The sequence below is a fragment of the Chelonia mydas genome, chromosome 8, assembly GCF_015237465.2.
Source record: "Chelonia mydas isolate rCheMyd1 chromosome 8, rCheMyd1.pri.v2, whole genome shotgun sequence".
NCBI lineage: Eukaryota > Metazoa > Chordata > Testudines > Cheloniidae > Chelonia > Chelonia mydas.
The window spans coordinates 6,541,506-6,598,560 of record NC_057854.1 but is presented as its reverse complement, the minus strand read 5'-3'; the positions used below and the strand labels follow the sequence as shown (position 1 = coordinate 6,598,560).

Here is a 57,055-nt window from a genome sequence, read left to right as displayed (position 1 = left end):
CGAGTGCCTGCATTAGTTTGTATCCCCTGCTAGGGCACTTAGCACTTCCCTGGCACGGTCTGTCTTTGAAGTGCTGCACAATAGCTAACCCCCCGGCCCCCGTGTACCTCTGCCCCCCAACGTGCAGGTACAAATGCCTGCATATATAAGGGCATGTTTATGCAATTGTGTATAAACGCCCTACCTGGGTGCACACATACGGCTTTGTATGCATGAGCATGAGAGAGAGAGAGAGAGAGTGTGTGTGTGTGTGTGTGTGCGTGTGCGTGTACGTACACGTACACACACACCCCTCTGTGTTTGTGTGTGCTCTTAGCGGTCAAGAGCTTGGCTCACCAGGGGTCTGCACTGCCTCCGCCCCCCCCTTTTCTCAGCCAGAAATAAATGTCTGATGTAACATGGATTAGGACGGAGGAATCTCAGCGATGGTCCAGGCTGAGTGCGAGCAGGGCACAGAGGGGGTAAGACAGACACAGGGGCTACTGGCAAACACTGGGCCCCGGGGTAGGTTTGAGAAAGCTGTTAAGGAATCCTAAGCCCAGGCCTAATCCCTGGGTGGAGCGGGCACAGCAGGAAAGCTCCTTTCATCTGACAGCAGTGCAGCAGGACAGAGTCCAAGGAGTCACACAGTCAGGTACGAAGAGCTTGGCTCTGAACTTGGGGGGGGGGGGGGGGGCCTGGGGGGAATAGCACGGGAGGGGGAGAATTGCTGCATCCAAAAGCAGCAGGAGGGAACGCAGCAGCAGGCTGGAGTTTGACCCCCCACTGAGAAGTAGGCTGTCTCCCCGCCCCCCACCCCGGCTGCTTGTTATTTAGGGTTCGTCTCCATGTGGCTGGCTCAGCTCAGGCTCACTGAGAGCTGGAACCTAGAGAGTTAATAGCTAGGGCCCTACCAAAGTCACCCTCCATTTTGGTCAATTTCACTGTGGTAGGATTTTAAAAATCGTACATTTCATGATTTCAGCTATTTAAATCTGAAATTTCACAGGGTAATTCTAGGGATCCTGACCCAAAAAGGAGTTGTGTGTGTGTGTGCGGGGGGGGTCACAAGGTTATTGTAGGGGGGTTGTGATACTGCTACCCTTGCTGCTGCTGCTGCTGGTGGCAGCCCTGCCCTCAGAGATGGGTGGCCAGAGGGTGGCAGGGTATCTGGTGCTGGTGAGGAGAATCTTGACAGCTGGGCAGGAGAGGGCTTTGCCCTGCATTCGTGTGTTCAGGTGTTGAGGAAATACCACCACCCCAGCAGGCTAGGATGGGGGTGTTATTGCCCATGTCTATTTCAGGAGGGGCTGGGCCCTGGCCCCGTTGTGCTTGGCACCGTACAAACCCGGACCCAGAGTTAGCCCCTCCGGCCCTGGGAGGTTTACAATCGAAAAGACACAAGTGCAGGTGACATGAGCAAATGGACTTGGAGAGGAGCCATAGCGAGAAGCCGCCACGCCAGCGGCTGGCTCCCTGGGTGCCACTCAGCAGATCTGGGCATGGGTGCTCTCCATCCCTGCACCCCAGGAAGAGGGGAGGGTTGGGGAGGTGGTTGGGTGCAGTCAGCTTGGCTCTGAGGAACCCCCGTATGGGGGCTAGCAAAGCAGGCATTGCAGCTGTCAGGTAGCCGCTGCTGTGGGCAAGATGGGCAGCAGCTCAGGACATGGGAGCTGGGGGGCGGGGCAGCGCTGTGGAGTTGTTGGCTACATTACAGAGAAATGGCTACTCACATGGGACTCCCCATGCATGGAGAGGCCAATGGGTCATATCACCCCCTACCCTGCCTCCCACAGTGGCTCATACTGGATGCTGCAGAGAGTAACACCCCCAAAATGGCCCCAGTTGCAATGGAGGGGAAGTTTGTTCCTGTACCCAGCTGGTGATCAGCTTATATCCTGGAGCATGAGGTGTCTTGTAATGTTTCCTTACTAGTACTGCTGCAGAGGCTAATCTTATCCATGGCTGTACGTTACACCTGTTGGAAATGGAATATTTGCCTCCTTAAGACCCTGCAGCAGTGAGTTCCACAGGTTGTAGCGAGTGAAGCATTTCCTTTCAGTTGTTTGACTTTTGCTACCTTTTAATTCCATGGAGTGACTCTAGTTCTTGGATTCTGGGGCGGGGTGAATAGGAGCTCTCTCAGGCCCCCTCCAGTGAGCCCGCTGGCTGGGCTCTGGAGGGGCAATGGCAAACCCATATGCCAGTGCCTGGCTACACTAGAAATGGGGAGTGGAACACGAACCCACTCTGAGTCCAGAGATCTTTGCCAGGCGAGGACCCTGCATGACTGCGGGTGTGGAGGCCAGTTCACCCTTCCAAGCTGTGCTAGGAGTGGGTTCTTCCTTCAGGAAGCTGTGTGTCCTCTGATCGCTTTGGGGTGGGGATCCAGGCTGTATTGAAAGCAAGGACAAAACTCCCATTGACTTCAATGGGGTGAGGATTCCCCCCTGGGTCACCGAGTCCTAGAGGAGTTGCCATATATCGGGAGGATCAATTCCCCCCTTCCCTGTACAAGCAGCCCCTGTGGTTCTATGTTATGGCTGTAGCAGAGTCACTTGCTAGGAATGCTGCTGCACCTGCAGGGCCTTAAACTCCCAGCAAACCCTCCTAAGCAAACTCCCCACCCAGCATCTCCAGACCTAGCCCCCCAGCTTGCTGAGACCATCCTCCCAAGAACCTCCAGATGCCGTCCTCTCTGCCCAAAGGATCCGGGTTACAACTCCCCACTCTACTGAGGTCAGGAGCTCAAAATAGACCATGGCTAAATGGGAGCTCAGGGAGCAGCGAGCAGCAGACATGGTCTCCATAGAGAAACCCACAAAGCAGAGCAAGGTGTTGCTAACTTGGCCTGCTGCCCCGTTCAGGCAGGGGGACCCCATCCGTCCGTGCACCACATGGGGAGAGACGTATACTTAATCCTGCCTCAGTGCAGCAGGATGGACTAGAGAACCTCTTGGGGTCCCTTCTAGCCCGACACTTCGATGAGTCTGTGATTCTACGGGGGTGGGGTGGGGGGAGGAACGAGATGGGGACTATTTTTTCCTCTTTAACGAAGCGCCCAGTGAGGGCCTTCCTGCGGGGTGACTTGTAAACAGAACAAAAGTGACTGATTCGAGCCGCTTCTTGGCTTCAGGAGGGTACAAGTTAAAAGACTTAGATGGCACAGGCAACCTTAGAAATACGATTGATCGATCAAAGGACAGATCCCTATTCTGCCCATGTTCCAAGCATTGGTTTTGTACCATGACTTAGGGTAGAATACAGCCCCAAAATACATATAAGGAAACATGCAACATTTTCATTAGCTTGTGAAACTCACCCCTGCAAGGGATTAAGTCAGGCACCAGCAACGTTACACATAAAGGAGCAGACGTTTATGAATAAACGTGGCTCCAGCCAGCTAATCTAACAGTCCCAAGGGCTCTGGCTTCAGGGCCGAAGCAGAGGGGTAGCTGAGCTCAGAAAGCTCAGTATACAACGCAATGCACCTTTAATCTGTATATTTTGAATAGCATCTTCGGACAAGACAGCGCCCCACAATGCTTGGCAGAGTTTAATGCAGGACGGGGCATTGTATCAGGGACAGAGAGCCTTGGGGCAAAAACTTGGCCTAGGGAATACATTAAGTGGCTCAATCATAAAGCCAGCAACGGAGGGCAGAATTAAGAGGCATGAACAGGGAGCACAGAGATTTCAGATGGCAAGTTGCTGCAGGAGACGGCACCAGATGGCAGGAGCTGCGGAGGAGGAGGCTCTCGCACCAGCAATGGCGAAGCGTGTGAAGGGTTGGAGAGAAGCTAGTCCAAGAATAGTGGGGAGAACGGGGAGGAGAGCACAGAGGACCAGGATGTGGTCACTTAGAACAGTTCTATAGTGTTAGAGACATGGAGGGTTGGTCCTGAAATGAATGGGAGAGGTCTGTGGTGAAGTTGGGGTGACGTGGTGGCATGATACAGTTCCTAGGACCATAAAGCGGAAGAGAAACCCCCTTTTTCCAGCTATATTCTCTCTGGTTTTGTGCATATTTTCCAAATGGGAGCAGAGCTGGGCCCCAGGGTAACCGTTTGCAAAAAGCCATCACACAAATCTCAGAACTCCACTGGGATCAGTTCTTCCCAGGGACTGGGCAATTGGCACCCTGGGGGTAATGTGTGAGTAGCAGCCAGGGTCTGCCCTGACGTGTGAGCCCTGCTGCGTGTCTGCTTCTTTTCCAGGTGGGAAGATGTTCCCAATCATGCATTCGGACCACACCCCAGAGAGAAAAAGGCAGGCGATTGCCATCGTGAGGGAGATGGCGGAAGATGGTAAGAGATGCCTTGTGCTAACCTGACTTACAGAGTAGCCCCAGGTTGCCGCATGCAATCCACAGGGGATGATCCAGTACCCATTGAAGACACTGGCAAAACTCCCCTGGACTTCAGGGGTATTAATGTTACTGGTCTCCTCCTTGGACTTTCCAAACGAATGAACACTACATTGTCAATTAACACTAATGGGACCCATACACCAGATCGCTAGAGGTTATTCGGAGCCCTTCCCAGCATCAGGATCCCCTTACTGTCCTCCCTTTTCATCCCCCCCCCCCCCCCCCCCACAAGGCCCCCTGGTCCCTACCTCTCTTGCTGGATGTGGCTCCCATCAGTGCAGTTTCTGAACGAGCCTGATGGGCACTGCAGAGCTATGCAAGATGTTTGTCACTCCTAGGGGCTGACCCTCTCCCCATAGCGAGGTTCTGCTGGCAGCCCCATACACAGCCACTGGCCCCTTGCTCAGAGACCCTAACCCCCTATTGTAACACCTGTGCTTTCACTGCCCTGCTCTGTGTGTGTCCTCAGTCCCCCAGCTGGACCTGGGGAAGAAGGTCAGCATCCCCCAGGATCTGATGGTGGAAGAGCTGTCTTTGCAGACAAACAGGGGGTCCCAGCTGTTCCAACAGAGGCAGAAGCGGGTGCAGAAGTTCATCTTGGAGCATCCTACTGGCTACAGAGCCGTGAGTCGCCTCATCATGATGGGAACCCAAATCTGAGCTGACCCTGTTGGGTCAGCATGAGGGTTGCGCTCTTGGCTGACAGTCCGGGGACTGAACCAGGACCTCCAGGGCTAACGGCAGGAGCTGCTGCAGCTTGAGCTGAAGCTCCAGAAATGGGCGAAGGGGCTGTAATAAAGCCGGTCCTCTAGATTGGCACAGAGCAGGAGCTGTAACACTCACGCGCACCAGGCATTACGCCAGCACCCCGGCCTACCTCCCTCGCCCTTTGCCGGGGTACATGTAGAACATAACTTGAGCAGGTCCCCTGAAAAGCAGGGCACTTCTTAGCCCAGGATATGGGGATCCCTATGTTAACAGGAAGCCCTGCACAGTTATTGTAACGGCATGTTTTAACGGGAAGGAGTGTGAGGGGAAGGCATGCGCCATGAGCTGTGAGGAGAGCTGGGCTGTCACCACTGGGCACTGCCAGCTGCCGTGGCCAGTGTCTGTAGAAACGATCCCTGTGTCAGAGCCAGGAAACCGGGCTCTGAAACCACATGCGCCGCCGGCCCTTAAGCTGACTGCACGCTCCCAGCACTGGGGCTGTGTGTGGGGCGTGCTCCCCTGAGTGACGTCGCTCCCCCTGCCCTCCGCAGAGCTCGAGCAAGATGGCAGCAGGTGGCTCACACGGCGTGGCTGAGGGGGACCTGGCAGGAAGACCCGACGCATGGCTGGTGAGTGTCCCTGAGGCACCATTATTGAAAGAGAAGCAGTGGATGGCGCTAGCCAGTTGGGCTGGAGCTAAGTTACTGAAGTAACCTCACTGGCAGCTCTAGATCAGTGCTTTGCCAGGTGTCCTGTCACTTTCCCTGCATTCATTGAGCAAGGACATGCTGGAAAGGGCCATGAGCAGGCTAGCATGCTCTTTGCATCAAGGCACTTCGGACAGTGGCCCTCTGGGCCTCGCTGTGCATGCTGGCCTATTCAGTTGGGATGAAGGTAAGCGTATTCCACACTGATTTCATTTTCTCGTTCTTTCTGAGCGAGGCAGGAGCCCTGCGGGTCCAACCTCCATAAGTATCCTTCCATGGCTGGGGACCTAGGTTGACAATCTCCCACTGGGGTAGGCAAAAGTGAAGCAAGGTGGTAGTTTTCCTCCAAGATGCTAGCAGTTCATCACAAATTCACCATGCAAGTGTCTTGGAAAGGACCAAAGATTAGAAAACAGGGGGCCAGTAGGTCCTCACAGAGGCCCACGGGTGGAATTGTGTGAGGTTCTGGGGCTAGCAGGACAGGGGATGCTGCAGCAATGCATTACAGCATGCTAGCAGAAGTGCATGGGGGGAGTTCCTGCCCAGGACCTGGCCCTGCCATGCCTGGCTCTAGCTAGGGCAATATGCTCTTCTCATCCCTGAGCAAAAAAGTTATCACCCTTCAGGAGACGCGACTAAGTCGTCTCCTCTTCTACCCTTTGCTACTCCATCTTCTCCACAAGGCCTTACCTCGGTTGTCAGGGGCGAAGCCAAGCCTCTCCTTGTGCCCGTCCATAGCCTTCTCCTATCGCTCTTTCTTCTCTAGTCTGCCGAGGGCCAGGAGAACTATCGCACTGAGCTTCACGTGGCAGCAGCAGGCCAGGGGACCCCTCCCAAAGTGCCCAAGAAGACAAACAAAGTCATACAAATGAGTAAAGCCCTCAATCCCGAGGCCCTGGCCCCAGGTAAGGAGTTGCCAACAGAAAAAGACCACCACAACGGAGCTACGTCAATGAAGTGATGAGGAGCCAGACCTGCAAAACTTGTTATCAATAGAAGGCGTGTGGCCCCCATGATTCCCAGTGGCAGAACATGAGGAGCCCTCCCTGGTGTGAATGCAGGGGTAGCATGGGGCCACCCTTAGAATTCACTACCCCAGCCACAGACAATCAGGGAACAGCTATGCCATGGGACAAGGAAAGCTCCTCCCGCGATGTCACTTGTAGAGATGTAGCCTAGTCAGTATAGCTGGCTGGGCATGGTCTGCCAAAGCGTTTTTTCAGTGGAAAAAGAGTTGGGTTTTTGGATAAAAAATAGAATGTTTTTGTGGAAACAAATACATTTTTGCAGGTATTTGTCAAACCCCTCCCCCGCCCGACAATCTGAAATGTCCGTGAGTGGACAAAAGAAACATTTGGATAAAAAGAAAAAAAATTGTTTTTCTCTACATTTTTCATGGGAAAAACCATGTCCTGGCCAGCTCCACTGCTCTCCCAGCCCTTCCCATGGGAGGGGAGAGTTCCTGTCCACATGAGGACAGTCCCGGGCAGGCCTGGATCCAGTGAAGCTGGCTGGCTGGCTGCTGCCTTGCAGGCCTGCTGTAGTAACAAAAGCCTTGTCTCCCAAATGCAGGCTACTCTGGACCGCTGAAAGAAGTCCCACCAGAGAAGTTCAACTTCACTGCCATCCCCAAGAGCTACTGTTCCCCTTGGCAGGAATTCCTCTTCAGTGAGGACTATCGGGTGGAGAGCAAGAGCCAGCTGCCTGAACTGCCCAGGAAACCCAGCCACTTGGAGTTGAGGAGCTTCAACAGGTAACGGTCATTAGACACATCCACCATGTTTGCTGGGATATGATGGCGATTCTGAGCTGATGGAGGACTCAGCCTGGGGCACGGGTCAGGCTTGAAGATGAAAAGGTGGCTGGAGACCTTGCTAAGAGCTTCTATTTGCAATTTTTCTTGCAACCCCATTTTAGCTGCTGGTTATAGCAACCACCGCTGGGAAAGGCTGGGCAGGACAGGGGTCTTTGTGCAGCACAAAAACAAGATGGAGCACCCTTGACATCTCTGCAACGGGAAACACAGGAAACCTGGATCTCTTGAAATTACAGCTGCTACAACCTGTCCCCTGGCTATCCCATTGCATTCCTGCGTGGGTGCTCCTCAGAGGAAGCAGACACCAGTGAGGCTACAAGAGGGAATACAATACTTAGGACATGGATAGCATCTCTTAAAGGTGACCTGCAAAGGGAAACTAAATACAGGCTTGTGCCTTCTTTATACACCATAGAGAATCAACATAAATAAATGGGCCCAGGCCTAATTCTTTTCCGTCAAGGGCAGCTTCAACAGAACAAGGGAAGCTTCCCAAACGCCTTGCAAAGCCCCTCTCCCAAAGAACCCCTGAGCCCTAAGCCCAGCCCTACCACTGACTTGTCAGGTGACCTCAGGCAAGTCACTTGACTTCACCGTGCCTTATTTCCCCACCTGTTACATAGGGTTGAGAACATAGCGCCAGTGTTTGTTACACGGGCGTTGGGAGGACCCACTGCTGGTTGCACAGTGCTCAGGAGATACAAAGCACTGTAGAAGTGCACAGTCCTTCCTCCCAGAGCCACAGGCGCTGACTTATTTTTCCCAGTGGCTGCTCCCCACCCACTTTGCCCCAAGGCCCTGTCCCCATTCCACCCCCTCCCCCTAAGGCCCCACCCTCGCTTTGCCTCTTCCCACCCCCTCCCCTGAGCACCTCCCACACACCAAACAGCTGATCAGCGGTGAGCCCCGACTGGAACCAGCGAGGCTGGTGGGTGCTTGAGCCATGGAGCAACCACAGAGCTGGCGCCTGTGCTCGGAGCAGGCTACGTTCCACCCGTTTGGCCGTGGCCACGCTAAGTGACAGCTCGTGGGCTAGTCTCGTTTTCACAAGGTGACAGATAGCTGCAGAAGCAGCTAGGACACTAGGTTAATCCTTACGCAAGGTGCTAAAAAGTCACCTAATTCCTTCCAGCCACACACTGGAGACTGAACTGTCACAATTCTTCGACCAGTGGCGCCAGCAAAGGGTGCAGCCCCAGGCACTCTGTGCAAGGGTTAACCTTACTCTTTGTTATGCCTCCTCAGATCCTAGAAGTTACAGTAGGGTTGGGTTTGTAAAGTACGCGGATGGGATATGGCTAAGGGAGTCCCGTGTTCTGCAGACAGCAGGAGTGGGGGTTCTAGCAGAGGAAAACTCACTTCTCAGTCCGTAGAGAACAAGTAACCTAGCGTGGAGTTGGGGGCACTGAACTTACATAGCAACATCTTTTAGCTGAAACATAACACCGAGGCCCTGACCTCTTCTGGTCATTGAGGATCCCAAAATCCCTTTTCATGAGTGTAGGTCTGGGGTTCACCCTGGTCCCCCAGCCAAACTGCTGTTTGGATAATTACATCCTGCCTAGCTGAATTCTTGCTACGGTTTCAGATGGATGCGGCGTTCCTCCTCACTTCTTGCCCAAGCTGCTGCATAATGTCAGTGGGCCCCGTTAACCAGCTGCCTTATTCGAAACCTAAGGTGGCTGTATTAGAGTTATGCAGGAAGTAGCTGCCCCGCGTTGTTATGGAGATGAAAGGTGTTGTATAAATGTAAGATATTAGCGAGGAACTCGCCAACCCCTTCCCGCACCAGACCCAGGGTAACTAGCAGGGAGCACATGAGCCAGCTAGCAGAAAGCAGGGCCCTGGTGGAAGTGATGCTGCCAGCTGGAAGCAAAAGGTGGAAAAGCCAAGGGGTTGCTATTGTGATTTCCTTACCCTTCAATGTATTCAAATATTTAGAATTTTCCCCGTCCCCAGCTCCATCAGGCATACGCTGTAGAGGAACGGGGAAGGTGCTGCAGTCACTTGCTCTTTAGTTTCTCAGACTGGTCATGTTTCTCTGCCCTTGGCTCAGTATTTATTTCTGGACAGAAACTCAAACAGGGGCATGTTTCTATATGACGTTTAAGGCTGCCTAGCTTCACCCTGTGTTATTTCCCCCTCTGAACTGCTGCTCTTCTATTTAAAGCCCCAAACTGATATTTAATACAGCTAGATGCTAGCCAAGTCTCTCACCTCCATTTTAACTCTTCAGTGAGGCACAAAGTGCCAGGAAACTGAATTTACAGCCGTCAGATTTAAACAGAGTTAAAAAAACCCATAATCCTTGTGGATCTATGGTCCTGATTTTGAAAATCACCTCTTTTGATTTGATCTTATCCTCCCCACCCCAAACAAATCCAACCCAAAGCTCTTAGGAAAATGGATGCTGCCTTTTGTATTAAGCGAGAAGCCAGAAATCCTGCCTGTGAAGCAAGATGAACCCTGGAGTATTTCACATTTGTAAGAGACCAGAGGAAAGCTCACAACCTCTCCAATGACTGAATTTAAGCAGGCTGGTTTATTTACAAAAGGCAGAGGGGTGATGAAAGACCTTGAAGAGGCTCACGGAGATGGTACCTGCCCTACATGAGCTGTAACACAAGGCTTTGAGAACTACCTTGCCACATACTCCTTGGGGGAACCGAGCATTTCTGGAACAACCCTTCATCATCCACACTTCCCCCAGAAGTGGGGCTCACAACTGCAATCAGCACCTGTTCCTTCCTGGGACGCTGCTGTGAGAAAACGATGCCACGTTACTCGCGTAACAGGTTAGACAATGTAACAGAGCACGTTTTCCAAAGCAGACATTTGCAGATATGCCCCCCAGTCAGCCTTTACTGCTGCCCCCAACACAGTGCTCTGCCTTAAATGAAGGCCTAACATTCAGCCCAACCCTAACTGCTCCACAGGAATACACCTCTGGCCTTATATTGTTTCTCCAGGAACAAAGGACAGCTCAGGCCCCTGCACGAATGCTCTCTTTTGTCACATTCCAGGAGAAGCAGGCTGTTTGTTATGTACAACAGCACTGATCATGAGGTGGTGTTAACACAGCTGCAGTCCCTTCCAGAAGGCTTTGGCTGCACATAAGAGGCTTCACTCTGCTTTGCAAGGGGGAGCAGAGGGTAGGACTTGCTGCCCTAAGACCTTTCATGTGTGGGGTCTCTCTCGTGCCTCTTCTTGTTCAACACACACATGGATGCTGGCAGGGTTGCTAAGGGAAAGTGGGGTGTAGTAGCTGTGGGGGCTGACACCCAGCTCTACCTTTCCATCTCAACCAAGGCTGCTGAGGTAGTGAGACAAGTGACCCTGTCTCTCTGCAGGAGTTTGGATGAGGGCCAGCTGATTGAGGCTCAGTCTATAGGAGATGAATGTTGTGAGGACCTGAGGGAAACAGAGTAAGTGGGAATTACGGTGGCTGGAAGGAGTACAGCTGCCATTCATGACAAAGGTTGGCAACTGATGGCTTTTGCTAGATGACCAGGCTGCTACTGGATGCTCAAGGAGCAACTAGTCCCGAGTGTTTTTACCATCCAGGGCTACCAGGAGAAGTACGCCCCCTCCCCATGAAAATGCTAAATCTTCTTCCTTTGTGCATGCAGGACTCCTACCCCATTTGGTGGAGTGCTACTCAATGACATGTTCACTGTGCCTGGGTTGGAGATGACGGCTCAGACAGACACCCCGAACAGCTTGGAGCTCGTCTGGAATAGACCCAGCTTTAACAGAGCACCCCAGGGCTGGGTACGGATTTTACCAGAGACAGAAGAGCTGTAATATAACCTTACTCTCTTCTCCTACCCACAAATGCTTTATCTGCTAGGCTCAAACATGCTTTGTTTTAAAGCGCTGGTAGAGGTACTCCTTAGCACAGCAGAAAAGGGGAGTAGATATTCTTACCCATGCACCCTGTGAAGGCCCAGCGGCCGCAGCACATCATCCACTTCCACACACAGCCCCCAGCAAGCTCACAGCTAGAGCCATTCCTGGACTACCCCGTTACAAGGTTTTCCTAGGTGTCCATTATTGTGGTAGTGTGACAAATTGACCAGCCAAGTTCTCATTGACAAAACTGTAGAATTCCAGTAAACTTCCACATCCATGATTATACTATGGAACAATGCGGTTGGAGCAGACACATTGCCTCGCTCTGGTGGTGTGGCAAATGGCATAAGAGCCAGTTGTCATCACATCAAGTCGCCTTGCAACTGTTCTGCGACACCAGCATTGACAGGCGCTGGCTGCTCAGAGAAATACTAGCTTAAGGGCAGTGCTGTAGAAATGTAATTTTGGTTCAGATGGGGAAGGGGAGTGATAAGGCAGTGTGGTAATTGGGGAAGTGGGTGAAATAAGTTACTAATGGCTTTCTGACACATAAGGAGATAGATGTAATTTCCTTTAACATGCTAACTCCGTTAAGAAACAACCACTGGGCTGGGTGTGCGGGGCTGGCTGTCAGACAGAAACATGTACTGCATATAAGTGAGGGGAGTGCTTGAGATCACCACTACCCGAACTGGGAGAATCAGGAACCTATGCCATTTTCCCTGCTAGCTACTGGTTGGTGTGTTACACTTCCTTTCCTACCCCTAACAGCTTGCTGTATGAGTTTACACATCACCGTTTTAATATTTACACCACTTGATTACAATTATATATGGAGGGCCTGATCCTGCTCAGATTTTCTTTTTTACTTCAATAATAGTCAGGATCAGACCCTGCCGATTTAAGATACAGTACACAATTGGCAGAGCCCCAAAAAACAGAGTCTATATTTAAGTAATTGCCAATTTGATCATACAAATCAATGCTTGATAAAAACATTAATGTGGTACCACTAGGGGAGAGGACATCCAACGTAATAAACACTTCTATGGCAAGCAAGACCTTCATGCAACACATGCAGAAAGTAGTCAACAAGGGTGCTTTGACCACAGCCTTTCGGATGCACACAAGCACAGTATATAGAACAGAGCTATCCATCAAAGGAAGAATGCTACCAAAAAAAGGGCAGATCGGAACCCACGTATGTTCCAAACAGTCCCACTCACCCTGGCGCATAGAAAAGCTCCAGCTCAACTTTGCATTTTCTACATTTGTTTAGTTGTTTTTGTCAAATTCGTACGATAACCCTACTGTAACCTTGCAAAACTGGTCTTGTTTTCTTTTTTTTAAATGGGTGAGCAATAATATATATTTTTTGGATCTTTGTGGTTAGGCTAGGCAAGTCATTTTATATCCAGGCTGGTAAATGTGCAATTTTAAAAGGCTGCCTTATTTGTAAATAACCTAACATACAACCACTGTGTTTCTAATGCCAACGAGACCATACAGAGGAAAAGCATGCACCACAGTTAATTACGATCTGGGGAAACTCACCACTGCAATGCAACACTCAAGTGGGGAATGTTCATTCCTCCGCCCGCCCCCAGAAGCGCACCTGGGCAAACTGAACAAGTGTTTAAAGGTTTGTGCCAATGAACTACTGTCCAGCTCTGAGCCCATCTCCCTCCCCTTTGCCTGTGAGCTGGAGGCCATGTTTACATTCAGAAATCTGGTTGGAGAAAATAAAGCAGCTATATTGTAAAACCTCTGTGAGTTCAATACTTGTCAAATTAGTGCTTGCAGAATAAGGCACTGACTGGCTCGAGTCAAGCCCAGTACAAGCAGGTGCTGTGCCAGCTTCCCCCACACAGATCTGTCAATGGATCATCAAAAGCCTGTCCTGTAACACGCTATTCTGGGAGCTCCTGAACAGTACCAAGTTGTGCTGTATTTTGATATTGTGGATGATTACTGATTGAGACCAGCAACACTCATTTGCCTGTAACCTATGCCAAGTTTAAACCCAAGTCTCCAGAGATGAAAGGCCAGTGCACTAACCAAGTGCACCCCCTAGAGTACTGTATTCTCCTATGCAAGATCCTACATGGTGCCCACAACGTCAGAACGTCACATTCCACTTAAGCGGGGGCCTAGCCCTACATTCCAAAGAGCCGCACGGTGAGGCAGAACTGGGGCTGTACGCTAGCTATCTCACGCCACTCTTCATCTTTACGAGGACAGAGGGCTCAGCCAAACAAGGTCAGACAATACTCAGACAAATTCTGCCTCTGGAAGCAGGGTCCAAATATTTGGAAAATCTGCTCATTTTAATTTAAAAAAACAAAAACAAGTAAATAAGGCTTTATCTCATCACATGTTTCTCTTTACCAAAACATATCTACAGATCAGTTACATCAAAGCAACAGACTTTTGTACTTTAAAATCCCCCACCCGGACTCCTAAGCACTGTATTAAATTACAGAGTTTATGCAGAGAACAGATGCTCCAGGGTGAATGCTGAACTCAGAGCTCTTAAAAAAAAAAACCAGAAAATGGTTTGGTCCATTTCACAGCTTGACAGCCATTTTACACGAAGGCCACAAAAGCCATAGTTCAGACTGGATGAGCTTGCAGTATTACTGCTGTCTCATTCCTGGCAGTTTCAGTAACAATGTTCATTCTCCAAGGAGAGGGGCGGGAAGGTCCCAGCTGGCCTATCTGAAATAGATGGCTGCTTGAGCGCCTGTTTGGGTCATGCTGGAATTGACAGTAGGGGAATTGTTTGCATTACCTAGCACTTAACTGACTAACTACAGGGGCTTAGGATTCTCCACGTTTTCCTCACGATCAGAAGAAAAGCAACCCAAAAAAGGAGAAAAAAAGGTCACAGTAAGTAGAAGGAGAAATCCCTGGAAGTTGTGCGCCTGATGCTAGTTTCCTTTCCCCTCAGTGTTATCTTGGAGAGTTCTGGCTTAGTGCTAGACGACCTGGTATCTTTTTTCAATGATGAATCACTAGTTATTTGACTCCGGAATGAATATTACTAGCAAAATTTCCAGTTAAGTCTGTACAAGAGACCCCAATCCATTCCAGGGTGTAAATTGCTGAGGCTATCAAACTGGCTAAAGGTGTGTTTTTTTTCCCCAGGAGAAAAATTTATTTCAAAATGTGCAAAATTGAACACACTGATGGGATTGTAATTCTCGTACAATTCATTCATGGACCCTCTAGATCACGTCTCTCCACATTCCTCCCTCCCACATCCCCCACCCATGATAGTAAGTGAATGATTCAGGTTATATGAATGACCAGATTCGCTAGGGGCAACACAACAGAGCTCAGCTTGCCCTGTGCGTGCAAGCAGGAAGCAAGGCTTAGTCTCCAGCTCGCCCACAGCTGAACATATTATGCTACCATGGTAACCAAAAAAAATGACATCTACTCAAACGGTGAACAGGTCAATGGGGTGCTAGGGAGTGTTGTGCTTCCCAGCGTGGGCACCCATCCTCTGTGGATCTTGAGAAGGGTAGTGGATGGGGCCTGGGGCTCTCATGAAGGGAGGTGGAGGCCCCATGGTGTGGAACATGTGCGGTCCAAAACCTGCAGACACAGAACACAAGTGTCAGATTACCAGGCGTCCTGATGAAGTATTTTATTGTTGCCTGTGTGTCATTCAAGACAGATAAGCAAAACATAACTGAGCCCACGGAAAGGGTGCCCCCTCTCCTCCTTCCCCAGTTTCTGAGGAATCCCAATTTACACCCTTTTAACCTTTCTGCCAGCATAATGAACAGCTGAGGGCATGTTGCTATTCAATGACAGACTGTAGATTCCAATTCTGCGAGTGCCTGTTCCCCTGCTCCCTATTATATTACGAACTGCCAAATGTTTTGTTTTCACTACTGAACATACCAGAAGTATTTGGGTAATGAGACCATCCAGCGCAGTTGGACAAACCCAGCACTTCCTGAAGTTCCACCGGGATAAGGCTTCACGTTTTGAATATAACAAACAGTCAAATATTGACACTAACGTTCTCTCTGTTTAGAGTCACTCCTAGAAGTTGGGGACAACATGGGGTTTACTCAGCTATCAGCTAAGCAGGGTGGGCCTCAGCACAGGTTATGAGATTCTCCTGGGTACTGCAGAATTTTGCAGAGAACATATTACATCACAGGCAGTTCAGTCTAACGAAGAGCCAGTTCTACAGTACAAGCTGGTTCATAAACCCAGATCACACTTAGTAGGTACCACACAAAACTACAATAGAGAGCATCTGCTACTAGGTACTCTGGCAAGTAAGACCTGATTCCAGCCCTCTTTGGTAAAGGACATAGTTCTAACTCTCCCCACCGAGTGGGGAAGGGGGAGGGAATTACCTGGAGGTGGGGGCGGAGCAATGCCAGGGGGTGGTGGCAGGGCAATGTTAACCACGGCTGGAGGGCCACTGGGAGGTAGGTTGAAGTAATTTGCAGATGCTTCTTCTTCTGCAGCTGGAGGAGGGGGAAGAGCTTCAAGACACAAACATCCCTTGGTTACTGGTGAAAGCTAGCAGGCAAAATATAAGCAAGTATCCACCCCATCCCTAAGGGGAGTGCTTCAATCAGCTCTCCCGACAGGAACTTTGTTAGTAATGTGTATCTAACAGACGCAGGATGCCAGTGAACCTCTAGAACAGCTGTGACCCCTTCCACAGGCTCTGACCCTTCCACAACGAAAAGCCACCTGAATCCAACCCTAAACAACTGGGATTGCCTGCCCCAACAGATGACACTGAATGGATCAAGAACACACAACCAGATCTTATGCCACAGAAGGTTTCAATGATTTAAGTGCCTTTATTCTAACCATTGTAACTTTTCAATCACCCTGTAAAAAAGGCCTTGAGTCACCTTGAATTTCCTTCTAGCCAAAGATCCCTTCATTGCCCATAAATACAAGACTCACCAGCCAGCTCTTATTCGAACACAGGTTCATTAACTGCTCTGAGAGTGAGATGTGCTGCTGCCCTACTGGCCCCAGGTCCCAATGGTATAGAGAGCAAACCAAGAAGTGTAACTCTGTTCTGCCTCATGGTAGCAAGTGACCTGCTGTTCTGTGTTTGAGAGGGCAATCACTGGTATGGAACCATTTCCCTTACCTCCAGGTAGTCCTGGGACTGGCTCCAGCTTTATACCAGATTCTGTAGTACCTTCTTTCTCCTTCTCTTTCCCTCTTGCTGCTTGGGACCTGAAATCAAAGCCAAAAGCATTAGAACTAAAGAAGGAGGTGGCAGAGTGGGTAGACCCTCACAAGAGACAGTTTTACGTCACCAATCCCAGACCCACTGCTTCAGGCCAAGGATCACGAATTTACAGAATGCTAGCAGCAGGGACTTGGTGAGTTGGCGCAAAAGGAGTTAGTGTTGTTTTTTCAGACAGCAGTGTACCCACCCCAAAATAGAATTTCTCAAAGAGACCCAATGCCAATTACCCTCCAACACCACATTCCCCACCAAAAGACAGGCAACCCACTAAATATTTGGGTCTTTTACACACTTGGCTTCCGTTCTAAGTCACCAAGACTTTTGAGTTGAATAAGGAACATGATTCTGAAGTGCGCAGTTAAGAGCGGATTCTCCAAAAAACAATATCCTGAGTAAAACCTCCAAAAAGGAAATAAATGCTTCCCCTCTTCCTCTCCCACTTGCTCACCTCCCCCACTTGACGTTGAGTCTGCGTCCATTGACAATAAGCTTGTTAAAGGATTTCTCAGCAGCCACTTCTGCAGCTTGCCGTGTCGCGAACTGGATGAATGCACACTGCTGCCTCTGTACCACGGTTATCGTCCGGATCTCTCCAAACTGGTAGAAGTGATTTCTGCAAGGAAAGGACAGCAAAATTGCATTCTGCTCCTCTTCTCCATAAAACACACAATACATTAAAGGTCTCACATGCTCACACCCTTGGGAGACAAGCACCCTTTCCCCTCTATATCATGGATTCAAATCCAGTGTTAGAAAAGAGGGGAAATGCCTGTCACAGAACTTTAATCCCTACATACAATTATGCAGCAACAGTGCCAGGGGTTTCTTCAGAATTCAGGAATTAGGAAGATGGAGGTTACATGAGGGGATTTCAACTGTACAAGTGTAAAATGGGATCCTCAGGGCACCAGTAGCAAGATGCATTTTGGGGGGGATTTTTGGTGGAGGTGGGAGGGGAAGAGAAGAATTTAAACACAGCACAGATGATGTTACTTAGATTTAACTGTATTCCCACCTCCAGAAATTCTGCGCTCCTCTAAATAGACCTATTCGCCAGCTTCTGGTTAGGGTAAAGTGAAGAGAGTGGTCACTCACTTCTGACTGGTATGGACAAATGAAGGGGCTGCATAACCAAGGGATGAACAGCCCCCTTCACTCTCATTCAGGCATAGCAATCTCAACAAAATGCTTGCTAAAGATGAACACTGTGACAAGCATCTTAGGAAAATGTTAGCAAGCTAATTCTCCGTTATCAAGGCATCAAGCTGAAAAGCAAATGCAAACTCAGATGTACCAACGTACCTCAGATCAGTCTCGGTGATGGTGTCTCCCAGGCCTCCTACATATAGTGTGGTAATGGTCTTGTCATCAGGTGGGTCCAGACGAGGCATGGTTGAAGCCCGTTTCAGAAGCTTATCAGCTACAGGATCATTAATACCATAATAACGATCTTTGATGTTCTGATCGGCCAGAGGATCATCTGGGTCTGTAGGTTTCTCGTGTCTAAAGTAGAGTAAACAAAGCATTTCATAACATTGCACTGTTACAACTGCACCAGAATAACATGACTGCAACAGCCACCTTTCTCCTTAAAAGGCTATCTGAGGACTAACAGCTAACAGTATTCAAATAACCACACCAAAATGACACACAATTAAAGAGCTCTAAGAACTCAAATTATTTATTAATTTATTATAACATTCGCCACCTAGAGTTTTAACAAATAGCAGTTCAGACAGTTCAACCAAGGTTCCATGAAATTGCATGAGCTGGGTTTCAAACAAAGTTACTTGCTGAGATATGTTCAGATCACTGACTGTGGGACAGTATTTTCTGCTGCAAGAACTGATGTTGCAAAAAGAGGCAATGAACAATGTAAGAGAAAAGCTGCACTTGTTCTGGGGATTGATGTTTCAGCTCACTGCTGAATATACACAGTATGATCAAGAAAGAACTTGCTGGAAAGGGATTCATTCACTGGTAATATATGTCAAGTTAACATTCAGTTTCAGAAAGCCTTTGACAAGGTCCCTTATCAAAGGCTCTTAAACAAAGTAAGCAGTCATGAGATAAGAGGGAAGGTCCTCTCCTGGATGAAAAGACAGGAAACAAAGGGTAGGAATAAATGGTCAGAGAGGTAAATAGTGGTGTCCCGCAGGGATCTGTACTGGGACCAGTGCTGTTCGACATATTCATAAATGATCTGGAAAAAGAGGTAAACAGTGAGGTGGCAAAATTTGAAGAGGATACAAAATTACTCAAGAGAGTTAAATCCAAAGCAGACTATGAAGAGTTACAAAGGGATCTCGCAAAACTGGGCAACTGGGCAACAAAACAGCAGATGAAATTCAGTGTTGATAAATGCAAAGTAATGCACCATGGAAAACATAATCCCAACTACCTGTACAAAATGATGGGGTCTATATTAGCTGTTACTACTCAAGAAAGATCTTGGAGTCGTGGATAGTTCTCTGAAAACATCTACTCAATGTCCAGCAGCAGTCAAAAAAGCTAACAGAATGTTGGGAATCATTAGGAAAGGGACAGATATTAAGACAGAAGATATCATAATGCTACTATATAAATCACTGGTTTGCCCACACCTTGAATACTGTGTGTTGTTTTGGTTGCCCCATCTCAAAAAACATACATTAGACTTCGAAAAGGTCCAGAGAAGGGCAACAAAAATTATTAAGGGTATGGGACAGCTTCCATACAAGGAGCAATTAGAAAGAGTGGGGACTTTTCAGCTTGGAAAAGAGATGACTAAAGGGGGTATGACAGAGGTCTACAAAATCATAAATGGTTTGGAGAAAGTGAATAAGGAAGTGTTATATACCCCTTCACATAACACTAGAACCAGGGGTCACTCAATGACATTAATAGGCATCAGGTTGAAAACAAACAAAAGGAAGTACTACTTCACCCCACAGAGTCAGCCTGTGGAACTCATTCCCAGGGGATGTTGTGAAGGCAAAAATATAACTGCGTTCAAAAAAAGAATTAGATAAGTTCATGGAGGATAGGCCCAACAATGGGTATTAGTCAAGATGGTTAGGGATACAACCCCATGTTCTGGGTGTCCAAAGACTAAATGCCAGAAGCTGGGAGTGGACGACAAGGGATAGATCACTCAATGTTTGCTCTGTTCTGTTCATTCTCTGTGAAGCATCTGCCATTGGCCACTATCGGAAGACAGACTACTGGGCAACATGGACCATTGGTCTGACCCAGTGTGGCTGTTCTTATGTAATTTTTCCTGCAACATCTGCAAAAATGCTTATGAAGACACTGCATTACTTCCATTTTACTCAGAATTCCCTATATTGCAAGCCATTGTTAACATGTTAGCTTTTCAAACAAAACTGTACCTGTAGGGACACTCTTCCCCTCTCTTGCATTCTCCTTTCACCCAAAAAGAACAGATGTGGGGTCGGTTGCGTTTATAGTAAGGGGTGGTCCGAGCCAGTTTAAGCAACATGTCACTGGTAGAAGTAGCTTTTCCTAGAGCACCAACTGGTCTTGTGCCATCAGAGTTTGAAATCTAAGCAGTAGGTAAAGAATGCATATTTCATTACTTGGGACAGTAAACTGATGCACATAATTAGAGAAACCAGGAAGTTTTCAAGATTATCTAATTCATTTAATCTACAGCACAAGTGAGATAAGCCACCAATAGATTCTGTTAAAAATGCATTCCTTACTTCTCTCTCCATGTTCTGGGTGTAATACTCTTTATTGACATCAGATTTAGGCATGTCATCCTTAAAAGAGAGTCCTGCATCTCGAACCTGAATAGGTAGACCTAAAATTAAACGGAAGAACAAAATTAATATTAACCAAAAGCAGAAAGCCCAAAAGCGGTTATTATAACATATTAACGTAGCTGTATTCAAAGATAGGGGTCCTGAAGAACAGTCAAATCTGTACTGATTCGTTGTTTTACACTGCATTAATTAATATCCTATGGATAGTATTACTTCACCTGCTGTGAAAGGTGAACTGAATGAGACTGAAAGTTTGTCTAGTTTCATGGTAGTTTTTTAAAAGCCTCATATTCCACTGAAACATATGTGAATAGCGGGAATTCAGTTAATCAAATATAATTCATCCTACATCTAGCATCCCCAATGGAACAATTTTTACTCTTGCCAGCAACAAAGGCATTCTAATCCTCTCTACAGTTAGAGTAAGATCCATTGGGTATCAAAGTCCAAACACACTTGGAAATTCATAGCAACTCAGTCGTATGAACACAGTCAATCACATCACAGCACTCGTGTGTATGGGAAGATCTTATTTTAGAATGGATTCAATTATTAGACATGATTTAGTCTTTAATGAGCTGGAAAGTTTATGCACAGACAGGAGCACCATTTGGCATATAGATGTGCCTTCTGGTATAGCCTAGAAGAGATCGCAGTCAGATTTGTTGAACTTCTCTCTCATACAAACATCTCTAAATAAATATGCATCTCCATGCTCTAGGCACATTTATTTAGAGATGTATTAAAACTATGCGGAGACAGGAGACAAGCTACACACCATATTCCAGGTCAAGCAGGCAGGTCTGACACACATTCTTCAGCTTGCTACATGTTTGGCACACTTCTGTCTTCTTAAAGCGCATTCGAACACCTGGGCACCAGCGAAACACTGTGAAGGGCCTGGCACAAATCTGAGACAAAGAGAGCGACAAAGAGAGCAGTGACTTGTACCGCTCTAACTGCGGCCAGCAATGACACTAGCATTCAGATTCTTATGGAAACTAAACTACTACTAGAGGCTTCCTCCCTTTTAATCACCTGCCTAATGTTACACCTTAATAAGTAAAAATTCAAGCAAACAACTCAAAAAACCCAATCTTTTCTTGAAAAAAGAAAAGGAGTACTTGTGGCACCTTAGAGACTAACAAATTTATTTGAGCATAAGCTTTCGTGAGTTACAGATCACTTCATCAGTTGCAAATTAGCTGTAATGATCCTATATACTAAAGGATCATTACAGCTAATTTGTAGGATATGTCTGCAAATTATATACTTGCTGGGATAGCAAGAGACCCAGTCCATCTGGCCACAGGCATTTAGGCCCAGAAAAGGGTGGCCTTACTCTGAAGTAATGCATACAGTCTCTGTGGGGAGGATGTTTCTACTTCCATTGTACACTGGACTCGGGGAAGGGGAGCTGGCTCTCAATACATTACTCTTGTTTCCTAACAAAAAGGAGATGATGGTAGGAAGGAGGAAAAGAGGGAAACAATACATTTTAACTCCTCCACTGGAGTCAATACTAGGCATTCTGCTTTATATTTCCAAGGGATATCACTAAAGATTCCTGCTTTCTCCTTTTGGAAACACAAAGGCTGGCTTGTCTCAGAGATACCCAGCATGAACCACTTGCTGGCAGGGGAGTTACTGAGATCCAGAGGGAAGTCAAGTTCCATCTACCACCCATTTGCCAAGGCAAAAGTGAAGAGGAAATGAATTTTTAACAGGAAAATGCTAGATTGATTAAATAAATTCAATAGTAATCCAGTCCAGCATTAACCACCACTATGTTATGAGATTTTTTTTGGGGGGGGTGGGGTGGGGGGGAAGGAACAGCAACCGATAAATCCAAACTAAGAAGAGAATCAGATTTAAGTTCAAATCTCTTTGAGATTACTCCCCCCCCACCCCACCCCAATCTACTCTTTCTGAAAAAGTAATGTCAGTAACCTTCCCACCAGGAGTGCTGAACACTGCATCTTTTGGTGCCAACCTCTGGATTCAGTGAATCCACTAGGAGGGTGGGGTTAAAGAGCAACACCTGGGGCGAGAGGGAAGGAATTTGTATAACTAGGTGATTAGGTTATTTTTGTTCAGGTGTAACTATTCTCTTACAGGGTTTGAAACCTAAACCCTAGAACACTGTGCTCTTGCAAGAGACTGAGTGAAAATGACTAGAAGCAGAAGTGAATCTGAACAATTCCAAACTTTTTTTTTTTAAGTGAATAACCAGACTAAATAGTGAAATAAAGGAAATAAACCTAAACATTTTTCAGATTTAATAATTAAGGGTCCAATCCTGAAAAAAATGTACAATCATCTGTAACTTCACTCACATGAGAAGCCCCACTGACTTTCACGGATAAACCACATGACTAAAGTTATTAATTATTTATATTACTATAGCACCTATGAGCCCTAGTCACAGACCAGGACCCGATTCTGCTAGGTGCTGCAGAGAAACAGAAAAAAAATAAGATGGCCCCTTCCCCCAAAGAGCTTGCAATCTAAGTGTAAGACAAGAGACTACAGATGGATACAGAGAGATGGGGGAGTATACAAGGAAACAATGTGACAACATTGGTCAGCATGATAAGCAGTGAGCACACCAGTAGCTAACTGTTGTCAAGTATTTGTAGGCAACAGGGCATTCACATGCTCAAGAGTTTGCAAAATCCACCCCTTAAAGTGTTAACAAAAATAAGCAACTGTTTGAAGCTAATATTTTCAGCATTATATCTTAATTCTAAATGGAAACTAATGAGCTAGTCCAGAAGTCAACTCTTACAATGAAGACAAACATACCTTGCATTCTTTTCCATATTTCTCTTTGGTCTGGAATAAAATCAAATGAAAGTTACTAAAAAAGCCCACAAGCTACTAGTCAATGCTATGATCATACATTACATGACTTAGAAAATACTCCCCTGCTTTCATCTCTTCCACCCAACCATCCACATGTGGTACCACCATAGCATCTGCATATTTTCTCTCTGTGACGGTTGCATTTGGAGATGTCTGATCCTATGGCTTTCACTTAATCTGGACAACCTTTGAAAGGTAAGTGGGTGGAAATCACTTCCAAACCCTTCCACTTTTTCTGATGGCAGAATATTCAATAGAATATTTTTAAATCTTTCAAGAAACCCCTCAGCTTCGGCTTTTTAATATCTGTTTTCTAAACAATGACAAAACATCCAGAGATCCGTAACACACAAAAATAAATCCTCTATCAATCTTTGAAACACAGACGATATTTGCATAAAAAATTATAGCTCATTAGAATTGCATAGACTAAAATGTGCTTAGGGAGAGAAGAGTGGAGAAAGGTGGATGTTTAAAATGAGAATACACTACATGATTGTACTTGGTGTTGGGAAAGGTAAAACAAAATGGAATGGTGACACGTACACAGCCTTCCACTGAAGAAGTCAATGCACTGGGTAAAACAACAAGGATTTAAAGGACATTCAAGCAATCTTCATCAAATGATATCAAAGCACTTTTCAAAGCACATTTTAAAGATTGGGCAAGTCATTTAGCCTTTCAGTACATCACATTTCTCTAAGTCAAGAAGAGAGTCATCATCAAAAGTTGTGATAGAATCCATGTTTACCCCATCTCTTATGATTTAACCATGAGACAAGCGGTCTTGATTTCAGCTCAAGTTTTTGATTGTTTGATTTGTTTTATTGTGTTCCCCATGCCTTTGGCCAATACCGAAATCTAGCCCTCTTCCCCTATGCACGCATGTTCTGCTGCCAAGAAGCAGCACACAGAAGCCTGTATGTATGCATTTTGGCATCTCCTACTTGTCCCATTTGTCTGAGCTCATTTTTAGTCCCCTAAACCAGCAGTTCAATAGCTAGTCTCACCATACACCTTAAAGGACAATGACTCGAAGCAGTCACATACCATTCTGATATAGGGGTTTTCTCCAAGGCATGTCTGACACAGAATGGGGAAGTCCTGCATCAAGGAAGGGGGAAAAAAACAGTCAGGACTAAATCTCAGAACTCACTTCAGATTAGGCCTCTATTCAGCAGCAACATTTCCGCAGTCTGCGTCTCTCAGATCAGAGATGCTGGACTGGATGCTGGACTAATTTAAAGCTCTGACTACCCAAAGTGTGGGGGGGGGGGGGAGAGGGGGACACGACCAAGGCCCCCAACACGTCCCAACCAGCTCCTAGCTGAAGCCTTGTGAAGAGCCACACACCCGCTGCCCGTTATTTGTATTTAAAAAGCAGAACACTCCCAAATACGTGGTGAGATCCCACCTGGTCAGGAGCCCAGATTAGCCACCAGCAACCCCGGGGCAGGCCGTGGACTGTGCCCGCGCCCGTCATTTACACGGGGTCAGCGCCCAGCGGCCCCAGACAGGGAGCAAGGCCCGGCACCCGCCTCGGGAGAGAGCCCCTGGCCGAGAGCCTCCCAACGCACAGCCCCCGCCTCAGCCGCCCACACGCCCTTCAACCCCGGCCCCGGGCGGACCCCCGCCGCCGCCAGGCTCCCTGGGCCCGGCCGGGCCGCCGAGGGAGGCTAAACCCACAGCGGGAGGGTGGCGGCCCCTCACCCCCACCGGGGAGCCTCGCCCCGCAGGCCCCGGTCGGGCCTTACCGCGTCCTCCCAGTTCTGCCGGTTGTAGGTGTTGGAGCCCAGGGACGTCGCCATCTTGGAACCAGCCCCGGTGGCCGCAGCCGCAAGGCCCGGACGGAAGCGCGCGCGCGCGCCGCTCCGCCAGCGGCCCGGCATGCACCGCGAAAGGAAGAAGGGCCGTGACCCCGGCATGACCCTCGGGAGCTGGCGCCCTGCCGCCTGCCAGCGTCCCCTCTAGCCACCGCTGAACCATAGAGAGCGGGAGGGTGGGGGCGTCTGGCCCTTTAATTCACCTCGGGGGAGGGGACCAGAGCTGCCAGTGGCGCCCCTGTCCGGGGGAGGGGGGTGAGAATCTCGACCTGGGGGTGGGTGGGGGAAATGGCCCCCCCCGAGGAGGGGGTGAGACAATCCCGCACTGGGGTGAGTGGGGGAAACGGCCCCCCCGGGGGGGGGGTGAGAATCTCGACCTGGGGGTGGGTGGGGGAAACGCCCCCCCCCCGGGGAGGGGGTGAGACAATCCTGCACTGGGGGAAACGGCCCCCCCGGGGAGGGAAGTGAGAATCTCGACCTGGGGGTGGGTGGGGGAAACGCCTCCCCCCAGGGAGGGGGTGAGAGAATCCCGCCCTGGGGCTGGGTGTGGGAAACGTCCCCCCCCCCCCCCCCGCGGAGGGGGTGAGAGAATCTCGCCCTGGGGCTGGGTGTGGGAAACGCCCCCCCTGCCCCGGGGAGGGGGTGAGAGAATTCCGCCCTGGGGCTGGGTGTGGGAAACGCTCCCCCCCGGGAGGGGGTGAGACAATCCTGCCCTGGGGCTGGGTGTGGGAAACGCCCCCCCCCCGGGGAGGGGGTGAGAGAATCCCGCCCTGGGGCTGGGTGTGGGAAACGCCCCCCCCCCCCCGGGAGGGGGTGAGAGAATCCCACCCTGGGGCTGGGTGGGGGAAACGCCCCCTGGGGGGGGAGGGAGGGGGGAGACTTCCTACTTTATTATGGAAAAAGACTCCTGGCGAAGTCTAGCATGAGGAGGACACTGCCACACGCCCTGGAGCACAGCATGAGCTCTGCCCTTCTCTGCTCTGAGACCTGTGGTGTCCACGAAAGGACCTGGTCTGTTAGCAGAGCCATTAGCACCAGCCCTTCCTGGGATGCAGTGTGGTTTGTACATGTAAGTTTGAATAAAGTTTATCAGAGATGTACTGCTATCCATTAAGGTGTAATATACATTTATAAGGGAACCCAAGAAAAGCCTTTGACAAGGTACCTCATCAAAGGGTCTTAAGCATAGTAAGCAGTCATAGGATAAGAGGGAAGATCCTCTCATAGATCTGTAACTGGTTAAAAGACAGGAAATAAAGGGTAGGAATAAATGGTCAGTTTTCAGAATGGAGAGAGGTAAATAGCAGAGCCCCTCCCACCCCCACTCAGGGAGTTGTACGGGGACCAGTGCTGTTCAACACATTAATAAATAATCTGGAAAAGGGGGTAAACAGTGATGTGACAAAGGTTGCAGAAGATACAAAATTACTCAAGAGTTAAGCGCAAAGCAGACTGCAAACCATTACAAAGGGATCTCTCAAAACTGAGCAACTGTACAACAAAATGGCAGATGACATTCAGTGTTGATAAATGCAAAATAATGCACATTGGAAAACAATGCCAGCTACACATACAAAATAATGGGGTCTAAATTCACTGTTATCACTCAAGAAAGATCTTGGAGTCACTGTAGTTCTTTGAAACCCCCCACTGGGACTATTCAGCTTGGAAAAGAGAGGAGTGTGTGTGTAGGGGGGAATATGATACAGGTCTACAAAACCATGAATGATGTGGAGAAAGAGAATAAGGAAGTGTTATTTATCCCTTCACATAGCACAAGAACCAGGGGCAATCCAATGAAATTAATAGGCAGCAGGTTTAAAACAAACATAAGTACTTATTCAAACAGCATACAATCAATCTGTGGAACTCATTGCCAGGGGATGTTGTAAATGCCAAAAGTATAACTGAGTTCAAAAAAGAATTAGAGAAATTCATGGAAGATAGCTAACAGCCACTGATTGACTTAAAATGGTCAAGGATGCAACCATATGCTCTGATGTCCCTAAGCTTTGGACTGCAAGATACTGGGACTGGACAACACGGGATGGATCACTTGATAATTGCCCTGTCCTGTTAATTCCTTCTGAAGTATCTGTCACCAGCCTCTGTCAGAAGACAGACTAGTGGGCTAGGTGAACCAGTGGCCTGACGCAGTATGGACATTCTTACGTTGTTATGTTCAAGAATGAAGTGGGATAACCTCAATTTTCCCCTCATAATTACAACCAAAATCAAAAAGTATTTCCAGCCAAAATCTTCAGTAAACTGGAGCTAAAGTAGAAGCTGCGTATCAGTTTAAAGAACATACCTTGGTATTGTTAGTTTTAATAAAATTTTATTGAGAGCTTGGAAATTTTAAATAAAGGCAAAACTTTGAAAGATTCAAACTGTTGAAATTATGGAAATGGAGACTTAAGGGACCCTAAACCATCTTAAGTCTGTGCTCCTGTCCATCACAAACTTGTTTCTAAATGATCTTTTATATTCTTGTTTTGATAGAATGAAAGAACTAGAGGTGCCTTGTACTGGTATCCTCCTGCAGTCCGTTATACAGAGTGTACATGGCCAGCTCTCTCTTAAAGCTGAGAACATTTTAAACCCAATACAGCTGGTCATCTGTAAAGCCCTATTTTGAGTCCATAGCTAAACTTAAGGGCTAAATTGCTAAAATACAGGATTTCAGATATTACCACCTGTGTGAGAGATTTATACTTCTTGGATAGTGTAGAGATGAAGACAGAGAGTGGCAGAAGTGCAATTACATGTTTACAATGTCACTATTTTAAACTAGTTTGGGAATAGTTCATGTGAAAAAATACTGAAGTCCATTACAAACAGCTGAGTGACAGCATAATCCGGTAGCAAGGATGGGATTTCCAATCAGGAGCTCTTGATTCCAGCTCTTCCAGTGACACTTTTACAGTCTTAGAGAAGTCACTCAACTCTGGCTGAAGTTTAGCCCTCATGTAACTGATGAATGGAATGATCCCTACCTCATATGCACATTGAGCATTAATATTTTACTGCACTTTAAGTACTATTATTGCACAAGATAAAAAAAGCCAGCTTTGTCTGCTTTATTTATTTTAAGTTCACCACATAAATTAAGCTATAAAGCAACAATAATCTGTCATTAATGGAGTTAACATTGGTAAAGGCAGAGTGCTGCCATTGTTCTCGACTGGAACAAGTGAGATGTTTTGCACAAATATGCACAGAAAACAGCTAAAGTTACTCCTATCTCCTATAAGCTTTGAAGGGAAAAGAAATTCACTGGACTAGTTAAGCCATTCAAAGCCAATGTGCCATTTACTTTTCAAGGTAGCAATTCAGAGCACCAGAGTACATCTGATTTTTGTAAAACAATAACTAGGTGCTAAAGAACCTTTCTTGTGTAGTTCAACAGAGCGACAGACCAGCTCTAAACTCAGCTACAAGTGGTGAATTAACCAGTTTGAAAATAGCCAGCCAGGCAGCCAGCCAAAAGCTAGTTTGGAAAAGATGGTTTTTGATAGATAGTGTTGATAGTTTGCCAGTTACTTTGGCTACTGAAGAAAACTCAAAGCTTAAGTGTTATTTGGTTACATAAGACAGTAGCAGACACTTATTAACACTATACATTTATGAATAAATACTGGCTACACTTAAACTCATGCTGTACATCTGTGTATCATCTACGCAAATTTGTAAACATTAAGCCCCTCTCTGCTGTGATATCCATTGCACAAACGAGCAGATAAGGTGCAGCTCCTTCTCAAAGGCTGTCAAACAGGATACAGATCAATTTGACTCCCTCTGGACATAAAAAGGGTAGAACTTCCTGTATGCCATGATAACCCAATCCATTCATTATATTAATATTTGACTAAGATAAAACTATGCATTTTTCTCCTTTCCCAGATGCCACACATCTTACATTACAGAACAGCAGAGTCATATACAGTACACAAGTTCCTTATTTAACTAAACAGAGCATATCTGGAAGGGCTTGAAGGCCACTTGGTTATCTTCAGGTTGCATGTCAAAGCCCCAAGATAAAGATTTTTGTAGTCTGCATTTACTGCTCATTCAGGGAGATGTTTCACAAAAGTCACCGCTTTTAACTAAGAGCAACTGAAAAAAATCTTTGTAGGAAGAGAAATCCTGCACTGGTTGCACTATAATACTGTAGTTAGTGGTAGTGGTGGCATGTTACAATCAGAGTCATGGACATGCTGTTTGTAACTGGTTTTAGATCTGACTTGTGGCCAAAATAAGCCTTATGGTAGCACGTAAGTTATGCTTATGTTATGGCATGGTATATACTCCTGAAGTGCGGAGGGTTAGGATAAGCCTTTAAGTTTTTTCTGCTCAAGGAGCCCACAACTTCCCCCCCGCAAGTCACTAGTAAACATACTGAGCACACTCCTGAACCCTTAAAGGCTGTGTGTGTATTGAAATAATCTGAGCTGTCATATTCTTTGGTTGATTTCACCATTCATTAAAAATAATTTATTGAATGCAAAAATTGCACTCAGTAGTGTCCTAGCCTCAATAAAAACTGAAGCAGCAGCATGTTCACTTCAGTGACCTATTACTGGTCCTCCCAAGTCCTAGAGTACCATGCATAATAACCTACACTTTCCCACAAAAAAGGCTTAAAATGATATAAATTATAAGCCAAGCCCACAAGAGCTACAGTACACCATATTTCAACACTAGAAGCAAATAAATTCTTAAGATCCATTGCCTCCCAAACAAGCTGTACAGAGAAAGCAATCTTTTTCATAAAGGGAGAGTAAAAACCAGTTACACCTTTGAGTACATAGGCTAAAGAAAATTTTAAACTAATGAGATTCTAATAGGGGATGGAAAGCAAGTAAGAGTGTATCATGCTGCTGCAACAGATGGTTATTGTAACTGAAGAGACAGGGCCACAGCCCTGGCATGTTTGCTCATGAACAGCAGGCTCTACCAGAGAAAGGATTTGTTTTGTTGAGTATTTAAATATTGGCTTCATGGGACTGATGTGTAGAGAAGAGGAAAGCCAGTGTAAGGGTTTGGGGTTTTTTGTTGGTAATGCTAATGTGACTTCAGCAAGGGATAAGGTCTAGAGAGGGCCTTCTTTGTGCTGTAAGTTAAACAAGCATGTGGTGTTGTGAGAAAGCCACAGATTCACATAGTGGGCATTACAGAACAAATCATCCAACAACAGAGTTACCTTCCCCTCCACCTCCCCCGACTCGTGCAACCTCCTCCTCATTTCTTGGCTGGAATTTGTGGTGTGTGTACACATCACAAAGGAGGTTTCACAAACGATTTCAACAGGATGCATTCTGTCATGGCAAAAGAGTCTATCCCGTGGCCACCTTTATGGATCCAGCTGTTGGAAGCCATTATGGAAGCAGTGGGCCAAGGCTGAGCTCCACATGATGGGTGAGCCAGATGACCTCAGAACTCTGATCGCCTTCCTCACTGGGGCGGATTGGAGCGGCCAGATTTTTAAACTCATGCTTCATCTTAAAGCTCACGGTCACTTCACCCTCTTCTTTCTGTGGAGTGACCTTGATGAAAACTCCCACCTTGTTGGCCTTTCTGAAGGCTACAATGCTGCAAAATAAGAAGCAGAGTATTAGATCAGCCAAGTCTCAAGCAGCTTCTCTCTTTATGGGACTGATGCAACATCTCTGGACAGATCTTTGAGTTATTCTAATGCCAACTAGTAACTATACAATTTTTCAAGTATTACTAGTGGTTGTAAACTCTGCTTGAAAAGCTAGCATGATTCTCCAGAGAACAGACAGCTGGAACAGCTGCTTTCAATCTGCCATGTCAGCTTGCAATGCACAACCTATATAGAAGTGAATGTTTTCTGAACAATCCGTACAGTTACTGAAAAAAAACAAACTTCTACATTGCTCAAGCTTGACAAAAGCCTATGTGCTGAGGAAGAGTAACAGAAGAGGAAGTTGCTGAATATAACCAAGTACCACATGCCAAGTTATCCCCCACACACGAAAGATGGAAAACTCACTCAGGGTCATCTTGAAAATCCTGAGGTTCTGCCAACTCATCATATTCTGCTGCAGCATCTTTGCCAGCTAGGATGAGCTCCTTGGGAGGAACAACCACCTGCAAAACAATATGGAGAAGGGCAGTGCTGAAACACATCCCAACATCTGCATATCTAGCATCAGAGTAGGTACTCCCTGCTGACGGCTAGTCAAGCCAGGGGGCACCATAGAGGGAGAAGGAGAGAGTCTTCTGGTTTTCCTCCACCATTTCTGTTTCCTCCTTATCAAATGGTCTCTATCACACTTTTCCCTTAGATTAGAAAGTTACATGTTCTGAGTTATGGATGCTGATAATAAACCTGTTGAAGGTGATTTACAATTGTTTTCAAATTGTACAAGGGTGATATTAATGCACCAGGTTTAAGGTTTAAACCTCCCACATAAGGAGCGTGACACATGGCTGAGACTGATGTACATGAATCCTCCTGTAGCTTATAAGAAGTTGGGTGCTGCTCAGCCCAGCCCACATGAAAGCACAGTGCACTGGAATAGGTCTCTGCATTTGGAGATTGTATAGCAAGAAGGTGCAATACCTTAGCAGTACTGTTGATGTCATCAGGGTCTCTCTCCTCACACTCAATCAGTGTGACATGGGTGAGGTTTTCCACTGGATTGGTCAGAGTCAGAAGAACTTGGCTCTCCTGGTGAGATACATAGGCAGGGTGCACAGTTTAGGAACCAATTACACCGAAAAAGCAGCTTTCACCCTTAGAGTTGACCTCAGGATGGCTATTGTTGCCTTCAAAACGATGTCACATTAACTCCCTGAAGATCTACAGAATACTCTGCTGATGTATACCATCCATCCACCTCATGGGATGTAGGTATTCAGAAAAAGGATGCTATGCCATGTTACACTTATGAAGGGCACTTCCATCTCACGATTATACTTTTATAGAGTGAAAAAGTATGCTAGGAATTTACTCTGCCTCCCAACTCAATTAGCTCTCATTCCCGACATACTGGTACATCTGAGACATTCACCAGTATCATACTATACTTAAGTCCACTCATTCAAAGTGAAAATATTTCTTACCCACCTCATCCCAGACCAAGATAAGGCACACCACTGGTAGATCTTGCCATCCCTTAGTTATGATACCTTCTCTGAACTGCAGTAGTTGCTGTTTTACTCCATTCCATTTAGATATATGTTACATGAAGCTAATGCCATCACAAACCTAGTCCCTCATCATGCCAGAGTACCTTTTTAAAATATTGTGGATCCACCATTCACACTCTACTTTCCACCCTAAGAGGACAAGAAAAGAGAAGCACTGACCTTCATGTAGCGCAGGTTGGGAATGGACATGATCCTCACCTCTGGGATGTAGTTGCTACAAATGAAAGATATAACATGAGTCTGCTTTTGCCAGTACTCTGCCTGTCAAGAGTCCACCAACACAGTCAAAGATACACATCTGACTCGTTTAGAGTGTATGCTTTAGTTTGTTTAAAAAGATACATTTCAATCAAAAGGATTATACAGAACAGACAAATCCAGTGCTCTGTAAATAACTCTTATCAACTACAACCTTATTTTTTTAAACGAGATAGTGCCTTTTTCAGATTGTTCAAACTTAGTAAAAAGAAAAGGAGGACTTGTGGCACCTTAGAGACTAACCAATTTATTTGAGCATAAGCTTTCGTGAGCTACAGCTCAATGCATCCGATGAAGTGAGCTGTAGCTCACGAAAGCTTATGCTCAAATAAATTGGTTAGTCTCTAAGGTGCCACAAGTACTCCTTTTCTTTTTGCGAATACAGATTAACACAGCTATTACTCTGAAACCCTCAAACTTAGTGAATTTCATTTTACTTTTTGGCTAAAGTGGGAAAGTGGAATTTCAAAGAACTAATGTAACGTTGTTCTACAAAGTTTTAAAGGGAATTATTAACAGACACTAAAATCACCTGTTTTAAAGAGATACTGTACAGCAGAGTGCCAAGGGAGCTCCTAGTAATACTGCATTGAGAATAACCTCATAATATGTATCCTCTGGGTAATTTTAAAAAACACAAGTATGCTGTAATTGTCCCTGAAAGCAATGGATTCTACTTGAAACCTGTTTATGCTAGGATAACTTTTGTGCTCATTTGCATGATGCCACCTAGAACGACATCTCAATGCTGAAGGATCAAAGATCATAATTTTTGCTTAATTTTTAAATGAAAAACCTACAATTTTTCATAGCTGGTGCTTGTAGATCTACTTAATCCTTGGCAACACTCTCTCCACTACTGCATACCACATTCTGCTAGATATATTAAAAACAATTTCTTGGGTTACTTAAGGAAACATTGCATGAGCTCCTATGTGTCCGCAACTAGTTTCTGCTACCATGTTATTTTTTACACCCCCGTTATTCCTGAATTTTTGACATCAAGACCACTGCTAGGAGGAAAAAAAATAAATAAATAAAGTAGGGTTTTAACTAGATATTAATACACAGCAAGATACTGCTCCCCCCTCCATTCCCAGCATACTCACACAGCAACCAGTTGGATTTTGAATTTAATGGATGTTGGATTGAATTCTGGTTTACTCAGATTATGTTCACATTTCTAAAAGAGATGAAAAAATATTTTAAACATCACCAAAGCACACATTGTGTACAGCCACACAATAAACAATAGGAACTGCAAGTATCATAGTTTGGATGTTCTATTTACTAATTCTGTCAGCCTAGTACACACAAATCATCCTGAATTTGGTCTAGGCATTTGGTTGAAATTCTGATAAACTGAAAATTTCCAGTTCCAGTACTATCTTGAAAACTTAAGAATTTTGAGTCTCTCCCCATTTTCAAAAAACAAATGGACAAGCAACTACATAATGCAAGATTACAATCATCACAAATCTGCACTAAACCGGAGTTACTACAACCCTTTCCTTCAGATGAAATTAAATTGTATTCTTGTTTGTTGCTAATAATATGTAGCACTTAAATCTCATTTTACATCTTCAAAATACTTTAAAATATTAACTAATTAATCCTCAGCTCTTCTGGAAGTTAGATAAAGATTATCCCCGTTTGCTAGATGGAAAACAGATGTGTTGCCCGATAGCTCAGTGGTTTGAGCTTTGGCCTGCTAAACCCAGGGTTGTGAGTTCAATCCTTGAGGGGGCCAGTTAGGGATATGGGGCAAAAATTGGGGATTGGTCCTGCTTTGAGCAGGGGGTTGGACTAGATGACCTCCTGAGGTCCCTTCCAACCCCGAGATTCTATGATCATACAGTGAATCATCAGAACCAGGATATGAATTCAAGACTTCCTGGCTTCTATGCCTGTGTTCAGTTCTCTGATTTTCTGTTGGGACACTGAAATGTCAAAGGGAATCCGTATTCTGCATTGGGTCATATCACTGGTAACCGACTTTCCATGTTTACTGACTAGGTTTCGTTTCTGTTTTTTTAAACAAAAGGCCATTTTATAATACCAACTATATAAGGTACTCCCATCTCACAGCTAGTTAAGGCATTTAAGTCCAGATTTTCAAAGGTATTTAAGTCCATAAAGATGCAAACAGGTGCCTAGTAGGATTTTCAGACATGCCTAAGCAAGTCGTCACTGGGAGTTAGGTGCCTATCTGCTTCTTTAGGCACCTAAACACTTTCAAAATCTGGCCCTTAGTCTCCAGCCATGGGCCTCACCCTGCCCTACAGGTTTAGTGGGCTTATTATGCTTCACCAGGCCCATATCGAGCTGGTTGTTAGAAGTTTACTTATTTCATGACCCTGTAGCATTACTGTAGGCTGGAACTTTCAGAGACAAAATGCAGTTGCAAGTTAGTTTTCTAGGTGGGTCCCCACAGTTTAGGATTCCAAAGCCGAGGGAAAAGCTACTCTATGTATCCGGTTACCTACCCGACAGCGCAGTGAGCGTTTGATCAGAAGGTGCTTATGGCGCGGGTAGAGCTGGGAAGCACAGATTGGCTGGAAGTCAGGCTGCAGGAGACGTTGGTGCAGGGTAGTCACTGGGCACATATTTGAAAACAAAAACCCAAATTTAATTCTCAACTAGAGTCGCATAAAATCATGCGGTGTGTTTGAGATTACGGTGTATTCTTGCTACATTTAAGGAACTATATACATCACTGCTCCAGTAATTCAGTAATTGCCCTGATCAAAAAAATTAAGATTTCTAGTAGCGCATGGACACAAAGACAAGCCAGCTATACAAAGAAGGAGCAAGGCCCAGGCACTGTAGACATAGGTATGGTAACAATGACAGCCAGCCATAAAACTGGGGACCAGACTTTTAAAGAGACTTCATGACCATTCAAAATTTATTAGGCATGAATAGGAAATAGCACTTGATCGCAGCCTTGAAAAATTTTACTCCACCATGGAAAAATACAATTTTCTTTGCTGTTTTCATTGTCAAATCAGTTGAGCAGTGCACTGTACAAGACAGAAATAGTCTCTGATCCAGGGAGTTTGCCCAGTTCAGACTCATGCACCAGATTACCCAAAAGGTGTATTCCTAAAGCAGTGCAGATTTCTTACACATTTGCTTTTGTGGATTTGAAAGGAGAGGATGGACATTTGGCACAGAGCGTAAGTAGCACAATGGCGTACTGAAAATAGAAAATCTAGATGATTGTTTGAACTTCATATTTTATACTATTCGCTCCCACAGTTCCTCAGCCAATTTACAAAGACTTGCCAATGGAGGAAAAATCCAGCTAAATAATCAAAGAGAGTGTAAAACTATTTTAAACTTATGCCAAACTAATGCACAATTGTTATTATAAAGCTTAGCGTACAAGTCCACTCCCTATCAGCACAGCTATTTCCCTCATTTCCTGTCATTACTAACAAGGACGGCTGCTCTTTTCCTCCTCCAAATGCTGCCAGTTTTCCAAAGCAAATAAAGTCATTAACAAAATGCAATCCCAAGAATGCAACAGGACAGTCCAGACTTTTCAGACTCTCACTTCAACTTTTCTTATTAGACAATGAAGTCTGACCTCAAGCAATTAATGCTGTAATTTAAAAAGCCAAAGATTTCATAATTCTTTACTAAGTTGCATCACTGCACCATCTCAAGCAATACAATGAATAAAATCATGCAAACATTAAAATCCCAGGAGGATAATTTAATGTGGACAAAGAGTAGGCTCTTCTCGATGGTTAGCTGGTAAGCAGTAGCACAAGAAACAAAATGGAATGTTAAGCCATTACCCTCTGTAAGATTTATTGGTCTTGTGTAATAATCCTCAGGCAGAGGTTCCACTTCTTCTACAGCATCAGCGGGCTCAATCTTTATCTCCCTCAGGTCCTCTCCTTCTTTTAGGCTGAAGAAAAAAAAGTAAAGACAAATTAGGGAGCCATTAAACACGGTACACCTTTAATGAATGAAAATGTGATACCATAATAAAATGTCAGATTACACTCAAAACAAAAAAAAACAGCGTTAAGGCTGAGATTCCCTCTTAACTCATACCACTGTATGAAGTAACTGACTTTCATTAACTTCTATTAAGAGATCTCTGCAATATCTAGGAACAGCAGGGTAAATTACAGGATGAGTGACAGCATGGAGATTGAGTAGTGAACTCACTCCCTCTGCCCTGGCATTTTACATAATCCCATCTCTCCACCTACTCTAGAGATGATGCCCTTTTCCAATAATATCAAATAACTTACCCATCTCTCTCAATTTAGATCTTTATTTTCCTGCTTATCCCTTTCATCCCTCCCGACAATGTACCAAACCCTGAAAACTCACGAGAGTCCGGAAAGAGCACTGATGGACACCCCAGGCCTCTGACGCTGGAGTCTGGTTCCAAGGCCGTATTTGTCCTACAAGGAAGAAAACAGTACCACCAAATCCAGATCTGCCGTCTGTCAGGACACAGGCCTACAGCAAACTTGAGCCTGCGACAGCATGACAAGCATAGGGTGCCAAGCAAATGAAAGCAAACTGGAAGAGTTTCTTCTCTGCTCAATAATTTGCAACTTTTCTTTGCAAATCTTGTTGGTAAAAATATATAAAACCTTGCGGGCTGGGAGGGGCAGAAGTCTACTGTCAAAGATTTGTCCAGCTTTAATTCTTTACTTTAACCACCAGGCTGAACAACAACAATGTGCTGAACTCAGTTGTACTCTTGAAGGCAACTCAGTTATAGTTAGCGCAGAATGCAGTAGCTCACCTGCCCTAAAGAAGTGGGTACGTGTGAGCATATTACAGACTGAACCACTTTGCACTGCCATCAGAAGTGGATGGAGAAAGTGGAATACAGATTAAAGTTCTAGATGGCATGGGACCGGGCTACCTAAGTCTACCCACCTCTAGGCATGACCATAATGGGCAAGGACAGCTGACGTACTCACTGACTTACTAGATCTCAGCTGGAGATAGGATACTAAAGGTAGAGGACCTGCTGCTCTGAGACCTAAAGAACCTGACTTCTCAGACCTTCAAGGGACTGCTGCAAGGCTCATCCTATTAGGCAAAAATTTGCTTCACCTGGAGCTAAATGAGAGGTTTTCATCTGATGGGTTGGGCTGATTGGTAGGAAGATTATTATTGACACCCATACTGGGCATCCATGTTAGTCTATGCAGGGACCGTGTCTTAGTCAATGCGTCGGAAAGTGCTCTTTTTCAAACATGTTATGTGTCTGAGGGCCAAAAAAAAGAAACCCTATGTTATTAAGTTACAAGATTTATAATGAAGCTCAGAACGATGTTAAAAATCAAACTGGGCTGGACTTCAGACGCACTATTGGTACGTGAGTGGTTTCAAGTTGCACTACAAGAGCTTTAACACTAGCAGAAACTGAAGAGACTTACCACTACGTGTATTGTGTGTTGCTGTGAAGAGCCCCCAAAAAAGCAGCAGGTAGCAACGGAGACAAAATTGCAGCCATAAGACAAGAGCAAATGCACAGAGCAGGCTGGTTATACAGTTAACCAAAAGGTTGCAAGCATACAGAGACTTATTCTGCTAAATGAAGTAAGCTTCTCTCTAGTAGTTACAATAAATGTACTATTCGGATCTGATAAATTGTTAAACCCAACTTCAGTAAAGACTTTTAGCAGATAACCAGTATGTGTCAATCCTGCATTAGGTGGACAGTTGGCAAGTATCTGATGAACGTCTGACCAGCTGTACAGAATCGTAGAGAGAAGTATTAACTCTGGTATCCTGGCTAAATTCCAACCCTGGCACTTGTGATCTGTCTAACCTCCCCCTATATAGTTTCAATATATAAAGATTCTTCCTATCCTTTAAAAAACAGTGGTGTGTTACACAGGGGCAGAACTGCTGCAATGTCCTCACACAAGAAGCGGCTGCATTTCAGTGCTAGCTGAGCTGATCCCTTCACACACCGTCTGTGCCGCAGATTTTGAGATCCTTCAGGGATTATTAGCTGCAGGGGGCTGGGAATTAGTGAAATTCTTGGAGGGAAGATTATTGATCCTACCACCTCCCCGAATAGGCCTGAATGACTAAGTATAAGTTCTTTACTTCAAATACTTCTTGAGAGATCTCCTTCCTTTTTTCTGGCAGGCACTATTATCCATCTAATCTTCAAAACTGAGGCAGTAAAGAAGCCCTGCTCCTGTGCTCCACTCTTTCTACTCTAGGAGCATCACTGTCCCAGCTCACCGAAAAGGCCAGTGGCATGTAGTTTCGGCGTCGCACCAACTTCTTACGGTCCCGCTCAATCTTCTCTTTCTGAGCCAGCTGCTGGTAATACTCAACCAGTTTGTTAATCTGAAGGTAAAAAAAGGATCAATTATATACCGCGTGAAACACTATGCCAGACAGGCCAATGGCATTCATCCATCTGTCGAGTTTCCCTTCCCATAAAGTATTTCCTACCATTGCCAATACTGGTTTTATTCTGAAGGAAATACATTGAGGAAGCGTAGATGTCTCTCAGTCTTACCGTACAATGGGCAACAGGAGCAGAGGTTTCATTGCTCCTCAACACCCTCTACCATGGCTCATCTCAAGACCAATTCTATCATAAAAATAACACGTTACCCAACTTTCACTTCCCAGCTACCACAGTAATTGAGATGTTTTTCAGGCTATTGGGTGGAACACATGACACTCTCCAAAGTCATGGGGAATACTGCATGGCCAGTTGAGAACAATTTGGTGTTGAAGTACAATTGGCAATCTCCTTGTCAGAGACCAACTGTGTTTAATAGAGGATGAGGACAGTAAGATATATTATGTTGGGGACCAGGAGAGCTCCAGGCCTAGAAGAGGGGATGACCAGGAAACAACTTCTGTTCACATAGACAAGAAGTGGTGTTTTGTTTTGTTTTGTTTTTTTAACAGTTTGCATGCTAATTAAAATAAAAGTGTTCCTGCCAAGGTAGAGCCATCCTTCCAATGTAGTTTCAATTCTTTGGAACTTAGTTTCTATGTGTGGAACTTTCAGATGAAGTCCAAGAAAGCAAAGTCATGTCTGATCTATGCCATTAAATATTCATGTTTGCAGTGTCGTTGTAGCTGTTGGTCCCAGAACATTAGAGAAATAAGGTGGGTGAGGTAAAGTCTTTTATTGGGCCAACTTCTCTTGGTAAAAGACAAGCGTTTGAGCTTACGCAGAGCACTTCTTCAGGTCTGGGAAAGGTACAGCTAAATAAAAGGTGGAACAGAGGGTTACTATTAGTTAATACACATTGTAAGAGACCATTCAAGGTGAAGTGGCCCGTTAACATCTCTGCAGTTGTAGGACTGAAAAGGGGAGTTAGAGGGTTACAGATTGTTGTAATAAGCCAAACATCCAGTGTCTTTATTAAGATCAGGATATTTAGTGTCTAGCAACGTTGTGAATTTAAGCTCCCAGGCTCATCTTCTGAAACCTGGTGTGCAGGTTTCCTTTGAAGATGAGGACTAAGAAGTCAGCTATGGATCACTTTGTGAAAAGTGTTCACCCACAGGTGATATGGTGTTTTGTCTTATTTTTCTGAGAGAGTTCATTCAAGAGCATAGTGATTGTCTCATTTCACCCACATAGTTGTTGCTGGGGCATTTAGTGCGTTAGAGGAGGTACACCATGTGTTGTGATAGGCACGCTTAGGACCCCCTGCATCTTGAAAGGTGTGTTGTGGGGAGGTATTGATCATCATAGCAGTGGAGATATGTCTACAGGTTTTGCATCTATGTTATGTTAAATATTCATGGCACTTTTCATAAGGGTATTGGTTTGGCCCTACCATTTCCCTCACCACACATGCTTTGTGCCAGTTGGTGGCATTTCAACAACGTTTGTATGATGTAGTTTGTCCTGAAAGATCCCAAAGTTCTGTGCAAGAGGCACTATATAAAATATTACACCTGTGGTAGGATCTGGCATTCTCCCAGGGGCTTTCCTTCTGCTGAATTCAGCCAAGACGCTGACCTCATGACTACAGGTAACCACAGTTTCTTTCTCAAGAATAACTGAGATGCAAAAATTCACTGATCCAAAAGTAAGATCAGAGCCTTTCTGTCCTAGGCCACCCTCCTAAGGTTTAAGCTTTACCTCTCCCCTTCACTTACCCTCTGTGTATGTGGATTCTCCGGCTCCTGCCAACCACCACTGGCTGAAACAAAATAAAAAACCAACAGTCCTCAGAAAGAGAAGATTCTCATGCTCAATACTCTGGGCAGCTACAACAACTGTTCTTAAGACTCAACAGTAGTGTTTTCCGTGACAAGGATGTAGATGAGAAGTTGTAGGCAAAGTTTCCAATTTTTTCATGATAAATCTTGCCTGTTTGTTGTAATAAGATGCTTGTTTAACACTAAAACCACACACTAGGGGCTGCCACCAACAGTAGCCCAGATCATGTGAAACGCCACGCTGAAGTCTTGGAAAGATCCATGAGGTTCCTCTATTTGGAAGGCTATTCACATGAAGCTTCATGGAGAAGTAGCTTACTTGATCAGTTTTTATACAGCATTTTAAACCAATAATATGCTTGTAAAGAATCACATTATCTACAGCAAAGGGCCCAACTAGTGCTACTTATGTAGTTGACAGGAGATGCAATCATTTCAAAAGTCAAATTCTTTGGGAATCACAATGTCCTTCCAGATGAATTAATGTAAACTAGTTTCCACCTCTACTCAAAGTATCCCCGAAGATGTCTCAGTGTGAACAAGAACTGTTGATTAAGTTTTTAAAACCATTCCATAAATGAGTCCCAGGTTTGGATGCCACCTGCCAGTTTACATAAAGTCACTGAAGAATATAAGCTGATCTTACTCCCTTCACAGCATAATTAAAACTGCTATTAATCTAATCACACAGTATTAAAACAATTATTTACAGTATGTTAATCATGAAGTGAAACACAAGGAAATTAAATGATACAAAGTAAGTAAAACCCATGCACTAGGAAGAGTGTGGTAATGATTTAGTTACATGACAGCCAAACCCTACAGAATATAATATAAAATAGAGAGCTTAAATTCTTATTAGATGGCAAGACTATGAGATACCAAAAAAAAAAAAAAAAAAAAAGCAAGCTTCCATTGCAGGACAAACTCAACATAGCCTATCCATCACTTTGGTATCCAATATTTTTAAATGCAACACTCAAGTGTATAGGCAATTAACAAATAAAACAGTGTCCCTGTCCTTCAGAGTTTGCAATGGAAGGTCCCAATCCTGCACTCATTCTGAACTATAGTCACGGGGCTCTGGGCAGCCACAGAGATCTGCTTGTGTCAAGTCAGCTCCAGGATTGTGGCTTAACAGTCTAATCTAACCAGTAAGACTGTGCAGCTTCTATAATTACTATATTCCCTGCTAGGCAAAGGATTTAATATATAAAATTGAAAAATGCCTTGAAGGGAAAACCTAAATTCAAATACTGAACCTAAAAAGGCTTGAAAATACTCATATTTTGTCATCTTAATAGAAGTGCCAATTTACAGAAGTGATGGAGTTATCATAAAGTACATCATGCATCTGTGTTATCACACTGATCTACTTAAGAATCTGAAATAATGGTAGTTTGTTATATAGAGAACTGTTCTGATTAAGGAGGGAAAAAAAGAGTTCCTAATTCAGTTGGATCTTTTACTGGGCAAGAGGCACTATTGTAGAACAGGTTGAGAAGTACAACTAACTAACGAATCTTAATACTTCTCAATTCAGAGACTCCCTAAGTGGCAAGATCACTTTTTACCAAGAGGATGGAGTATCCAGCTCAGACTCTGTGGTTAAGTTTTACTGGGGTTACATACACAACAGACCTGGGAGCGATTTTTGTTATTTAATATCTCTGAACAAATGTTCTCTTCCAACATTAGTCACTGTCCTGTCTTTAATACTGAGTTACTTACCAACAGACTTATCTGCCATGCCCACATCTCTGGAAGTCCAGCGGCAAAATCCACAGGCCAGGTAATATGCTTTCTTCATTGTAGTCTTGGCTGGATCATCAGGAAGTGGAGCAGGAATGCTTGTCGCCCTGGTGGAAAGTGTGTGCATGCAGCATGGGCAGTCAAAACAGTTAGCACACCTGTCAAAGACAAGGGAAAGTCACGAGCTTGAAGCATCCTTGGCAGAACCTTAGTTTTACATAAGGGTCTTAAAGAACAGAAACTCAGAACTAAAATGTGCATTTTTGGTCTCACACAACAGCTTTAGAAAACACTGTGCTCATATAGATTCAATAGGGGAAGGAACAGGATTTCATAAAGTCAGCCAAAGGGTGGACAGAATGAGCTGGTAACACTGAAAAACAGTACTAGGGATTTAACGTCATTTCAAAGCTTATCTACAACATATAAACGTGACGGCAGGTGACCATTTATTATAGTGCCAAAAATTATACATAGCACTTCACAGTGAGACACATTCCCTGTCCACAAGGGATCACAATGTAAGTGTGACAAAACTTAGGATAACAGTTCAGGAGAGGGAGACTGAGAAACTCAGACATTATGGTGATTGAGCCAAACAGTACATAAATGGGCCAGGGGATTATTAATGCTGGAGAAAAGATTGCTCAAAGTAAGGAGCTTTAAAAAGCAGAGATTTAAAGGAGGAGACATTGCAGTACAGAAGCAGCCAATCTTACCTATTCTTCTTCAGCTTAGCTTCAGCTGATGGCATATTTTCCAGGCAACTGGGACAATAGTGAGAGTCCACCTAGCGAACAACAGACAAAGAAGTCACTTCATCCCTCTTGATGCGTGTATTTCCAGACAGGATAGCAGCAGCAGCTGAAACACCTTGCTGCATGATTTCAAAATGTTTTATGGAACGTAACAGCAACGTGAAGTCACTGAAGATATAAGATAGATGTCTGATGTTTGAAATTTTTCAGTCTGGCTTGGCAAGGAGTTTCTCTTTAGTATCTTACCACAGAAGAGGATCTTGTCGAGAAGGATTAAATGCTACTACCTAGGAAACAGGCCAAGTTTAACTGGGTCCTAATATGTTAAAGATTACGAGAGCCTCAAGATAACAGCCATCGGTTTCTGAACTTGAATAATTAAGTCGATAGAGTACTCTGGTCTTTCATCATTTTCCAACTATATGATCACTCTATTTCCATATATGCTCACCATGTGTCTAACTTTATTTTGGCATTATAACTGCATTGGTCAGCAATTAATAGTCTGGAAAGTGTTTTATAGTTATCTTGTATCTTAAAGAACAAATCAATGGGAATATTATGTCTCCTTATACAGCCTTTTATTGACAGAGCTGAAATTAACAACTGATAACTGATCTGTGAAACTGCTTCAGGTTTTGGGGCTGCAGATACAGATTTTTCCTGTCTTAATATGTGATGACTAGCTCAGTCACTGCAGATAAACAGTATGAGAGATGCAGCCAGCTTACTAACCCTTTTACATTGTTAACAAATGCTGAAACATTTGAACAAACAAATGTTTTATTTACATTAGATTATTTCATCTCCACTTTGAGTGCTTTACAAGTCTTTACATACTTCAGAAGGCAACCAAACCAGTAGCCTGACTCCAGGAATTTTGGCAGAATATCATTTTAAGATTATTTTTCCAACTTTTGGTTAGGATATGTCAAAATAACAGTTTTTTCAAAAAAGTTGTAATTTGCACATAGAAAACAACATTTCCCTCACTTCTTAAGCCGTTTGTGTTTTAGGTTTCATAAAACACAATCAGAGCAGTTTTCTTATGACCTTGTTACTAAATCCACCTCTGAATATAATTGTCAAGAAGTTGCAGTGCTCAAATTAGCAACCTTGGGATTGATACCTCACTAATTAAAATAACTTGTGCAAGCTTTTAAACACCTCTCTTGTGTTTTGTTTGATATAAACATGGTGATCAAGATAGACTTTCAAGTGTCAGCAGTCTCTGGACAGAGGGTAACCTATTTATCCATAATCTCAGTTGATCCTTATCTAGATTGTAAGTGTGAAAAGGCCTTGATCTTGAATGAACCCTTTCATTGCTGAAAAACAAATTCCTGCCTGCAAAAATCTACTTTGATTTAAAATACAAGGGAAAATGGCTAGTCTAGATGAAAACAATTTTTTTTTTTTAAATCCACAAAACACTACCTCTGAACCCTGAATCTGGACTCAGACCAAGTCCCAGCAGCCATGCAAGCTTATTTGTGACAGACAATACACGCCATTGTCTCCCAAGAAAGGACACTACTCTATCGCGCTTTGCATTCAGTGCTTTGTCTGGGGAGAGTTTTATACCTGCCAACCACCCGCCACCCCTCTGAGATCTTGGGGAATATCACACCTCCTCGCAGCTCTACAGGGAGGGAAAGCAGCCAAGCGCAGGCCTCGCCCGTGGCCATGCAGTGAGTCAGTGGCAGTCAGGACTCCCAGGCCAGCGCTCCCCCGGCTACACGGCTACACCGCAGTGGGTCCCTGTGCTGTGCCAACCTGCCAGCCGCCACCCTGGGGTTATCCCTGGGCTGCAGGGGCAATATCAGGCAACCAAGGGGAAGGCCAGACCCTGCTACGGGAGGGGAGCAGGAGAACTTCTGGACAGCTCAGGCCATAGGGTGGGGGTGGGCACCCTGGCTAATAATGGGAGGTGGGGGAGACTCTGCCCAGGCCACTGGAGGGAGGGGGCTTGTTTGGGGCTGATCCCCTCAAAGATAGAGACGGTGGGGGGAGGGGAGCCAACCCACACGAGGCCAGGTGGGCTTCTCCCCTCCCCCAGTGTAGCAGCTGCCTCGGACATGGGGGAGACCCTGCCAAGCGGGGCCACCTCCCTATACTCCAGACAGGCCTGAGTAGCTGCCACCCCCCCACCCGTGCATGCACTAACCAATCAGAAAACGAAGCTAGCCGACAGACAGCGATAAAAACCAATCAAGAAGCCAGCCTGGTGGGAACCAGCCCCCCTCCTACAGTTGAGCCAATAGCAGAGGGCTCGAAGGCCACCTCAGTCTCGCCCCCTCGTAGCGAGCTAGCCAATGGGAAGAACCAGAAGGCTTGCGCGGCAGGCGACGTGACCAATAGGCGTCAAGGGGCCGCCCTCCCCGCTGGCCTCCGGTGCGGCAGGAGGCGGCCCGGCCGCCGGGCTTACCTCGTGGGAGACGCACTCCAGGGAGCGGAGTTCGCTGCAGTAGCGGCAGAAGTAGAGCTGGGAGAGCGGCGCGCGGATCTCCTTTTCGCCGCGCACCAGGTACGAGACCCGCTCCGATTGCAGCAGCGACGCCATCTTGGGAGCCGGGGCCCAGCCGCCGCCGCCTCGCCCCCGTCACGTGATCCCGGCGCGTGGCGCCCACGTGATCACCCAGCCACTTCCGGGCCGGGGAGAGGCACGTGATGGGGATTCACAGCGGGTAGTGCCCATGTGGGCGGGGCAGGCGTGGTCCTTCTCCACGTGGTCCTATAGGGGCTCTCTGGCGCCCCACCAGGCGATGAGTCTACAGGGGCCATGGGGTGGCCCCGGGCACCCCCCAGCCAAGCCATAGTCCCCCCCCCCACTCCGAGCAGGGGCAGGGCCCGCCCTGTGCCAGGCCGCCGGGAGGGATTGTGGCCAGGCGGCAGAGCCAGCCCTGTACCCCAGCAGGTGCTGTGCCCGTCTTGGGGCAGCTCCCTTGGCTTTCAGGGGACTGGCGGCTGAGATGTCTGAGCCCGTTCCTGCCCGCTCTTCGTCTCCGCCGAATTCTGTTCCTGACCTGGACCCTCGTATTTGTGTTATCGTAGCGCCCAGCAGACCCCATTGTGCTAGGCGCTGTACAAACACAGAACAGAAAGACGATCCTGGCCTTAAAGAGCTTACGTTCTTATGAGTAAGTTGGTGGCCACGACAGACAGACAGGAAACATAAGGAGACAATAAGACAAAAGTGTCCAACCATGGAGCACAATGATAACTGCTTAAATCCAGGACTAGATACAAAGCCCTTGGTGTGCACACACAAAAAAGCCCTGTTATGTGAAAGACACTGAAATCTTTGCCAAAATGGCCCCTTTCCACTTTGTCAAGCTGAACTCAAATTTACGCCTACAGCCCATATGTTTGAAAGTCCCCAGGTCGAAACGTCACTGGGAAAAGTCCGTGCATTTTTAGATAATACAATTAAATCTTTACAAGACAGAGCACTATTACTGAGCGACCACCTGTCTTGGGAAACCATCCCAAAGTGTCCCCAAATAGTTTGAGAACTATGCTGCCTTGCCTTTTGAAGCATTATAACTGCTTTGTTTCTCTGCTGTGTTTGGGTTTTGTCCCACAGAAATGGGTGTTTTGCCTCCTTGGAGAATCAAAACAAGACCTTTTCATGCTGTCTCAAGCCTCAGAGACAACTTATTTTGTGTGTTGCTCTCATAGCACTACATATAGCAGTTGTAAGAAAAGGTACAAAAATCAGTTTGGACAGCAGGGGTCACCATAGCTCTGTATGTCTCCTGCTAAACTCAGCTTATGGTGCAGCATCTCCTCACAGACATGCTGATCTCTCTGTGACTTTGTTTTTTCTTTTCCCAGAAAGGATATGCTGTTCCCGCCATCCCTAGGTCTGACTTTGCAGGGAGCTCTCCTTCCCTCAGTCTCTCCTTCCTTGCACCTGACAACTCCCCTTAATCTCACCTTGCTGTTCCCTTACAAAATCACCTCAATTTCTCCCTTCCCTCCCTCCCTCCTTACACAAACCCCACAGCCCCAGTTTATGAGTATGGAGCCCTACTTCCCTCCCAGCCCCCGCTAGTCAGTTGTGGGTCCCAGCTTTTCTTCCGTCCTTTACATTAACAAGAGACCTGGGACACATTATTGAGGTGATCAGCTGCAGAGCTTCAGCACTATGCCAGGGCCGTCAACCACCCAGTCGGACAGAAAACTCTTTCATACTTGGATGGGGAGCAGCATAGAATTGGTACAGCTTCTTCAGAAAAAATCATTACAAGGATTACCAAACATTCCCTGTGTGCAAGGCTTTGTGCTTGGTCACTGCTTTCCATCCATCCTCACCCTGCCATCTCTTCTGGTCAGCCTGGTCGCAATCAAACTAAGCTTAAAAAAAGAAAAGCTGATCTGGAGCTAATGAGAGGGAATGGGATCAGAATTCACATGCAGTATTGCCAGCATCAGTCATTCAAAAATCATGAATCAGGCCTCAAAATTCATGAGATTGGCTTTAAAAATAATAAGATGTTTTTAGAACGGAGTTCTTTTTATTTGCCTTCTACTTTCTGAGCCTGGCTACACATTTTCAGGTTTTTCTGTGCAACCATAACTGATAGAAATTTACTTTTTTAAAAAATGAAAGCTGAGATCCTCGTGCAGTCTTGTCATCCCAGGAGCTGGGGCTTTAAGAAATACAGCAAAATGCGAGACTTGCAGTAAAATTGTGACAGTTGGCAACTCTGCACTCGATTCTCACAGTATCCAAAGAATAGAGTTTTTGGTTACATATACTGCTCTTCATGTCCAAGGTGCCACATACTACATTGCTCAGACAATATTTCCTTCGACTTCCAGGACTGTAGGATTTGGCTCAAAGTATCTGAAATTGCTTTATGAAGTGAGATATTGGTAACAGAGTGACTTACATCAATGCATCAGCCCTTAAGCTCTCAGTAGTGCCGCTGACATGCATAACTGGGAAGGAGATGTAGGCTGGGATCCTATTGGGATCCCCCATTACGTTTTGTAAAAAGCCTGCCACTGAGGTACAACAGACATCAATAACTGAAGTTTATGTGGAACCTAACCAAAGACAATAAGACGTATAATTGCCTATCTCCTAGGCATCAGCCATATACCAAACGCTGTTCTCTGGGCTATGTTAACAGAGTTAATGGTGGTGGTGCACCACTGAGGAAATAAACTACAGGAAATAAATTACAGTAACTAACAAAATCATTGCCAATCTGCTGAGCCATTTAGTCAGAGATCCCTTTAATAAATAAGTGTTCAAACAAACTTGGTGCCACCATCCGCTCAATGCTAACCAGGAAGAACTGTGCCAAGCTGGAATCTTTTTAATTACAGAGAGCCATCATGTCTGCAGAATTTCCCTGCCTTTTATAGGAAGTGCCTTAAAAACCCCCAGACTTTCACCATTGCTCAAAACCATGATGAGTATAAACTAGACTGTGAAGTGCCAGAGTTATTATGGCCAAGCGACTGGCAGTAGTTCCCTGCTGTAACAGTGCTGAGAAGCAGAGCAGCTCTGCTCTACAAAAGTGCCTGCCGGGCAGGAGTTTTCTGTTAACTTGTTGTTGTAATCCAGAGTATTTGACTCAGCAGAGCAAGAACATCCTGTTTGTAAAACACATTACTGGTACAAGTGATCTAGGTCTTAAAAGAGAGACCTAGATTGCAGGGTGAGAAGAGCATATGCTGTGGATTTTGTGATGAACTCTGTCACTCAAACAGATTGGCTCTGAAGCTGGAACTCATGCCTTTAAAGTGACATGGTGGCAGTGAACGGGTTAATAAACCATACTTACTTGGTACAACAGGCCCTGGTTTACACTGCTTTTCTATCTCTAAAAAGAAAAGTAACCACACAATGGGTTACCTGTGAGAGTGAATCCATCATGAATATGTTCCAGATGAATGCTAAGAGCAGGCCTAGCTAGTGATTAAAGTATGGGATTGGGAGTCAGGGTATTTGGGTTCTAGTCTCAGCACTGCCACGACTTGGGTGAGTCTCTTAATCCTCCAAGCATCAGTTTCCCCATCTGTAAAATTAGGAAAATAAGTTACCTCCCTGGGGCATTTTAACTTGTTAATCTTTGCTAAGCGCTTAGAGCAGTGGTTCTCAAAGTTTTGTACTGGTGGTCCCTTTCACAAAGCAAGCCTCTGAGTGTGACCCCCCCCTTATAAATTAAAAACACTTTTTTATATATTTAACACCATTATAAATGCTGGAGGCAAAGCGGGGTTGGGATAGCTCACGGCCCGCCCATGTAATAACCTCGTGAGCCTCTGAGGGGTCCTGACCCCCAGTTTGAGAATCCCTGGCTTAGAAAGCCTCAGATGGAAGGTCCTGCAGAAGTACAGTGCATTGTTAAAGTCGCTGATGTGTGCTGGGGATTTCCCTCCCACGTGGCTGTTCTCAGGAAAGGCGTTAGGAGTTTTTCTACATGTGCTGTTTTGTAATCCTCCCCTGGGAAGTGCTGCAGAACAGCGAGAGGCCCAGAAGCACATGTTTGCAGGTCATTGTTAGTGGGAAGTTTCAGCATGGTAGCCGTGTTAGTCTGTATCAGCAGAAACAAGGAGGAGTCCTTCTGGCACCTTACAGACTAACAAATTTATTTGGGCATAAGCTTTTGTGGGCTAGAACCCACTTCATCAGATGCATGGAGTGGAAACTACAGGAGCAGATATAAATACATGAAAAGATGTGAGCTGCCGTACCAAGTGTGAGGTCAGTCTAACAAGACAATTTAATTAACAGCAGGATAGCAAGGTAGGAAAAATAACTTTTGAAGTGGTAATGAGAGTGGCCCATTTCAGACAGTTGACAAGAAGCTGTGAGTAACAGTTGGGGGAAATTAGTATTGGGGAAATTAGGGTTAGGTTTTGTAATGACTCAACCACTCCCAGTCTTTATTCAGGCCTAATCTGATGGTGTCCAGTTTGCAAATTAATTCCAGTTCTGCAGTGTCACGTTGGAGTTTCCCACTAGAATCTCCTGGGTTTGAGCCAGCTCCACTAAAGGCGCAGAAAGTCTCCTGGTGTCCCCACATTCTCACCAAGATACATCTATGCTTCTCTAGGCATTCAGGCAGGTGGGGGATAGGTGCAACTTGTGTAGTGATTTCAGGTGGCTTCCCGTTACTCAGGCGCATTCGGAGGTTACAGTCCCTTCCCACCGTATTCTTGTCTACTATGTTCTCATTATTTCCCTCCTCGAATTCTTTCCTGGCTTGGTGCGAAAGGCTATTTTCCGTCCCAATCCCTTTGAATTAACCCACTCGGTATTCTTTCTACACCCACTCGTAGCAATGAAATTCTCCAGCTCCGCTAACTCTCTTTGCTCTTGGTTTGCTTCATGCTGGTGATAGGAGACCTAATTGATGCCTGAGTGTAAGCTGGTGCAAATGACTGCAGTGGAGTTGTACCCACTTCTGTTCGAGCTGGATGTGGTCCATAACGTTTCACTGGGAAGCAAAGACAGAACGGGACTTTCTTGTGAAAAAGCAGCCTCCATTTGCCTCTGCCCTCCAGTTGTTTGTGGGTCATTTTAAGAACCGATGGAACATTAGGATTGGCAGCATGATCACCAATTCATGCTCTGTGTACAGACAGCATAGTTTCACACCATCTAAAAGGGAATGGTAGCAAACCGTCCAGAGGCAGGGTGATCCAGTGGTTAAAGCACTCGCCTAGCACTTAGGAGACCCAGCCTCATCTCCCTGCTCCTTCTCAGACTTCCTGTTTGACCTTGGACAAGCCATTTGATTTCAATGGAGATTAGGAGCTTAAATAGCTTTGAGGATCTGGGCCTTTGCCCCTCTGTGCTTCAGTTCCCCTGTAAAACAGGGATACTAGCTCTGCCCTGCCTCACAGGGGTGTTGTGAGGATACAGACTGTGAATTGCTCAGATACTAGGGTAATGGGCATCTAAGTATGCTATATAGATAGTCCCTTGTAGGTGTACCTCTTCCATGGAGCAGCGTTCTCATCGAGACATCAGAGCAGGAAAAGTCCTATTAACTGATCTAGTCCCCTCCCACTGCAGGCTTGTTCCCTGCAGTGCATTATCCAGCATCCCAACTGCAAATGTTTCAAGGAGTTCCAGCCTTTCCCGCTGGAGACTAGCTCACAACATCTCACTACAGATGCTTATCAGCCTCACTTTTCCCTTTTACCCTATTAGCTCCTAGTTATTCCTGCAGGCACCACCCCAGACAACCCCTCTCGCTCCCCGGGGTTTACACCTTCCCCATGTTCGCAGGCTGCTCTCAAGCCCTGCTTCGCTGAGCTATACATAAGAGTGGCTGCAAAAAGTGGAGGTGCTCTTCTGGTTCGTTTTTGACTCTCTCTTTTAGTGATTGGAGGCAACCAGGAATAGATGGATTTTTTTTCCCCCCCTTGGCCTTTCGTATCGCCCAGGGTAGTGGAAAATTCCATCAGGATTCAGGAACAAAGCTGGCCTTCTTGTCACAATCAGTCAGGATCTTGAGCTGCGTGCCAAATCTTAGCAAAACAAACGTGTCCCAGAACACGGGGGAGCCCTGCGTGCTGACTCAGAACTGCCCATTCCCGTGACTTGAGGGTCAGGCTTGCGTTTCGTATCGCCCCAGTTCCCGGAGATAAGTGATTCCATGCAGGCATCAGCTCTTATGTAAAAATAAGGGAAGTTTCTAGCCCTTTTGGCTGTGGAGGAAGGCCTGGAAATATGACTCCTGAGCACCAGAGAAGAAGAACCCAGCTTGATTACATGTTTTTAAAAATGATGGTTTGGAGGGATGGGGCATGCTTGGGGGTTGGCGGAGCGGTTGGCTGTGGAGAGCCACAAGGATGAATGAGTCTTTGACCCAAGAACTTGTCTCCGTTTCCTCAGGGAACTCAGTGTCGTTTCACCTCCTTCCTCTCCTGCAGAATTTCAGTCTGTTTTCCCTCCTCAGGACTTCCCAGCTCCCCCAGGAACTCCTGCTTAGCTGCAGCCCTCTTCACAAGGGACTTGGTTCGGTGCTGCCGCAGGTCCAAACTCTTCAGTCTGGGTCCCCACATTTACAGCAGCACCTGAGAATGATCACAGAAGGGACCTGCCCTGGTGGTGCTCAGTGTGGATGCAATAGGTGGTTCCTCCTAGCGCCTCCACGCCTGGCATTGGAGGAGCAGCCCAGGGGAGATGAACCAACGACCCTTGGCCCTCTCTGCTTCGGTCTTGGGCCTGGCAGCAAGCTCCCTTGTACAATTATTTTCTTTCATTTTAAATTTCCCAAGGAATAGCAAGGAAATGGTTTGGAGAATGCAGGGCTCTTCCAGGTGCAAGTGGCTGGGAAATTTAGACCCCTGGTCAGTGCAGGATGCCTGGGAATGGAGTACAGGGTGGAAGGGGAGCAGCAGGATTTGCAGGGATGGAGTAGGAATGATGGAGGAGGGTGCTGGGATTTGCAGGAAGGGCTTGGGGCCAGCAGGATCAATGACTTTTAAACCTTTGATTGGTTGCTTCTCCTGCCCCAGTTCCTGACAACCGTTGCCTTCACGCCGACTCTGAACGCAGCAGCTGGAACCCTTAAACCACTCTCAGCCTTTCCAGACAACTGTCCCCCTTTCAGGAGTCTGATTTGTCTTGCGTACCCCCAAGTTTCACCTCCTTGCTTACAAACGCAGACATAAAAATACAAAAGTGTCCCAGCACATTGTTACTGAAAAATGGCTGCCTTTCTCATTGTTACCATATCATTATCAAATAAATCAGTTGGCACATAAATATTGTACTGACATTTCAGTCTATAGAGCAGTATAAACAAGTCATTGTCTGTATGAAATTTTACCTTGTACTGACTTCACTAGTGCATTTTATGTAGCCTGTTGTAAAACCAGGCAAATATCTAGAGGAGTCGATATACCCCCCGGAAGACCTCTGGGTACCCCCAGGAGTACATGGTTGAGAACCACTGCCTTAAACCATGTGCGCACTTCCCTGGTGTACACATGGCCACTGGGCAGCACTGAGCCAGAGGGAGGCAAACAAAGGCTCCCTTTTTAGTGAGTGAGGCAAAGGCTGTTCAGTCAGACTGTACATTCCCTCTTCCTGGAGTGGGTGTGGGCAGAGAGCTGCCCATAACTGCACACAGCAGCTATCTAACCAGACAGAAACTCGTACACGCACTGTCTCCCCACCCACCACTCACAGGCTCTGGGCTTCCAGGCAGAAGGGCGGAGTCAAGACTCAGAAGGGCTGGACCGATCTTCCTCTCTTACACAGAGAATTACGAGCCAGCGTGTTGGTTCAGCGTGGTGGCTTGGAAAGTTGTCTGCTAGCTACCTTAGAAGATGGTCTGAGTCTCTCTCCTCTTCTTCCCAAGGAGTCCCCTAGTCACCGAGCTGCCAGGACGCCAGCAGGTAACTATTAGCTCTTTCTTTCATTAGCTTTTAAGCACAGCAGCGTCTCATTCTTAGAGAAAAGGAGTACTTGTGGCACCTTAGAGACTAACAAATTTATTAGAGCATAAGCTTTCGTGAGCTACAGCTCACTTCATCGGATGCATTCAATGGAAAATACAGTGTTTTCCACTGAATGCATCCGATGAAGTGAGCTGTAGCTCACGGAAGTGTATGCTCAAATAAATTTGTTAGTCTCTAAGGTGCCACAAGTACTCCTTTTCTTTTTGCGAATACAGACTAACACGGCTGCTACTCTGAAACCTGTCATTCTTAGAGATGATCTTAGAGATGATCTTCAGGTTCAAGTGCAGGAGGATCTGATTAATCTCCCAAGTAGAGTAGCTTGACAGAGTCTTATTTTCTGGTCCCTTAGCCCAGTCCTGCCTTCTGAAAACACAACTCATGCTAGAAAGGAAAAGCACGGGTGCGTGTGTGCTGTTGCTGAGATCTTTAGCCACCAACAGTGAGGGGCCACATGTGATTTTCTCATCTCTTCTGTGTGTCCATGTCTTCCCTGTTTATCATCACATTTTGCTTTTGCCTCATTCTGCGGTCACTGCGTTTCCCCTTTTGACTATCCCTCCCTTCCTCCCTCCCTGTCTCTGATCCGAATCACTGAAGAGACAGAGCTACAGGGTGAACAGGAGTTTTTCGTAGCAACTCAATCCTTAGTTCCCCCACGCGCCTCCATGTCAGAGAGTCCCCCCTATGCTTCAGTAAAAGTGACTAATTTATTCCTGAACCATCTTTGAAAGACGATTATAGATGAATGTTCAAAAGTTAAGAAAGTCGCTGCTCCTGTTCCTGCAGCATCCTTAACTTGCCTGGGCTGGATCCTCATTCACTTTCACACGTCCGTGGAGTAAGTGATTGATTGACACCAGCGTAAATGAAATCAGAATCTAGTCTATTCCCTTTGCTGTAGGTTTATTTCAGACCAGGGTTGCTGGCCATGATATGACATTGGATGATGGCTGCTTTGGCACCGAGATCTCTCAGCCTTCTGCCATGAGAGCAGCTCTCCTCACTGTCCCTGGCGTAAGTGCTTTGGTGTTAGCGCTGGAGTGGGGAAGACATATGACCACTCGGAAATTAGCTCCCTGTGGATAGAATTCTTTCTGACATTCGAGCAGCAAGCAGTAAAACTGGTTACGGACCCGTTCCACAAAAAGGGCAGTGTCAGCAATTGCCACCTTATCCTTTGTGGAGTTAGAATAAGCCCAGCCTGCAATGTTCCTCAGATACTTCTCTAAATTAAGGGGAGGGGGGGAATTCATTAACAGAAGTTTAAGGTTAAAGAATTGAAAAGAAAAGTCTCCTTGTCGTGTGTAGTTACGGAGCTCAGGGTTTGTTATACAGCCCAGCTGGGATGCCAGGCTACCTCCTGGGAGAGTGAGAGCAAAATATTGGATAATGATAGGAGAGACGCCCAGGAGGTGGGGAATAGACCCTCTGACATGTGGCTTCCTAGGGCTGAGATCGGGAGTGGGTGAGTGTGATGGTGCAAAACCTTGCTAATCAGAACTGCTACAGAATGTAGGAAGCTGCCCTGAGCCCTCTCCCATTCGGGCCCTGCCCTCACCCCAGACAAAGGGGAAGGGAGAGGAACGTCTGGTCCTAAGTGCAGGTTGCTTCCTCCTTGGTGACATTTAATATCTTATAAACTGGGATGAAATTCAGTGCCCAGGAGAGCGAGGGTCTGCCAGCGCTGGCTGGAATCAGGCATCCAATGCAAGTGTCCCATTCTGGCAATGGACGTTTATTCTAACCTGCCCCAAACCTTTCACCTCTCTCAGCTCTGCCTATGCATCTCAGTCGAAAGGTGCAACACTCCTTGTTATTCCAGTGCGGAGCACAGAGTTGTGCCACGTGTTGTTTCGAGTGGCTATGTTGATACCCATCTAGTGGGCACTAAACTAAGGCCACCAACCTTCATTACCTTTTTTAACCTGCTGCAGGCTAAGTTTCGAACCCAGATCTCCAAAGATGACAGCACAGGGATTTACCCTGCTCGGTGCCACTTAATCTATAACATTTTCAGAATTAAGCCTGGCCAAATTGGAGCCTAATTAGCATCCACCATCACCACACGTGTGCACGGGATCACAGTAAATGCACCTACAAATGACCATCTAGATGTCTGTGTGTCCGTTTGCACGCACATGGCCACAGCTGCATGCCTGGTTGCAGGAACTGCACACGTTAGGTGCTCCACTGAGTATGCATTTTTGCCACAAGCACCATTTTCAGAAATTGAGTCCTGCTCTCCTATGGGGTGTTTCCTTTGGCAAATCATAAAACTACGTTATGGGCAGATCAGTATTGAGGCAGTTCGGACACAAATACAGTGCCACTGAATCTTGGTCTTGAGCCCCAAGCAGTGACAGTGGACAGGGACTGGATGACCTTCGAGGCCTCATCCATCTTTAACCTCTGATTCTAAGCGGAGTGCTGGTGGGGTCTTCAGAGTCTTCGCAGCACTGATGAGCATTCATGTCGCAGAGGGTGAATGTGCTGTCCTGCACCAATTACCAGGCACGGTGGTTGCATAAACAGCCCAGGTTTCAAGAAATGCTTTCAAGGCTCTGCTGTGGGTGCAGCCTGACCTTTGAATCTGCATGAGCCTTGACCTAACATCCGCAGCCAGCATTAGCTGAGATTAGGGCTTTTATCTGCAGGGCCCTTGAGGCTTGACATCTTGGTTCCTCCTGCACTACCTTTGCTGGTATGAGTGTGACACAAGCTCCTGCAAATAGTGGAAGTACTTGCTGATCAGCACCAGAGATAAAGCTCCAGAGTGACATAGCATGCAGGGCGCCATCCAGGGCTCCATGAGGGGGTTTGTGCCGGCAGGAGCACATGTCATATTTATAGTGCTGGGAATGGAAATAACCTAATTTTGGCAATTAATTGATCTTTGACTATTAGCGGTAAATATGCCCAATGAATGGCCTGTGATGGGATGTTAGATGGGGTGGGATCTAAGTTGCTACAGAGAATATTTTCATGGGCGTCTGGCTGGTGAGTCCTGCCCACATGCTCAGGGTTTAGCTGATCACCATATTTGGGGTCAGGAAGGAATTTTCCTCTAGAGCAAATTGGCAGAGGCCCTGGGGGTTTTTCGCCTTCCTCTGCAACGTGGGGCACGGGTCACTTGCTGGAGGATTCTCTGCACCTTGAAGTCTTTAAACCACAATTTGAGGACTTCAATAGCACAGACATAGGTTAGGGGTTTGTTACAGGAGTGGGTGGGTGAGATTCTGTGGCCTGCATTGTGCAGAAGGTCAGACTAGATGATCATAGCGGTCCCCTCTGACCTTAAAATCTATGATTCTATGATCCATTTAGAGCTTGGGCCAAAA

At 46.0% G+C, this 57,055-nt stretch overlaps 4 protein-coding genes and 1 long non-coding RNA gene across 8 annotated transcripts in view; 3 read left to right on the top strand and 2 right to left on the bottom strand.

Moving 5' to 3' along the window:
- The first annotated feature begins 312 nt into the window (after window positions 1-312).
- On the top strand, window positions 313-13,195 carry MYOZ3 (myozenin 3). The gene is made up of 7 exons (XM_007071500.4): window positions 313-634; window positions 4,197-4,286; window positions 4,818-4,972; window positions 5,608-5,685; window positions 6,530-6,668; window positions 7,336-7,516; window positions 11,209-13,195. Exons 2-7 carry the CDS (start codon window positions 4,205-4,207, stop codon window positions 11,381-11,383), a joined length of 810 nt encoding a protein of 269 aa, XP_007071562.1. The 5' UTR covers window positions 313-634; window positions 4,197-4,204; the 3' UTR covers window positions 11,384-13,195.
- Window positions 13,196-13,714: 519 nt separating this feature from the next.
- Window positions 13,715-25,297, bottom strand: RBM22 (RNA binding motif protein 22). The gene is made up of 11 exons (XM_037907103.2): window positions 25,063-25,297; window positions 24,359-24,412; window positions 23,249-23,278; window positions 21,222-21,354; window positions 20,381-20,481; window positions 20,048-20,220; window positions 17,979-18,179; window positions 17,125-17,289; window positions 16,572-16,660; window positions 15,811-15,942; window positions 13,715-15,031 (listed from the first exon to the last, which is right to left on the bottom strand). The coding sequence occupies exons 1-11, from the start codon at window positions 25,231-25,233 to the stop codon at window positions 14,901-14,903; spliced, it is 1,380 nt and encodes a 459-aa protein (XP_037763031.2). The 5' UTR covers window positions 25,234-25,297; the 3' UTR covers window positions 13,715-14,900.
- A 420-nt stretch (window positions 25,298-25,717) lies between these two features.
- LOC122461472 lies at window positions 25,718-43,378 on the top strand. The gene is made up of 3 exons (XR_006283390.1): window positions 25,718-26,194; window positions 26,810-26,817; window positions 43,367-43,378. It is a non-coding gene; the product is annotated as an uncharacterized LOC122461472 (long non-coding RNA).
- DCTN4 (dynactin subunit 4) lies at window positions 27,453-46,063 on the bottom strand. 2 transcript variants are annotated; one of them, XM_043521277.1, is made up of 14 exons: window positions 45,703-45,941; window positions 43,236-43,306; window positions 42,496-42,674; window positions 40,702-40,745; window positions 38,809-38,916; window positions 37,989-38,009; window positions 36,922-36,995; window positions 36,375-36,487; window positions 35,055-35,164; window positions 33,678-33,751; window positions 32,470-32,524; window positions 31,721-31,828; window positions 31,148-31,245; window positions 27,453-30,723 (listed from the first exon to the last, which is right to left on the bottom strand). In XM_043521277.1, the coding sequence occupies exons 1-14, from the start codon at window positions 45,835-45,837 to the stop codon at window positions 30,510-30,512; spliced, it is 1,404 nt and encodes a 467-aa protein (XP_043377212.1). In that variant the 5' UTR covers window positions 45,838-45,941; the 3' UTR covers window positions 27,453-30,509. The 2 variants fall into 2 exon arrangements, with proteins under 2 accessions (XP_043377212.1, XP_007071563.2); XM_007071501.4 differs by lacking the exon at window positions 37,989-38,009 and having other exon boundaries at window positions 45,703-46,063.
- Window positions 46,064-53,405: 7,342 nt separating this feature from the next.
- The window catches only part of SMIM3 (small integral membrane protein 3), a 9,070-nt gene continuing 5,420 nt past the window's right edge, over window positions 53,406-57,055 (top strand). Inside the window, exon 1 of one of the 3 annotated variants that reach the window (XM_027833663.3) lies at window positions 53,406-53,651. The gene's annotated coding sequence lies outside the window, so the exon portion shown is untranslated. The remainder of the gene's footprint in view (window positions 53,652-57,055) is intronic. The other 2 variants (XM_037907244.2, XM_037907245.2) reach the window with 2 other exon arrangements.

Excerpts from the sequence above, each read along its gene's own strand:
- DCTN4 (XM_043521277.1), bottom strand. The coding sequence starts at position 45,837 with ATGGCGTCGCTGCTGCAATCGGAGCGGGTCTCGTACCTGGTGCGCGGC. Across the intron at positions 42,675-43,235 it reads GCTAAGCTGAAGAAGAATAG|GTGTGCTAACTGTTTTGACT; the intron begins GTAAGATTGGCT and ends TGTCTTTGACAG. Across the intron at positions 31,246-31,720 it reads ACATCAACAGTACTGCTAAG|GTGGTTGTTCCTCCCAAGGA; the intron begins GTATTGCACCTT and ends ATTGTTTTGCAG.
- RBM22 (XM_037907103.2), bottom strand. The coding sequence starts at position 25,233 with ATGCCGGGGTCACGGCCCTTCTTCCTTTCGCGGTGCATGCCGGGCCGC. Across the intron at positions 23,279-24,358 it reads AAAACCCCTATATCAGAATG|ACCAAAGAGAAATATGGAAA; the intron begins GTATGTGACTGC and ends ATTTTATTCCAG. Across the intron at positions 18,180-20,047 it reads GGGGAAGAGTGTCCCTACAG|ACACGAGAAACCTACAGACC; the intron begins GTACAGTTTTGT and ends ACTCTACTTTAG.
- MYOZ3 (XM_007071500.4), top strand. The coding sequence starts at position 4,205 with ATGTTCCCAATCATGCATTCGGACCACACCCCAGAGAGAAAAAGGCAG. Across the intron at positions 6,669-7,335 it reads TCCCGAGGCCCTGGCCCCAG|GCTACTCTGGACCGCTGAAA; the intron begins GTAAGGAGTTGC and ends TCCCAAATGCAG. Across the intron at positions 7,517-11,208 it reads GAGTTGAGGAGCTTCAACAG|GACTCCTACCCCATTTGGTG; the intron begins GTAACGGTCATT and ends TTGTGCATGCAG.